The sequence below is a fragment of the Mauremys reevesii genome, linkage group 7, assembly GCF_016161935.1.
Source record: "Mauremys reevesii isolate NIE-2019 linkage group 7, ASM1616193v1, whole genome shotgun sequence".
Taxonomy (NCBI): Eukaryota; Metazoa; Chordata; order Testudines; family Geoemydidae; genus Mauremys; species Mauremys reevesii.
In genome coordinates, this window is record NC_052629.1 from 79046472 (window position 1) to 79117774 (window position 71303).

Consider the following 71303-nt stretch of genomic DNA (forward strand, 5'->3'; position numbering starts at 1 on the left):
TTGAGGAATGTAACTGTGCACCTTAGTTTTCAGAAAACCATTGCTGCCCATGAGGAAGGGCCAGACACACAGAAAGTGAGATGCTTATAATAGTATTTTTCAGAAATTCAGCTCTTGAGCATGTAGCTAGGTGGTGGTGGGGTGGGGAATTTGTCCTCAGCCTTTGTTAGTAGTGTTACTTTCCTTTAAGCCTGGACAACCTATTGAGGATATACCTGTTGTGCAAGTAGCTGAGTGGGGAAAAAGATGCAGCTTTCCAGGTCAGTTGTGGGGATTCCTCAATTTAAACCAGGGAGAGTTCTATGCGAATGGTCACCACACACCCTGTCAAGGTGTGTGGCCTTTGCAGATGCACTCCCGGGAAAACCTGACGGATCATCTGGGAGTTCATGCTGCATGAGGAATTTTCTAAAATAAGCTTCCAGGATTGGGAACAAATAACAATGGAAATAGACAAAAGCCTGCACTAGGATAGAGAGCTGTGACCCAGAAAGTGAGCTGAACCACCACCAACCCTGCCCACTCCCAGAGCCTTGTCTGTGTGACTGCCTGTTGGCCAACAGAGAGAGAAGTACTGCAACTTTACTGAGAGTTGGGCCCAAAAATGCACCAGAAACCTCTCTTTCTCAGACATAACTTCAAATGCCCGTGATTTGGAAAGTGGAAGTTTTTCTCTACACAAAGGGAGGTATTGGGGAAGGGGGCATTTTAACTTACCAGACGGGGTTCTGGTCCCAGTCCATCTTCAGGGTCCTCCTCAAGGGTTTCTGCAACCTAGTCCTCTGACTACAATTGCAGAATCACTTCCTCCTGGTCTTCAAGGGTGTCCTCGATAATCTCAGCTGCATCAGCAGTCTTGTCACTGTTCCTTCGGGCAATAAGCCCAGCAGTGTTCGGCAGCACATCATGAGCGATGGTAGGCTCCATATTGGGGGAGTTGTACAGTCATATTCCTCCTAGAATGGGCATATGGCAGGTGCATTCTCGGACTGGGTGTTGGAAGCTCAGGCCTTCCTGTACAGGTACTTTGGGTGCTGCATTTGCTCCCTGCACTGAATGTCAGTACCCTGAGTGTCCAAGTCCTCCAGCCTGCTGGAAATTTGCAGGTACAGGTGCGTGTTCCTGCTGCTCCTCATGAAGTTGTGCCAGCCACTGTACTCCACCCAGATATTTATTAAAATCTGGGTATGTGCTTAGGGCTGGCTAGCTGCTCACTGAGCTGTTGCCATTGTCCTCTGTAGTAGCAAACTTTGCAGCCTGCAGCAGAAATCTAGCGAGATGTGCAGCACACGACAATGACTGCATGCTGGGGGAATGGGAACTTTATTCATTCAGGTCAGGAAGCAAGAGTACGATGCATTGTGAGAATGGGAGAGGAGCGGTGTTGAAACTTGAGACATGGTACCTGCTGCTTACTCACATCCACACTGCAAAGCGGGCTTGGTACAGAGCCGAGCCTCAGCCCTTACCTACATCCCATAGGAAAGCTAGCGGGTTCCGCATTTGCTTTCCCTGTGACATGCGCTGTGTGGCTTTCAGGGTGGACCACAGGATTCTGTTTGGCACAACCAAGGGCCTGGACACATGGAGAGTCACCAGTGTAGACATAGCCTTAGAGCATCCTCTGCTGGCTGCTCTGTGGAAGTAGCACCAGCAGCAGTGGTGACAGGTCTCTGCAGATGTACGCAGGCTGACTCAACCTCCCATCCCCTCTCAGTGGAGACAGGAATGACCATAAAAAGTAGGAATCAGTAAGTGTAGGAAAGTGACTTTTTTTTCTCTTCCTGCAGCATCTGGCTCTCCCTCCATCCCTCCATGATATGCGTTGCTCAGCTGGACAACTTTTCAGAAAGTGGCTCTGCAACACGGACAGTCACCCCTAATGCTGACACGGCTGAATTATGGAGAGCTGAGATACCGAACTCCCACTTCCTTCTGTCTCTGCTGGCTGTGCAGTCCCTGCCATGTGAGTATATGTACATCAAAGCTCTGTGGGAGGCCATGGGTATGGAATGGGCTACTAGGAACCAAATTCAATCCGTCCTTGTCTAGGAGACCATTCAGGGCTGGTCCTTGGGCTAGGGTTACTAATTCGTATCTGGGCTGGTCCATATAATGAAGTATACAGTGAACTGCATGCACGTAATGAAGTACACAATTCTTCTTTACAAACTGGTTGCCTTTTCCATCTTGTGCCTAGACTCTATAGTGATTGGGTACCATGTAAATGCCAAGATTAGATTAGACAGACTGCTCGATCTGGAGCAACTTGGGAGGGTCGGGTTACCTGTGCTATTGGGAGGAGGAAAATCCTTTACTAGCAGTTAGAGACAGACTCTTACGCGTGGCGGGAGGGGTCAGTCCTGCTCCAGCTGAAGTCAATGTGAGTCCTGCTATTGACATCAGTGGCTCGTAGAGATTGAAACCAGGCCTGGTAGGGAAGAGGAAAGGTAGCTCAGAGGGCAAAGTGGGGAGAAGTGTTCTTGGAGTGCTGGGTTCATTGGCAGAGCTGGGCATGCTTTGCTTGGAGAGATGTAGGCATGGAGTGAGAGAGAGGAAAGACGAAAGAGAGGGTACGTACTCCATGGCAATTCTGCTGGGGAAATTAGCATTTCTTTAGAGCCAGGGCAAGGGCAGAGCCTGGTTGCAGAGAGATAAGTGTGCGCAGCAGCCTCCCAGTGGGATTCTGCAGGTTGACAATGGGTAATGTGGTGTTTAACAGTTTCAATGCCAGCTTTTCACAGGGAGGTGACATATGGGGTGTCACAGGTGGACGGGGGCGGGGTGACGAGGGCCTATGATCAATGGCATGGTACTGACACTGACAAATGTCCAGCAGTGATTACCCAGATGGGGAAGGAGGAGGAAGGATGTGAAATAACAAAAGGTTGGACAGGACAAAGGAACACAGGCATAGTGGTTGTGAAAACAAGAATTCCTAAGCATGGAGGGGTGGTGAGGGAGTCTGACAGGAAGCATTCTCCTAACAGCCCGCTGCATACTGTGCTCGCCACTCAGTGGGGCCTCTCCATAGTTGTCTTGCCCTGCAGACCACGCTGGCAGTCTCACAGATTCACAGAAGAGATACTCTGATGTATAGGTAACAATCTCTCGAAGGACAGAAAATCCTTTTCAGGCTGCTATCCCATTACACACAGAGACAGCCTCTCCTCCAGGGCCTGCCATGATGACCCTCCTCCGAGACTTCTGGCTCTCCAATCTGGGATAGTCTTGCAGCAGCAGTTTAAGCTGCTACCCTTTCCAACTGGGTGACTCCATGAGGCCTCACTTACAGGCCCTCTCCCTCTTTCAAGACCCCAGCAGGTTCCTCCCCACAGCCGCCTGCTACTGATTGCTGGTATTTGGCCTTCCCTATGATCTATGACTTGTAGTTTCCTTCAGCTCAGCTGGGCTGCTTCTGTGATGGTGACCTTGGCTGCCCACTGGCCTGGCATCCTCTGGCCTTGCATTTCCTTGGGCAGCCCCTGCACTGTCTGTTCAGATCTTCAAGCCAGGCAAGGTCCTCGGGGGTGGGAGGAGGTTTGCTTTCTGGCTGAGTAGACTCTAAGCGGGAAGATGTCTGCTGTGATTGAATTTTTAGGAGCCCTGGGATCTTAGTGGTCAGGAGGCAGCTGATCCCTTTCTCTCCAGAGGTAACCTGGATAATTCAGTGGGTGGGGGAGCAGCAGGGCACCAGTAGGCTCACTCTGTTGTCCCTCTGCTGTGGTCTCCTTTTTTGGAAGGACAGAAAGCTGCACCTGCTCTTTGTTTGTGTGTCAATCCTGGTGCCAAGCAGTGACCCTAGATAGAATTTCAGATGCCAGCATCATGGTTACCTGAGGAACATCTCACATAAGGGCATGGATGTAACTGAGATGTCCCCTGCCACGTGGGTCATAAATTAGTCCTGGGCTGTCAGGCAGGTATGCCACACTGGTGGGACTGGCCCTCTCCTTCATCTCCAATTTTTAAATGGCTGCAGCTAAGTCCTATTTGGTTCTACAGCATGATGCTCCCAGACACACATTATTTCAGAGATGTATCTCCCAAGTTCTAGTTACTATGAGTGTTTGGAGAATGTCTTGGTTTGCTGCAATTAACCAAAGATACCCGGTTAGAATTCTGTGAGTGCAGCCACTGACTGTATTAAATTACTATGGTTTCAGGAAACAAATACAATCCACAGAAACAGGGTTGGCCAGAATAAAATGAAAAGAAGTGGGGAGTGACTTATTGCCTCCTTTAGATTATCAGATGAGCTTTTTGAGGAAAGATCCCAGATGGGATGAACTGATAAAAGAGAGAAATCATTGATCTAACTTTAATAACAATGCTGTTCCTCCTAACCTATTCCACCTCGCCTCTGTTGTCTTCTCTTTTATGTCTGAGACCCTCTTTCAATACTTGCATAAGAAAATAACTTGTCAATGATTCTGTAGGTCTTTAGTAACACGTGAATAATATTTAAAAGTTGCTTCTTTTAATGATGCTTTTTCTGGCACAATTATTCTCTCCTTGACAGTGAAATTCTGTGTCATGTTTACATAATTCACAAGTTCTGTAAATTTCAAGCCCCAAACCCCCCTGCCCGAGTGTCATTATTCATCTCCTTTCCACGCAGCTAAAAATGGATCTTAAAAAAATCAAGCATTATTCTTCCGTCGTCTGGCCTGCCTGCGTACATGATCACCAATAATCATCTGCACAGTAGCAGCTTGTTTTCTGCTATCTGGCTTGTTGGAGATGATATATGAAGTATAAAGAATAGTGTGAGATGGTTTTCTTAAGCTACGTTAAGCCCACTATGCTGACAGCAGCAAAATAGAATGTGTTTTGACAGGGAGCTGAGCTAATGTGACTCTGAAGCACAACACAGGAAGGATGGGGCATCTATATCAGGCTGTGGTGGTTAATTTTTCATTGGTAGGTCACTTTAAAAGGTGCATGTTTGTTTGGGTTTTTCCCAATGCCTATTCTCTGAGAGTTGTCACCTGCTCCCAAGTTTATAAGACACTCCTGATTTTTTTTCCCTGTTGGTCTGTTTTGCTACCAGGACAATTTAAAGAAGCCTGGATTTATTTTCCACCTTACGACAGAGCATCGCAATGTTGGTGACATTGCATCTTCTGTGGGGGTGAGGTGTCGGCAGGAGATGTTGCTTCATAACAGATTGATGCAATTTGATGGTGTGAAGACGGTGTCATTACATGGTTCTTTTGTGCCTCATAGCATATACAAAGAATTAGGAGCCCTGCGTGATTCTCTTGAATCATTAATCACTCTTCATCTTCTCTCTGCAAGGGAGGAATTAGTCTTCCTCAGGAGCATGGATCAGCTATGGCTTTATTTTGCTAGAGTCTTCATGTTGCAATCACTGCCCCAGGAGGTCATCAAGGCAACTATCATCACCAGAGTATTAAAAGAGCTGGATTATTTTGGAGCTAACTAAATCTCATGCTTCAGTGTATAAGCTGATCACCTTGCTGGGGTCAGGAAGGATTCCCCCTCCATCCCCATAAACACATGCATTATGGGGTTTCCTTCCTCTGAAGCATTAGGTATTGACTGCTACAAGAGTCAGGATGCTTAATGGACCAAGGCCCTGATGAGCTTGACAAACCCTAAATCCCTATATAGAGGGCTGGTCCCATGAATGGAATCGTGAACCCATTGAAGTCAATGGGAGTTTTGCCATCGACATCAAGGGGCCAGGATTTCACCCCACATTTGAGTTCTGTCCTCATTTATGTATGTGGGCATTGCCTGTTTTGGACAGTGGAGGATCACAGCTGCTGTAGTGCATGCAGCAGAAAATCCATAGCAGGTAAACGTGCTAGTATTTAAGCAATGAAAAGCACCTAAATGTTCTTCTGTCAGTCACATAAGGTCCACTTGGGGCTGTTGAAGGTGAGCTGAAAACCTGTTTGCCTACTAAGGCTTGAGTTCAGAAAGCTGTTTCTCCCCCGACACTAGTTGAGATTCAGTTTAGCTCAGCCTCAGGGCTGTAGTAACTGAAAGTCACTCACTGCCCCCTGTTGCTGCGTGATGAGGGGTGAAAGTCCAGTTCCCAGTGGCCAGATGTCCACATAATGAACAATCACTGCATGGAGCCCCTGAGCCATCTCAGCAAAAAGGCAGAAAGGCTATATGTGGTATGGAGGCCTCAGACCTTTCTGAATGAGGTTGAGACATATTGTATTGACGGGGGGCTGGGAAAATATGAGGGAGTGTCCCCATGTGCTGCACCTATACTAAGGCTGCCGGCTCAGCAATACATTTGCTAAAAGCTGTAGTAGAAAGAGGGCCTGAAACATAAGCCCATGTATAAGGGGCCTGTTATGAGGCCTGAGGCCTGGGCTAAAGTAGTAGTCAAAACTTTGCCGATACAAAGCAAAGTTAAGTTGTGAGCAAGATGCAGGCCCTGCTCACAGAATCTGGCAAGAATAGGGCTGATATTGCAGAAACACATATTTCTAAGTAGTGCTAGGCACAAGAATATATATGCAAACACAATCCAGAAAGGTACCAGAACACCTTGATACCAAACACATTCCCCAAAGACATGTTGACTTATCTTAAATATAAGGTCAGGATGACAGCATGATGGATAGAGATGTTTTGATTGAACCAATATGTACACGGTAACAGGTGGCCCCTGGATATGTCAGAGGGGCAATATGTGACTTGTTTGTATCAGTATATAAAAAGTTATCTCAGAGGAAGTGTCTTTGGGTGGCTTGGGGATAATGGAAAGGCCTGCCATTAACCAAGTTAGTCCATTGCAATGGGCATACATGTGTTAGTGTACCTGTAACCATTGAGCCAGGGCATTATGACCATGCTTCATTGAGAATAAACCTTACCAAGTGCCTTTGCTACAAACATAGTCTGTGGATTTATTGGGCAGTTTGATTGGAGCCTGCTGTACGGGCTATCTGGCCAGAGTCAGTACAGCATGTAGAAAGAACACACACATGCAGCCAAACATCTGACCACAAAAGCCATTAGTGTTTGTGAAGCACTTCGAAGCTGTACGTGGTAAGTACTAATATCATTAATAAAAGAATTTAAGAAGCCATCTGACCTTCCTAACACCTAGCTCCCATTCTGTTTTTACGGACATCAGTAGCAAACCTCCCATTGACTGCAGCATGTGTCTAGACCCAGTTGTATTGCTTGGGCAGCAATGTCAAGGAGTTGCCGCTGAAGAAACACTGTAATTTTGGGTCCTGGCAGGCAACTGCAGGAGGAAGTAGGTTTCCAACATATAAAAATAATTGTGTGAGCTTTAGACCTTTCATGACTTAACCAGGTTTTTGGAAACCTCCTTGATTCACTATTCCAGGCTCAAGTTCCCATGACAAAGGAGCCATAGAAATGAATAGACCACTACATGGAACGAGTCATTAGTCCAGTGTAAACTGTTAGGAGCTCTCAGTGATGGAAAGGGCCGATACAACTACAACTTGGAGGCAGTTTAACAGCAGAAAACACGTCAACGGGGTAAATGCGCCCGGGGTAAATCAGCCCGGCTCCGTTCAACTGAGTGAAGCATAGCCATTTACAGCAAAGGATCGAGCTCTATCTCGTGCTAAGCCTGAGACCTGACATCCATGCCTCAGGGAAGGCCAAATACTTTGTTTTCTCTCCCTCCCATCCCTTCTTGACTTGCCAGGGGCCAGGCTAAGCACCCTTCCAGTCCTGTGATTTTATGTCAGTACGGATGTGAGGATGGGACAGAGATGGGAAATATCTGGCTCCGATAGCAGTCAGTTTGGGCTCAGTGCTGGTGGAAAAAGATGAGAGCATAACCAGGTGGCTTCCCTTCTCTTGGCCATTGTGCTGTGTGTCATTGTGCTGTGTGTCATAAAAGACACACAGCACAATGGCCCATCCTCACATCCGTATCCTCATCTAGTCTGGCTATTATCCTGTACCACCTGCTCCACAACACTGTTTTGTAATAACAATCACACAAGCGCTCTGTGTTTTGACCCAAGTTTAGACACAGGGCTGGTATTTACCTCCCTCTGTCCTGTTCTCTGGCGCACCGAGGAAAAGGTACAGAGATCAAGCTGAGAAATTCCCTGGAAATCACAGGCACTTGGCAGCTGTGGTTAGTAAGCTCAGAGCTTTAAGAGAATAAGGTTATGTTAGTAGCTCTTTGTGAGTGTGATAAAGACAGCTGATTCCTCCCCGCCCCCCAATCAGAATGGTGGCTTCCCGGTGAGTTTTCTATCAGGGTTTAAAACACAGAAAGGAACCTCGCTGTTGAAGGTAACCTGGGTCCTCTCCAGCACAGAAGAGGTAACGTTGCTGGGATGCTATTGAGATCAGACGATATGGCCTGGCCCCAATCAAAGTATCAGAGTTGGATGCTCTTTGCCATTCCTGAATTTGGCCCAGAAATTGCCAAAGGACATGCACACCAGATCTGAACCAGGCCTAGGGCATCCAATTCACCAATCCCCTGCACTAGTGTTTCACATTCACTATGCGCTGGTCTAAATGGCTACACAAGGGAAGGCAGGGCAATAGTGAATTGGGGTCAGCATGTTTAATCTCTCCAGGGGGTTCCTTCCAGACTCTCCTGCATATCTACATAAAGATCACCAACCCAAGGCTGCAGACAGATGTTCCACCTGTAAGGGGACTGTTGCCCCCTTACTAACATTCAGTGGGGGTGTTTGGTTGCTAGCTCCCAGCACTAAAAAGGGAGGGGTCGATGGGAAATCAGGAGCCTGAGACTGACAGTCTCCAGGAACAATGTGGAGAGGCCAATGCTCCAGGTCAGCCTGATTGACAGGGCGGGCAGGCTAATCAAGGAGTCAGGAGGCCAGGGGGGGTCATGTCCTCCGTGTGAGCTGGAATTGTCTGAGTCAGATGGAGTGGGGGCCTAGCTAAGGAGAGAGCAGGGGCCCAAGCTAAGTTGGTGGGAGCGGAACTGCAGCCCCAAAAGCCAGAGCACAGCCCAGAGAGAGCAGACCTGCCCTGGGAGGAGAGCTGCAGCAACCAGAGCCAGAGGGGCCAGACAAGCAGCCCAGGAAGCAGGTGAGAGCTGGGAGCAGAGTCACAGAAGCAGCCTGCAGAGCAGACCTGCCCTGGGAGCAGGGCTGTAGCAACTGGAGCCAGAGAGGCCAGAGAAGCAGCCCAGGGAGCTGAAGGCAGAGCAGCAGCAGCAGCCATGCTGAGGCAGAGTGGAGCTGGAGCTGGAGCAGTCCGGAGCTGGGTGCGGTGAGCAGCTGGGGAGAGCGAGGGGGACTCTGGGCAGTGGGCCCAGCACAGGGAGATGCCTCAGCCAAGAGGCCCTGCAGGCCAGACTCAGGGGGGATCATAACTCTGACAGGGTGGGGGTGACACTGGGGAGAAGGGTCCTGCCACACAGAGCCTGAGAGCATGTGGCCACCGCCAGAGCAAGTGTCCAACCCGCAGCGTCCCTGCAGCACAGCCAGGGCCTGAGAAGGTGGTCTGGGACCTACAAGGAACAGACTGTGAACCGCCCTGACATTCCAGAGACACTGTTTGTGATGTTTCCTGCCACAGAGCGGCGTAATGTGTTTTCCTTTAATCTTTCCCTTTTTTCCTTATTCTTTTTTTAAATTAAGTGTTAATTAAATAACTTGTATTTGCTTTAAATTGTATGATGTGATCAGTGGGTCAGGGAGGTGCCCAGTGCAAAGAGAGTACCCCGGAGTGGGGACACCCTAGCCCCTGTCCTGGGTGGCCACAGCAGGGTTGGGGGTTGAGCCCCCCAGGAATCCTGGGCCCAGCCTTGTTGGGGTTACGAGGACTCTGCCAGACAGGAGAGTGGAAGGGGAGTCCTCAAGGGCAGGGAGGCCTCTGGGTAAAGGAAGTGGGAGCGAGGACTCAGATCCTTTTGCTAGCCCACTTCACCAGGGTAGCGCAGAAGCTAGGAAAGTTCCCTACAATAGCGGGACCATTCCCCCGCTTACACACCTCTGTGTACCTATATAATAACCCTCCTATTAATCAGTCCAACGTGGGGTTTAAGAGTTGATGCTGACTCAGGTTCACATAGAGGCTCATTGATCCCTCCTACCCAAGAGCCAAGTGATTAGAGGGGTCCTGCTTTCACACTGATTTTCACCCCTTTCACAGAAGCATTACAGATAGAGGCAGTGCCGAAGAGCATGTGCGTACGAGAACACAAGGCACTGAGTTGCATCTCCCGCCCCACTCGAAGCTGCTGGTGCTGCACCAGAGTTTGACACTTTAATAATAGATTTCTTTTGTCAGCTGAAATTAATCTTGGATTATCTGCTTCACCAATCCAAACACGGGCTCCTGTATTAGCTTCCTCTTTCCTTAGGCTTGAATCTTTCAGGGAATAGATGCAAATTGCAAAGGCTGCATCAGCTAACAAAACCTGTAGCATTCCCAGCTACATCACGAGCGAGTCCGGGAGGTGAAGAATGTTTTTTCAAACTACTTGCTACAAATTGAGAAGAAATGTTGCATTCCAGTGAATTTTATTAAAGCTACAGCTTTGAAAGCAGGTTTATTATTACAGGGGTCCCGTACTTGCAACCAGCTGCATTAGTTCTGGGAGCAAAAAGAAATGCTACCTACCTCCGCACAAGGCAAACCGAATCTGCTCAGCTTCTGCCCTTTGTAACTGATACAAAATAAATCTTTGTTTTGAAGGACTAAGCATTGCTACACCCACAACCCAAATGCAAGGAAATGTAAAGTTAAGGCAATTTTAGGTGTCTCTTCACTGTACAGATAGACCCAGGGCCAAACACTCAGGCTGAGCACCTAACCCAGCCTAGCGTGGGTGTGAGCAGCCACAGCCACCCCACTCTTTTCAGTGCGCTGCCTTGAGTACCCCTAGTGCAAGTCTGTTTACGCAGGTTGGGTGGCTCGCTCTCTGTTGCAGTGTAGACATAACCGAAGAGCATGTAGCCTCTGCTCCTCTACCCACCGGTGCAGGTACAACCGGAGCAAGTCTACATCACAGGTCATGCACAGCAACCTTCACTTGATGTATACACTTCATATTACAGATGGGAGTAGTCCAGTCAAGTGAGCGCATGCAGAAGTGTTTGCAGGACTGGACCCCAAATGCCATGTCACCTTCATTCCGGAAACCAACAATGTTATTCTGGACTGAAGTTTCAGAGCACATGCCAGGAATTTAAGGGTTAAAAAGTATCACAGGAACATTTAATTATCCGAAGAACAAAGTCTTAGAATACCAGAAGATTTAGGATTCAAAGGAAGGATTAAAAGAAATCTGACTATGTTGGTGTATGGAAATGTTGTGTCAAAGCATCCAGCCAACCCTCACTCTGCCCTGCAGTGGTGCAATTATGAAAAAATTGTTTAAAAACTTAATCTATCTTTAGAAATCATCATAATCTAATCTGGTGCTTAAAACACTAGCATCATAGAATCACAGAAATGCAGGGCTCAAAGGAACCTTGAGAAGTCATCAAGTCCAGCCCCTTGGGCTGTGGTAGGACCGAGTTAACCTAGACCAGCCCTGACAGGTGTTTGTCTGAACTGTTCTTAAAACCCTCCAGTGATGGGGATTCCACAATCTCCCCTGGAAACCTGTTCCAGAGCTGACCTATCTTTATAGTTAGACAGTTTTTCCTAATATCTAACCTAACCCTCCCTTTCTGCAGATTAAGCCCATTACTTCTTGCCCTACATTCAGTGGACACAGAGAACAACGGATCAACATCCTCTTTATAACAGCCCTTAATATATTCGAAGACTGTTATCAGGTCCCCCCTCAGTCTTCTTTTCTCAGGACTAAACATGTCCAGGTTTTTTTTTTTGTCCTCATAGATCAGGTTTTCTAAACCTTTGAACATTTTTGTTGCTCTTCTCTGGACTCTCTCCAGTTTGTCCACATCTTTCTAAAGTGTGGTGCCCAGAACTGGACCCAGCACTCCAGATGAGGCCTCACCAATGCCGAGCAAAGCAGGACAGTGACCTCCTGTGTCTTACATGTGACACTCCTGTTAATATGCCCCAGAATGATAGTAGGCTTTTTTGCAACTGTGTCACATTGTTGACCCATATTCAGTTTGATCCACTCTAACCCCCAGATCCTCTTTCAACAGCACGGCCACCTAACCAGTTAGTCCCCATTTTGTAGTTGCGCATTTGATTTTTCCTTCCTAAGCGAAGTACTTTACACTTGTCTTTACTGAAGTTCATCTTGTTCAATTCAGACCAATTCTCAATTTGTCAAGGTTGTTTTGAATTCTAATCCTGTCCTCCAAAGGGCTTGCAACACCTCCCAGCTTGGCGTCATCTGCAGATTTTAAAAGCATATTTTCCACTCCATTATCCAAGTCATTTATGAAACTACTAAAGAGTACCAGACCCAGGATTGACCCCTGCAGCATTGACCACTAGATAGATACACCTTCCCAGTTTGACAGCGAACCATTGATAACTATTTTTTAGTATGGTCATTCAACCAATTGTGCACCTACTTCATAGAAATTTCATCTAAACCACATTTCCCTACTTTGCTTCTGAGAATGTCTTAGTCCTAAATGTGTGGTTGTTTCAGAAACTCTAACCTGCTTTGCAGTCCTAAACAACTCACTGAATAATGCACACCTCTCACATTTCTGATTAGACAAATAGCTTAATAATGACAATCAGTGACCATTTTTCATTAAGAAAATGAAATGGGTTAGGCTTGCTTTTAGGAATCTGAGCCTAACCCACTTGCTTAAAATTAAGCACCATGTATAAGTGTTTGCAGGACCAGGGTCTCCTCAAAATTTCCAATTCCTTCATCTGTAGGACGCAAACACTGTTATGGGGAAACAACTGACAAAGAGAAATTAGGACACTTTTTTTAAAATTTAGAATGTGCCCAGCCAGACATGAACTTGGTCTGAAAGTAAGAGTGTGTGTGTGTGTGTGTGTGAGAGAGAGAGAGAGAGGAGGTCTGTTATCACCCCCATATCTGCCCACCCCCTGCCTAGCAATTAATTTTACCCCAACCCCCAATCAGTTCTGCCTCTCATCCTGCCATCAATTCTGTCCCCACATCTGTTCTGCCCCACCCCCATATTTCTTAAACAACCTGGTTTTTAATTAATTGTCTGAGCAAAGCAAGGTCCTATGCTCAACTCAAAGGTGTTTCTTTGTCTCCAACACAGTAACTTTTGAACTTCGCATCTGCCCAATTCCAAAGTTTTCAGGGAAGGCATCAGTGATCCAGAACAGGCAGATGATGGGGCAAGGGCTGTGGGATAGTCAAGCAGGTCTCCTGGCTCCTAATCTAGTGCCCTGTCCACTAGGTCACCTTATTTTATAGGGGCCTCCTAACCGTGCTCTGAGAGTTCTACCATGGACTTCCACTGGAGGAAAGTTAGACCAGTGCTGAGTGCTTTGGAGGAAGGACAGAAATGCTATGTCCTAGTAGGTGGCTGTACAGCTACAAACATTCTTCCCAGGTCGCTCATAAGGCTTGGCCCTTTGCAGATGAGACACATCTGTACACCTGCAGTGCACAGCTGTACTGCACACCTGGCTTTGATCACGCTACAGGAGCTTTGTTTCGTTAGTGTCTGTTTTGCTCTAATCCAGCGACACTCATTTGGAAAGCATTTACCTTTCCTCTTGACAGCGTTCTGGGAGCCATATTTTTTTATAGCTGGTATAATCTGGAAATTGAGTCCTTTTGGCAATTTTCTATAGTCCCATATATCCTCAGTGTTCATTCATGCCACTGCAATTGGCCTTCAGTCTGCCCAGATCCAATTATTTCAAGTATCTCCAGGTGAAGCATCGTGTACCATGTGTCCTTTTATTTTAAAACCAAAAAAATCACCACCAAACAGTCATTGTTTTATCTCTCAGGAGCTGTGTGTGCCACTCCTGGCTTTGCCCCTGACTACTTCTGTTACTTTGTCAGGCACATCATTGCTCTTTGCCTTGGTTACCCCAGCTGTAAAATAGCACTAGTGCTCACCTGCCTTTGTGAAGTGCTTTGAGATCTGTGCTGTGCCCTCAGTGGGGAGGAGGGGCAGGCACACCTGGCCCCAGCCCAGTCATTGGAATAAACTCTGTAACACCAATCATTTTCCATAGCCTCTCCTGAGTGCAAAAGGTTATCTGGAAAGGATAACCACCACACCAAATCCTTCTGCAGCATGAGTAGTGGGCTCTGAGGCAAGTGATGCTGCATGAAATGGTGAAGAGTGGCCAGAGGGGCATGAAAAGTTCACTGGAAATTCACCATTTTCACTACTACTGGGAATTCATAAAGCCAGGGATTCCGACCATTATGTTCATCTAGGCTGACCTCCTATACGGCACAGGTCACAGAAAGGCCCCAGAAAATAATTCCTAGAGCAGATCTGGTAGAAAAACATCCAGTTGTGAGATTGCCCAGTGAGGTTTCCAACAAACTTTGTGACAGACTCATGGGAGCCCCTGATATTAACATAATGGGCTCCTGCCTCACGTCTGAGCTGGAGACCAAACCCCAGAGGAGAATTTTCCAAGGAGTTATGGGCAACTGAGTACAGGGTTATCCTGGAATTCAACAGATAACCTTAACTGAAGGATCTGCTACTTCCAAGGCGTCCGTGCCTCCGCCGTGTCAGGCTGGTGACCTGTTATTCTAAGTCACAATATTTTGCAGCTCCCTTACTTATCCTATAAAAGTAAGCATAAAAAAGTCTGGATAACAATGATAAACCTACGTAATAGACTGGGGTGTGTGTTCCGAGAACCTGACCTTTAAGGGCTTTAGATCAGTGGCTCTCAAACTTCTTTGATCACACACCCCCCCTTTGTATCTGTAGTAGTTTACGTCCCCCCTCCCTGCAAAGTACATATACCAATATAATACACTTCGCTTGAATCAGTTTCGGCTTCTTTGTTTTTCACTTGAGTTGGGTTTTTTTTTCTCTGTTGCACGAATGAGCCAGCGATCCATTGTAATAAGAGCAAAAGCAAAACTGCAATTGCCGTCAGGGCTTACAATTAAATGGGCACACCGTGTCGTAGCAGATTCACATACGGATGGCCATGACTTTGTATAATGCTATGCAAGCTTAACAAATCCGTGAAAATGCACAGCGCCATCTAGAGTCGAATGCACAGTGCCACATGAGGACCTGATCTATCTGGAGGAATCAGCGTTGGTAGTTATTCATTGCTGTGGGTAAAATGTGCACAGTACGTTTTTTTCCTAAAGCTTCTCAAACTCCCCCCCCAATGTATTATCCTCCCCACCCCGCAATTTGAGAACCTCTGCTTTAGATTGTAACAACATTTTCAGTGCCTTACAACCCCCAAGCACCTTTTGTAACCCTCTGACCCACCAGCTGAGAAACACTGAACTAGCTCATTACTGAGTCATGACTTCCTGTGAACATGGATCTGAACATCTCTGACCCTTGGAAAAAGTCTGTCTCTCTCTCTCTCTCTATTGGATCAAATCAGGTGCACACCCTCCCCCAGCCACATGTGAACATCCACAACCTCGGGGCAGATTGGCCTGCAGTTGGCTGCTTGGAGGATTGTGCTGAGGAGGAGCTGTGCTATTTGAGTATCCCGCTCTGTGCATCCCACTCTCTGGGCATCATCAAGTAGGCCACAGACAATTTGGAAACTGCTTCCCTAAGGCAGTTGGTAAGTGTGTAGCTCAGCATCTCCAAGAGAAATCAGACTTAACACGTGTGTGTTAGAGGGCTGAACATTTAGGGACCTGATTCTCCACTACACTGCACCACATGTAGCCATTTAGCTCGAATCACCATGGTAGCATTTTACATCCAATCAGCCCTGGTGTGAATGACTACACAAGGTGCAGGGCAACAGAGAATCAGGCCCCTCATCTTCACCGTGTAGACAGAGCTCTGCAGTGAGAATTGCACTAGCAAAACCGCAACCCATCCCAGTGAAAAGACAGCATCTTAAAATGGGCCCAGAAGTCAGAGCCTTTTTGGGGAGAGCTGGCGTTTCGATGTGAATGTTCCCGCTGGCACATGGGATCTGTGCTGGGATGGCGGAAGCAGGAGGGACTGATTGGCTTGAGACTGGAAATGAAATACAAAGGATTTCACCGCTTCTGGTAGGTCCTGATTTTGAATGTAGCTGAGGTTAAGGTGACCATCTGGTGGCTGTTTGCTGATCCTTAGGAAAGAAGTGTGTGGTCTCAGTCCATCACCCTGCAGACAGCTGCCAAATCTCAGCAGACAAACGAAGGCTGGAACTGAGCCAGAGACACTCAGTTACTCTCTCACCCCTGGATCTAGTTCTTCCAAGTCTGGGGGGAAGCTCATTGGCAGACAGTGAAGGGAGCCCACATAGCCATTGCTGATGTCAAGAGAGGAGAGCTGTCAGCCGGCACCTGCATTGGGAAAACATCTTTACAGAGTGAGGAACATTGTGATGGACTGGGACTGGGGAGTCCGGGGAGAGAAATTCAGCTACTTGAAACACTAGCACCTCCTGCTGGCTGATTTCATCAATGACACTTGCCTGAGAGCAACCACAAGAACAACCCAGAGCAGGGAGCTACCTGCACGAGACACCTGCCAGCCCTGAAAAGCCAAGGCCCACGAAGAGTTAATGCCGGCTGTTACAAATGAGCCAAGTGTATTTGGCAGTTTCAGAGAGGTGAGGGTGGGCGTGAAGCACTGTAGCATTCCCATTAACTCGAGACGGCTTCTCTAAGCCCACAAAGAAGGGCCCAGATTTTTTAGTCGATATTAATTTTACACTTGGCACCACAGGCCCATGTGAACCGCTGGGTTCACAAAGGGGCTGTCTAATAAACAGACTATAGAAAATCAGCAAAGTGAAGATTGAGTTCACTTTCCCTGGCACTGAGAGTATAATAGCAGCGGGGGCTGCGGAGGGCAATTGAAACTTCAGAGCTGTAATGAGGGATAAGAGGGCTGTGTGCAGCGGGGGGAATTTGGGTCTCAGGTGGATACTGGTAAGGGGGACAACAGAACATGGGATAGCTGCAGGTTTGTGTAGGGTGGAGGAGAATTTGGATCTGGAATGAAGGACAGATGAGAGGATTGATATAAAGCAGCAAAGGGGTGTGGAACTAAGAGACAAAAGCCACCGTGCTCCCTGCAGATGCACCCTAACCCCGATTCCCTCTGCCTGCTGCCTGTTTGTAGCACTGTCCTCTTTGTGTCACCTTCCTGGCTGTATTACACAAGAAGACCTTGTTTCCTGGTGACTGTGAGAGAGATTTCCCGCAGAATCTCAGACTTCTGGCTTCTCTCTTTCAAAACTACTGCTATTAGACAAGCAAATACTGTACCAGGCAGGGCAGACTTTCTGCCAGAGAACCAGAGACGACTGGATCTCTAATGGATCTTAAGGAGGTTCTCCTGGCACTCAGGGTAACTGCAGTGGAGGATCACATTGGCTGACATACTTCTCCATTCATTCCACCTTTAATCAAGGGAGTTTGAAGGAAAATATCTTGCTTTACTCGGCCTTGTTTCCAGCACTAGGCATTCCAATCAGATGATCGATTAATTTCAATCTGCTTTTATTGTAACAAATCTGCAGGCACTTAGGGCCTTCATGGTTGTCACTGTGCTACACACTTTGGAGACTCAGCTTCCGATGACAGCAGAGACGGAACTTGTCTCAGAAATTATTGGCTCCCTCACCACCACCGGAGAGGAAGGAGCCTGTTAGCAACAGAGCTGGCTTAAAAACTGAGTGCATTTTATCCACAACTTTCCCAAACAGAGCCATTTTTAATTATTTGGATTTTTCTGCAGAAACAATTGTCACATTTATTTTCATTTTCTGTTTTCTAAAGAAATCTTTTTTAATATTTCATTTATGAACATTTTTTATTTGACAAAATCCCCCCTGGGATGGAATAACCATTACTGACAATGCAACCTGCAGAGACCGAGCTGTGCAATCCCAGGCCCTGCTTAGACCCCTCTGTCATGATTGTTGTGCCTGCTTTTGGGGAGGATGTATTAAATTAATGTAGAATTGGAAAGAAACCTTTTAGAGGCCTGGCCTATATTAGCCCCGTCGGGGATTGAACCCACAACCTCCTGATCAGAAAGTTAGCCATAGACAGTACATCAACTAGCCAGCTACTGTGCTACTAAAACCTCTTGATTGACAGAAATTTGTAAATTAGGTATCAAGCTTTTCTTAGTCTTTTGGAAAAAAGTTAACAGTACTATAATTTCTCCAGCTCCTGTACTGCTTTGAAGCTGGAAGCTTTCATAGCTAAAGCAAGATGCCTTTTCTCTATGCCAATACTGTGAGCTCAGGCCACTCATCCTGAACATAACTGCTATACTGGCATATTTTGTGACTCCACTGCTTTTAAAGTTCACCTGCACCTGGGTTCTCCCTATATTTCAGGAGCATGTCCCACAGAAAACCTGAAGTCCATGGTGAATGAACAAACCTCAGACCATCTAGATAATTTCTCTTCCCTTCTGTAGCACCACTTCTCTGCATCTCTGTACAATCATTAATGCAACCTCTCATTTTATTTCAGTGTTGCCTTGAAATAGCTGTTTAAAGGTAATTTTATTTAATTGTAACTTTTTCCTGTGGTTCTATTTTTAACTGCGCTTGCTGCAGCATTGGCTTGGCACCTAAGTGGTGAGATAATAACCATGGGCGTGATCACTCTCACAAAAGCCACACCAGCCATTCTCAGCTCCTGCTGGGAAAGGCCTCACCAATCATCCAGCCATTCACTCAACAACAGTGCTATTGCTGTTCTTCCAGAGTGAAGGCCTCATAACATAAACCCCACTCCTGCCCAGCCCCTCTCAACCCAATGCAAAGAAAAGGCTTCTTCAATGCAAAGAAAAGGCCCATCCATCTGAGCCACTCATTCCACTGGCTAGGCAGAGACCTCCCACATGTAGAAGATATTGGCAGAACCTTGCTAGGCTAGGTCAAGAGTGAATTTGAGATCCATCCACTCCAATGACAAACCAGTGGAATGAATAGCTCATCCCTTTAGCGCAGAGCTGGATCCCAACAGCCATTCAGGGGCTTTGTCGGTGTCTATGGTGCCTGCACGGTTCAGTTCAGTACATGGGAAATGCCTCTAGCTTTTGCTGGCTGTCTCTCTAGCATCATTTGTCTTATGCCCTGGAGAGTTACTCCTCTGAGGGATGGATTCCCCTTCCAGGCTGTTCCTTGAAGAGTGGGCCCAAGTCCTTCCCTAAAGTGGTTTTTTAGTAGCTGATTGAGTCACGCTAAGGATAAACCTGTCCCAGTCTCTGAATTTCCACAGAGGTTTGACTGTGGAGGGAATGTAGCCACTCACATGGGTGCCCTCACTATTCTCTGTGGCCAACATCCTTCCTCACAGATATTTAGGCACCTCATTCCTGTTTAAATCAATCAGCCTTTGAGGAGCTGAATATGTGTGCATCACCGTCCCTTTGAGGTCTATAGCCTTCTGGAGTCCTTTAGCACTTGCAGTTAGCAGCCAGCCCGACGCCCCAGAATGGGTAGACAAAACTGGGAGATTCCAACCAGCAAAAGCAGTAAGTCCGCTGATGGGCCATGTGTCCTCCTTGCCCCGCGGTGCTCCCATGCTTTATGTCCAGCTCCCTCATCCCCCTCTTTGCAGCCACCATTGTTCTAATAGAGTCCTGTCCAGGAGACCCACCTGCACAGTTTCAGCTTTTGCAGCACAAGGTCTTTGTTGTGATGAGGGCAGGCTACAATGGGAAATTAAAGGAGTGATATGAGGAGCAGTTGTTCCCCAGGTTGGCATGGCAGTAGCATTCCATGTGGGACTCAACCATCAGGGCAGGCTGGTGGAAAGGGGTGACAGGGCTGGGGCCCTGTCTAGCCAATCGCTCCTTTATCATCAGCTTCCTTTGTCCTTCCCTCTCTTTAACTCCACCAAAGTCCCACTCGTACCCTCTTCTTTTGACCTTGGCTAATTCCAGTGGTGGGGTGGGAGGAGCCTCTTGGCCTTTGTCTATAGTTTTCTGATGTTCCTGGGGGGAAATCCTCTCTGGGGAAACTCCAGAGGATAAACCCTTTGCCAGGGTTCAATGCAGAGTTGCAGGACCTGGTGCCCGACACTAAACCTATTCCCATGGGTTCCTATATCAGAACAGGGCAGTCATGGGGACTGAGGAGATGGATGGATCCAGAAGCGTGGGGCAGGAGAGAGGTGATGGAGCCAAATGTGTGAGCGGAGGGGTCAAGATGGCAGAGCGATGAAGGAAGAGGACATGGAGACCAACACCTGAGGGACAGCTCTGAGAAATTAAGGAGAGGGCTTGGGTTTTCACCACAAATATTCCTGGCATTTAGCTCTGAGAGCTCTGAATTAGCTAAGACTTGTGCTATTAGTGCCTGTGTTGGGATTCAACTAGCTGCACACCTTTCACGGTGTCTCTGTTTGCAGCAGGGGAGGTTTCTGAAGAAATGTGGTCATGTTTACACTTGCAGGTGTTATCCTGATAGCATATAGATGTGAAATTCGCCTTTGCAAAATGTGGTGGGAGGGCCCCACCATGTGGACAAAGGGAGAACTTCACTTAGTGTTTTCCACATTGAGGGCCCCATGGGCTTTGGATCAGGCCCTGAGTGACTCCTAAAAGGGTAGATCAAGGGATCTGTTCAAGGATAAAGGAACAGGGAAGCTTCAAATTCGTCCCCTCTCCTGTACTTCTCCCTTCCTTTGCTCTCTCAATACCCTTTAGCCAAATCCAAAGGCAGAGGAAAATGTACCCCAGGCCTTGCTCTGCAGAGTCCATGGAGGGATAAATCTGGTATTGTGATGCCCCTTTTCAAGGGAAAAGGAAGATCAGAGAGAGAAGAGCAAAACAGTTGCTAGGATCTGTTAGAGGGTACTCTGCCCCTGTAAGGGACAGCAGGTCGGGGGCCAGCCAGCCCTGTTTAGAGACAGAGCCTCTTTTGGAACAGGTATCTGGGCCAGGTAGAGATTAGCAGCTGCAGCTGGGAAGGGGTCAGGTGATTCGTATAAAGGCCTGAAGGAGGAGCTGTAGGAAGCAGGCTGAGTTCTGTGGCTCCCTACAGCCTGCTCTGGCAGGGGAATTGCCTGGGTTGGGTGTTGCTTTGTGAGTTGTTTGAAGAATAAACCATGCTTGAAGGAAGGGCCTGAGCCGACTGTGAGTGTGGTTGTAGCTCTTCTTGGCCTGGGGAGACAGGCTAGCAACGTGTAGAATCATAGAATGTCAGGGTTGGAAGGGACCTCAGGAGGTCATCTAGTCCAATCCCCTGCTCAAAGCAGGACCAATCCCCAGACTGATTTTTGCCCCAGATCCCTAAATGGCCCCCTCAAGGACTGAATTCACAACCCTGGGTTTAGCAGGCTAATGCTCAAACTACTGAGCTATCCCTCCCCCAAACCATCCTGTGAAGTTATATTTCAGACTTGGACTATACTGGTGTCTGTCTTGGTCCATTTCGGGAACTAGAGTCGTGCTGTCTATGGAGCCAGCTCATGTCATACTAGTAAGTAGCTCTTGGCTCCCAAAGCTTGCCTCTCCAAACCAGCTCTAGGTCCTTAAAAATTTGATATGTGGTTGAGGAATATTTTATTTGGCTTTGCCTTGGGGAGGGGAGCATTTTCCCCCAAGGTTCATTGGTTTGTTATAAGCTGATTCTGAGGAGAGAACCAAAGTTTGCATTAGCCACCTTCCCTGTCAGCATAGCCTGCAGTTGTAGCTCTGCTGTGAGCACCATGCTGCTTGGGACTACATACTTTGCACTGACTCTTCATTTCTAGACAGCCTAGTTTCATGAGCTCTCCAGCCTGACCTCAAGAAACCAGGCGCAGTTTATTAGCTGCTCAAACTGATCTGGCTGTCTCCAGTTTCCTTGTCACTATTTTAATGCCTATAATAAAATATTTAGAAACCGAGCGTGGTGCTGTTTGCCCACTCCAGCGTGAGAGAAAGAAGCAGCAATGGAGCTTCAACATGATGGGAATACAGGGCTTTCTGGGAGCATGAATCCATCCAGCCTATATCTAAAGCAAACCTGCTCCATTTGTGCCAGCCTTTGAGGTCTATGGTCCCTTTCCACAAAGACCAAGGAAGGAGACAACTTCTGCTGAAACTCCCAGGAGATTTGCCATGTAGTCCTCTGAATAGTCTCCTCAGGAAAGGGGTGGGGACAGGTTTGTCATCCAGTGTGAGCCCCCAAAATCAGAAGTACCCTGATTTCCTCAGGGAAATCCTCACCCTGTTGGGGCATCTCTGGATGAATGGGTCAGTATCCTCTAATGAGGGGCCGCTGTGCCTTCCTTCCACATATGCCACCTTAGATACACCCACTCTGTGACTCTTCTGCTGGGTTAGCCAAAAAGAGAATCTGGTCCTACATCTGAGACCCCCAACCTCAATGGATGGGGATGTCTGGCTCCACACCAGGCACTCTATACCCACCTCCTTTATTCGCAGCAACTGGGGGACCCCATACAGACCCGCCTGGGGCTCTTAATTATTTTTGTGATTTATTTCAAAGGTGCAGCTTTAGTTCTATTAAACTACAGACCCTGCCACACTCAGATACTAAAGTGCCTGGAGGGTGCCTGTATAGACCATAGTACTGGTCCCAATATAGACCCCAGTACTGGTCCCAGTAAGACTCTAGTACTGGTCATAGCACTGGTCCAAGTATAGACCCCAGAACTAGTCATAGTAATTGTCCCAGTATTGACCCCAGTACTGGTCTTAGTAAGACCTCAGTAATGGTCCCCGTCAGGGGTGAAAGTAACTTAAAGGACTTACAGGTATGCCGGAGTCCTGAGCAGGGGCGTAGCCTCAATCGGAAGAGGTGGGGCCTTTCAAGATTTAAAGGCCCTGGGGCTTCAGCTGTGGCTGGGAGCCCCAGGGCCTTTAAATCATCCCGGCACTCCCAGCTGCAGAGGTGGCTGGGAGCCCCGGAGCACAGGGGCAAATTAAAGGGCCTGGGGCTCCGGCCGCCGCGAAGCTCCAGGCCCTTTAAATCACTGCGGGAGCCCGGCTGCCGGAGCTCCGGCGGCACTTTAAAGGGCCTGGGGCTCCCCGCAGCAGCTGGAGCCCTGGGGCCTTTAAATCACCGCCACAGAAGCCGGTCCAGTCCGGCACGGCATACTGGCTCTTGCCAGTATGCCGTACTGTACTGTACCAGCTTACTTTCACCTCTGGTCCCCGTACTGGTCCCAGTAAGATCCAATATGGTTCCCAGTATAGACCCTGCAACTGGTCCCAGTTATGGTCCTAGTATAAAGATCAGTAGCTGTCCCACTAAAACCCCAGTGCTGGTCACTTTACTGGTCCCAGTAAGACCCCCAGAACTCGTCCTGTGACCAGCACTGAGTTCTATACTGGGACCAGGACTGGGACAAATAGTGAGGTCTATACTGGCACCAGTACTGGGGTCTATACTGGGAACAGTACTGGGGTCTTACTGCAACCAGTACTACAACCAGAACTACCAACTATACTGGGATCGGTACTGGGTCTGTACTGGGACCTGTACTGAGACCAGAACTGGAGTGTATACTGGGACTAGTATTGGGATCTTACTTGGACCAGTTCTGGGACTAGTACTGGTACCACTACTAGGGTGTATATTGGGACCAGTACTGGAGTCAGTACTGGGGTCTTACTGGGACTAGTACTCAGAACAGTACAGGGCGTTACATGGGGACCAGTACTGGAGACATGGGGACCAGTACTATGGTGTTATTAGGACCAGTACTGATCTCTTACTACCAGTACTGGGAACAGTAATGGGGTCTATAAAGGAACCAGTACTATGGTCTCACTGGGATGAGTATTAGGATGAGTTCTGGGGTGTCTACTTGGGATCAGTACTGGGACCAGTACTTGGACCAGTACTGGGATCAGTCCTAGGGCTAGTGTTCAGGTTTTAGTGGGAGCAGTATTAGGGTCTATATTGGTTCCAGTAGTGGGACAAGTACTGGGGTCTTACTAGGACCAGTACTGAGATCAGTACTGGGATGTATACTGGAGCCAGGAGTGGGGACTTGCTGGGACCAATGCTGGAGTTTTCCTGGGACCACTACTGGAACCATTACTGGAGTTAGTACTTGGACCATTACTGGGGTATAGTGGGACCAGTAGTGGGTCTGTACTGCCACCAGTGGTGGGATCTTGTTGGGATCGGTCCTGGAACCGGCGGCACAGGGGTGTGATGAAGCAGAGCCGCTGCCAGTCAGCACACGAAAGAGTAAAGCTAGCCTCCTGGCCCAGATAGCTCCGCCCCCTTTTGCCCGCAGCCAATGGCAAGCCTGGAGGGATGGGACAAGGGGGGAGCCTCGCTCACTTCCGCGGGCTGGAGCTGCGTGCTCGTTCCTGTCCCGGTGCGCGCGGCCGCTGCCAGCTCTCGCCTCCCTGCGCGGGGGGTCCTGCTCTGCCCGGCCGGAGGCGCCTGGTTGGCCAAGCCCGGGACGCTGGTAGGAAGTAGCCTGGGGCCCTGCAGCGGGTCTCCCCCGCCCGGCCTTACAGACTGCGGCCCTGCAGCCGAGCGGGGTGTTGGGAGCCACAGGCTCAGGCTGCCCGGCCCTCCAGGCCCCCGGAACAAGGGACCAGTGCGGGGGACACGGGTTCCAGTACAGACCCCAGTACCGGTCCCAGTAGTGCTGGTGTCTATGCTGGGACCAGTGCTGCAGCCGTGCTGGGAAGTCACTTAGAACGAATCTTTATCACGCCGACACTAACTACACTCTTAAGTTGACCTATGTTAGTAATTACTGTGCTGGCTCATGTCTGCATTGCCCCTCCTGTCCGCGCACCGCATCTTCCTCTGGCGTCAGAGGGGCAGTGAGGGGGCTGAGACCAGGCCCTCCCTAGGCATATGCAGAATATGCGGCTGGGTAGGGCACCAAATTGCCACAAATTTCATGGTGCCCTAGGCAGCTGCATGCTGCATACGCGGCAGCACCGGCTCTGGCGGCCAGTCCTATCCTCCGGCTGGCCCCTCCGCGGGCTGCCCCCACTGCAAGGGCAGGGTTGTCTCTAGAGGGGTATGGGGCTCGGGACAACTCCCTCTGCCCCGCCTTAATCTCCCCCCTTGCTCTGCCCCCATTCTACCTCTTGCCCCAGCGACCCCGCACTCACCAGCAGCGGCGGAAAGCGGAGCAACTCGGCCCCAGTCTGGTCCGCTCCGCTTCCCACTGCAGGTGAGTGCAGGGGGCGAGGTCCTTTTCCCTCCCCCAAGCGACGTGGCCGCGGCGGGGGAAGCAGAGCGGGCTGAGGCTGGGTCACATCACTTCCTGCTGCCGGTGAGGGGCGGACCCCTTCCCTCAAGTCCCCTTCCCCAAGTAACACATCTGGGGTGGGGGGAGCAGAGCGGGCTGGGGCCAAGTCGTTCCGCTTCCTGCTGCCCCCTGCTAATCCCCCAGGCCACTCTGGGCCTGTGGAGCTCTAGGGCCCCCCAAAGTGCCCCCCCCCCAGCTCCTGCCTTCCTGTCCCTGCAGACCTTGAGCGCAGCCCAGACCCTCTGCTGTGCAGGGGGCGGGGGGAACAGGTGCTCGGACTGCGTAGGGCACCATAATTGGTAGGGACGGTCCTAGGCTGAGAGCTTGGCCTCTCAGCTCCAGGTGCAGCTCCCTAGTGGGCCCCCTCCCAACAAGAGTCCCCCCACCGCCCAGGGGTGACAGCCTGAGCTGTGGGGCTTTCTTGTCAATTTTTGGGCTCAAGCACCCAGCTGTGAAATTGAAAAGAATGACAGCCAATGTAAGTAACCCGCAGTGTCTGTCACCCTAACTATGCTGACATAAGCTCTGTGTCTCATGGAGGTGAAGTATTATGTTAGTGTAGTAGGGCACTTAAATCGGGGAGAGCAAGGCTGTAGTGCATGTGGTCAGATGTTGGTTGCGTGTGTGTTTATTTAGTGTGCTGTTTTAGCTCTGCGGAGATCGCAGACCTTAATTAAACTGCCCAATAAATTCATAGACTCAGTTTTCAGTGGAGGTACCCGGCCAGGTTTATTGTTGACAAAGCACGGTAATAGCACCTAGCAGACTCGACGAGGATACTAAGATATGTATGCTTGTGAGAGAGGACACAGCTCAGTTAGTGGCAGGACTTTCCACTGCTCCCTAGGCTGGCTAAAGATACTCCTTTTGAGATAGTATCAGAGGGGTAGCCGTGTTAGTCTGGTTCTGTAGAAGCAGCAAAGAATCCTGTGGCACCTTATAGACTAACAGACATTTTGCAGCATGAGCTTTCGTGGGTGAATACCCACTTCTTCGGATGCAAGTAGTGGAAATTTCCAGGGGCAGGTTTATATATGCAAGCAAGAAGCAAGCTAGAGATAACGAGGTTAGTTCAATCAGGGAGGATGAGGCCCTGTTCTAGCAGTTGAGTGAAAACCAAGAGAGGAGAAACTGGTTCTGTAGTTGGCAAGCCATTCACAGTCTTTGTTTAATCCTGAGCTGATGGTGTCAAATTTGCAGATGAACTGGAGCTCAGCAGTTTCTCTTTGAAGTCTGGTCCTGAAGTTTTTTTGCTGCAGGATGGCCACCTTAAGATCTGCTATTGTGTGGCCAGGGAGGTTGAAGTGTTCTCCTACAGGTTTTTGTATATTGCCATTCCTAATATCTGATTTGTGTCCATTTATCCTTTTCCTTAGAGACTGTCCAGTTTGGCCGATGTACATAGCAGAGGGGCATTGCTGGCATATGATGGCATATATAACATTGGTGGACGTGCAGGTGAATGAACCGGTGATGGTGTGGCTGATCTGGTTAGGTCCTGTGATGGTGTCGCTGGTGTAGATATGCGGGCAGAGTTGGCATCGAGGTTTGTTGCATGGGATACATTTGAGATACATTTTTATACCTCAATACAACCAAGTTAGTACTCCCCCTTTGACATAATTACTGCCCCCTGACGTTGCTAGTTATTGTCCATTATTTTGTACATGTTGGTTTGATTAAAACATTTTTATTACGTACAGGCAGTCCTTGACTTTACGACATTTGAGTTATGACAAATGTGCCACTTCTACATTGGCACCGATTCGACTTATGACTATAGGTTTTGAGTTTACAATGCTTGGTCCCACAATGGAGTAGATTGCGGTTCCCAGTTCCAACTTTCTGACTTATGACACAATTGTAAGGAACCAATTGTGTCGTAAGTACAAGGACTGCATGTACTGTTATTCTGACCTTATTTTTCAGAAGTGGTGAGTATGTTCCTGTTATCCTTGGGAAATGTTTTTGTACCATCCTTGATATTAAGATGTTTTGGTACCGCTTGATATCAGGACGTGTTTGCGTAAGCACTCTGTAACTAGCATTTCTTAGGAATGTGTATTTCTGCAATATGTTAGCCCTGTCCTTGCCAAATTCTGTGAGCAGGTCCTGCCTTATACCAGGCCTCTACTACAGTGGCTTATATCTTCCTGGTTACATTGCGTACACTGACATAATTAGGTCAACGTAAGTTGCCTTACGCATGGGTGGCAGGTTTGTAGAAATTTTGGTGGTGCCCAGAACCCACCCCTGCCCAAACTCCGCCCCCCCAAAAACTCTGCCCCCCACCTGCCCAAGGCTCTGGGAGGGAGTTTGGGTGGGGGGAGGAGGTCTGGGGTGCAGGGTGCAGGCGCTGGGAGTTTGGGGATGGGAGGGGGTATGGAGGGAGGAGGTGCAGGCTCTGGGAGGGAGTTTGGGGGGGGAGGGTGGGGGTGCAGGGATGGGGCTGGGTTTGGGGTGGGGCTGGGGATAAGAGGTTTGGGGTGTGGGAGGGGGCTCAGGGCTATGGCAGAGGGGTGGGGTGAGAGGTGTGGCTGGGGATGAGGGGTTCATGATGCAGGAGGGGGCTCAGGTTTGGGGCAGACAGTTAGGGTGCAGGGGGATGAGGGCTCTGGCTGGGGCTGGGGATGAGGGGTTTGTGGTGTTGGAGGGGCTCAGGGCTCGGGCAGAGGGTGCAGTGGGGTGTGTGTGAAAGCTCTGGCTGGGGTGTGGGCTCTGGGGTGGGGAAGGGCTGGGGATGAGTTTGGGGTGCAGGCAGGCTGCTCCGGGACCGGGGTCAGAGAGGAGGACTCCCCCCAGCCCTTTCCCTGCTGGCAGCAGCAAGCTCTGGGGGAGGAGCCGCCCTTTCCTGCCCTCCCCCAGCAGCACACTCGCCCCCACCACTGTCATTGCATGTGTTCCTAAGGCCCCTCTCAGGTCCAGGAATCTCCCCCACCTCCCCTGTGGTGGGTGCCGGGTGGAGCTGTGTGTGCCTCCTCCCCTGCTGTTGCCCCTGACTGTAGCCTCACGGGGGATGGGGCTGCTTCCTTGCCCAGCATGGGGCAGGAGTGGTGACTGCACATGGGGGGGGGAGGCGTGCTGGTGGAGGGTCCCACCGGAAAAGGGAAGGGTCTGAGGTGGAAGGGCAGGCTGAGTCAGTCTGCCCTGGCAGTTGATGTGGGGAGCACTAGGACCCTGCGGCGGCAGTTGCTGCAGGGAGGCAGCATGGAGCTGCATGGAAGAGGCAGGGACGCTCTGTTCCCTCCGGGCCAGGGGATGTGCACAGGGCCAGCAAGGGGGGACCATGGGAGGTGTGTTGGGGGGCAGCAGGTGGGGCCAGGGTGGGGAAACCCGTCCCCAAACATTGGTGGAGCTGGGCCCCTGGGCTCTGAATATTGCTGGTGCCCGGGCACCACGTGGATATATAACTCTCCACCCATGGTACGTCAACCTAACTCTGTAGTGTAGACCACACTTAAGACAGTTCCTTGTCCCACTGAAGTCTATGGCAGAACACCCATGGTAGTGCTGGAAAAGGAGGAAATGTACCCTGATGATCCATGACTTCAGTGAGAGGAGGGTGTGTGATAGTGTATTTTATGCACCAAAGAAAAAAGGGGAGTAGCAAGAGTGTGTAGGAGGCTCTAAATTAAATTAGACCACCCTCTACTTTAATGTGCGCATTCTTACACCGTTGTCCAGTCTCCTAGCACATAAATTACACCAGTTCACACTCCCTTAGACTCAGATTACTGTCTGTCTACCTAGCTATCTAATACTTAGCCCTGGTCTACACTATCAAATTACTCCAGTGTAACTACGTCAGTCAGGGGTGTGGATTATTCACAGCTCTGAGCAATGTAGTTATACTGATATAAGCACCGATGTAGACAGCACTATATTGGCATGAGAGCTTCTCCTGCTGATGTAGATGCTGCCTCTTGCGTAGGTGGATTAACTAAATTGACGGGAGACACACTCTCTCTCTCATCAGTTTAGAGCAATAGCTCTCAACCTTTCCAGACTACTGTACCCCTTTCAGGAGTCTGATTTATTTTGTGTACCCTCAAGTTCCACCTCACTTAAACTACTTGCTTTTGAAATCAGACATAAAAATACAAAAGTGTCACAGCATGCTGTTACTGAACAATTGCTGACTTTCTCATTTTTACCATGTAATAAAATAAATCAATTGGAATATAAATATTGTACTTACAATTCAGTGAATAGTATATAGAGCAAAATAAACAAGTCATTGTCTGTATGACATTTTAGTTTGTACTGACTTTGCTAGTGCTTTTCATGTAGCTTGTTGTACAACTAGGCAGATATCTAGATGAGTTGATGTACCCTCTGGAAGACCTCTGCATATCCCCAGAGGTACATGTACAATGTGTTGAGAGCCCCTGGCTTACAGCGTCATTAAAATGCTACCGCAATGTGGTTGCATCAATGTATTTTAAGTGTAGACCTGCCCTTAGATTACGCTTCTCACCCTGATACCTGACTGCTGGACCCATTCACCTGAATCTGGCTCTTTGCTTTCAGAGTTTGGTTTGATTCCAATTCCTAGTTGTTACCTAAGTTAATGAGAAACCGTCTTTTGCCTGTAGTTTATCATCAGTAAGTCCCCTCCCTAGAAGATGGAAGTTGGGAGCTGAGGTTTTTGGTGTCTTGTGTTGAGAGAGTTAATCATGGAACTTGAAGCTGGTGGGCAGCTGCAGATTGAGGAGCTTTATGAAGAGCGAGCGCTAGATCTTATAATGTTAACTTATGCAAATTAATATGCAGATTGGGGACATCATTCATTAATGGAAGCTCAGGAAGTTTTCATTTAAAGGGGATTAATCTAAACCCCTCACAATCCTCCTTCAATCTTCACTCAGAACAGGCAGTTCTCAGGATTGTTTTCCTCCAAAGTTTAATGTAGACTCTTGGACAACTTTCTGAAAGGATGCACCCCAAACCAAACGTTCTGCTAGGCCAGGGGAGGGCAAAGTATGGCCTGCAGGCCGGATCCGGCCTGTCAGGGCTTTCAGTCCGGCCCGGGAGATTGCCAGCCCCATGGTGCAGTGGAGCAAAGGCAGGCTCCCTGCCTGCCCTGGCCCCACGTCGCTCCCGGAAGTGGCCAGCACCATGTCCCTCGGCCCCTGAGGGAGGGAGTGGGCAGAGGGCAGGGAGCTTGCCTTAGCCCTGCTGCACGCTCCTGCCACCCCGGAGCCGCTCAAGGTAAGCGGTGCCGGGCCGGAGCCTGCACCCTGAAACCCTCCTGCACCCCAACCCCCTGCCCTGAGCCTCCTAACCCCCTGTTGCCCCCCTCCTGCACCCCAGCCCCCTGCCCTGAGCTCCCTGCTGTACCCCATGTCCCTCCTGCACCCCAGCCCCCTGCCCTGAGCTCCCTGCTGTACCCCATGTCCCTCCTGCACCCCAACCCCCTGCCCTGAGCCCCCTGCTGCACCCCACACCCCTCCCGCACCCCACCCCCTGCCCTGAGCCCCCTGCTGCACCCCACACCCCTCCTGCACCCCCGCCCCCTGCCCTGAGCTCCCTGCTGCACCCCACATCCCACCTGCACCCCCACCCCTGCCCTGAGCCCCTGCTGCACCCCACACCCTCCTGCACCCAACCCCTGCCCTGAGCCCCTGCTGCACCCCATACCACTCCTGCCCCCAACCCCTGCCCTGAGCTCCTGCTGTACCCCACACCCTCCTGCCCCCAACCCCTGCCCTGAGCTCCCTGCTGCACCCCACACCACTCCTGCACCCCAACCCCCTGCCCTGAGCCCCTGCTGCACCCCACACCTCCTGCCCCCAACCCCCTGCCCTGAGCTCCCTGCTGCACCCCACACCACTCCTGCACCTCAGCCCCTTGCCCTGAGCCCCTTCCTGCATACCGCACCCCCTCCCACACTCTGCACTCCTTCCCCCACCCCAACCCCCTCTCCTGTATGCAATTTCCCACACCCAGATGTGGCCCTCTGGCCAAAAAGTTTGCCCACCCCTGGGCTAGGCAGTGGGGACTGAGGAGCATGCAAGGTCTGGGCCATGGCAGGGCCTTGGGAATGTGACTTGGTCATTTCCACTCAGGCTATCATGGCTCTAAATGTAGAATAAAGAACCAAAAAGGACACAAAAATTAATATTGGAGTGCTCTTAAAATGACGTGAGAGTAACATCTTTAGTATAAAACACCATCTTCTCCAACATCCTCTCCATCAGCCCAGATGAGTGGGTTTATTTCCCCAACCAGCAGCCGGTGGAGAGAAGAAAAACCAGATGTACGATGGCATAACTTCCCTTATGCTAGGCACTGTCTAGCTCAAGCAGCTAAGTCATTTACAGACCCATAGTTCCTGATGGCGCCCTAAATGGCAGCATTTAAATTCCCGTTTTTTGCTAGGCTAACTCTGAAATAGGCATGCTGTTGAGTGGAGTTCTGCTGCCTTTGTTTCTAAAGCCTTGGTGAAATGAATAAGATTTCAAAAAATATCTGATGAATCTTGTAACTCTGACTTGTAACTGATGCCCAATGACATTTAATAGCTGGTGGCTGGTATCAATAAATAAAAAATAAGTGGATTAATCAGCTCATTAGTAGCAACCACTAACTAGGGCTGATAGGAAAGGGTGTTACACAGCGAGACTGTGCCTGTGCTGAATTCTGCTCTTGTTTACGGTAGTGTAAATTTAGAGTAACACTCAACTTCAGTGGAGTTACCCTGGGTTTATACCAATGTAAAGGAGATCAGAATCTGGCCCATTATGGATTGTGCTTAAAAAAACAAACCCTGTTGAAAGCACTGGAAAGACTCCCATTGACATGGATGGTCTCCTTGGGTCAGATCCTTTCTTGCATAAACATAACCCGAGTTCAAAATGCAGAAGACAGATTTACATCACTAGTAAAATAGTGTACCTAGCAATGTAATTATGGGTGCTCATAGGCAGATTGCTCTGCGTCTGCATCCTCTGTCATTGTGATCAGAGGTAGAGCCTCAGTGCTGTTCAGAGGAAATATTTCTATGGTCTCTGCTGCTGCCTGATTGCATACTTCTGGTTCTAAATGAGGTGTGTAGTTGACTGGTCAGTTCATAACTCAGAGATTCTACTGTAGTTAATTATGGTCCTTCCTTTGAATCAACATGATGCTAAATGTTCTGCTGTTATGACTTGGGTGCCCTGTGCTGGATCTGTTGCCTTCAAAAAAGCTTTTACTGCTCAAACAGCAGAAATCATCACAATGATACTGGGTTGATTAGAGATTATGAGTTAGCTCCTCAAATGACTCAGTCTTTGCTAGATTCCACCAGGTGAGAGTCAGTGCGGTGATGTTAACCTTGAAGGGAAAGACAATCAGAGGCTATTTGTTTTACAGCAGGTTTCTAAACATGTAAAATGGTGTTCCAAGTGGTTACAGCCTCTTGAATTGTCTTAAGTGCCAGGTTTGATTCATTTTGCCTGGGGGTAAATTGTAGAGACAGTAGGAAAATGGTTGAAATATCCAACCTGAGTGAGGCTAAGGTTTTTTATAGAGGTCACAAGGAGGCCTAATTTTCTTCTACTTTGCACCAGTTTGATGCCAGTGTAACACAGTTAATTTCAAGCGTTAATTTTTATACTCGGGTAAAACTGGTGTAACTGAGAGGAGAATCAGGCCTAGAAATCTGAACAACCTGATGAAGTGAATAGTGTTCAGAGGTAATTCAGACGTTGAGTGAAGAATCGTACATTTCTGTAAAGTGTGTTAAGGTGTGATTCTGTGCATGTTATAATCTTGTAACTGAAAGCGGCTCATTGGCAAGGAGGAAGGATGGTCCAGTGGTGCGAGTGTTAGCCTGGATCTTAGGTTGGATTCCACGAGGAGCATGGAGGACAAAGAATGACCTGTCGCAGGACAGTCAAAAAGGATGCTGCTTTCATGGAGACAGCGTACAACGGACTCAGATGGTAGTGAGGAAAATGGGTTGCCACAGGTGCCACTAGGAACAGGAGAGTCTAAGGCTAAATGAGACTTGAGAGACCTGGGTTCCCAACTCTGCCACTAACTTGAACAGTCATTGGGCTGGAGAGAGTGAGTGTGAGAATGACCTTGTAGCCCAGTGGTCAGGGCAACCTTGGGTCGAGTCCCCCTTTTCCAATGACTCTTTCATTATTTACCCACAGCGGGACAGCGTCAACAGGGGAGCCTGAGGGTGATTAGTGTGCTCCCCTGAGATGTGGGAGACCCCTGTTCAAATTCTTGCTCCCCCTGTGGCAGAGAGGGGGGAATCGAACCTGGGTCTCCCCAACCCAGACGAGCGCTCTCCCCATGGGCCAAAAGTTATAAGGTGGGGAGCAGCAGCTCCTCCTCCACCAGTAGCAGCTGCCACTGCTAGGCACTTATCTGTAAGACTATGGGCAGGGCTTAGTGCACACCTTGATGGTCAGTATCTGGCTTAGGCATGCATCCGATGAAGTGGGTATTCACCAACGAAAGCTCATGCTCCAATACGTCTGTTACGCCTGGTCTACACTACGCGTTTAAACCGGTTTTAGGAGCATTAAACCGATTTAACGCCACACCCGTCCACACTAAGAGGCCCCTTATATCGATTTTAATGGCTCTTTAAATCGGTTTCTGTACTCCTCCCCGACGAGAGGAGTAGCGCTAATATCGGGATTAACATATCGGAATAGGGTTAGTGTGGCCGCAAATCGACGGTATTGGCCTCCGGGCGGTATCCCACAGTGCACCACTGTGACCGCTCTGGACAGCATTCTGAACTCTGATGCACTGGCCAGATAAACAGGAAAAGCCCCAGCGTGGAGAGCTCATCAGCACAGGTGACCACGCACAGCTCATCTGCACAGGTAACAATGCAGTCTCCTGAGAATCGAAAAAGAGCCCCAGCATGGACTGCACGGGAGGTACTGGATCTGATCGCTATCTGGGGAGAGGATTCAGTGCTATCAGAACTGCGTTCAAAAAGACGAAATGAAAAAGTATTTGAAAGAATTGCAAGGTCTATGACGGATAAAGGCCACACCAGGGACTCACTGCAGTGCAGAGTGAAAGTCAAGGAGCTCAGACAAGCCTACCAGAAAACCAAAGAAACAAACGGAAGGTCCGGGACAGGGCCAAAAACATGCCGCTTCTACGCTGAGCTGCATGCAATTTTAGGGGGCTGCGCCACAAGTACCCCACCCCTGTCCGTGGATTCTGAGGTGGGGGTTGTAATCTCTGCCATGGCTGAGGATTATGCGGACGGGGAAGATGACGATGAAGAAGGTGAGGAGGACGACCTTGCAGAGAGCACACAGCACTCCATGAGCCCCAACAGCCAGGAGCTTTTTCTTACCCTGACGGAATTACCCTCCCAAGCCACTACCCCAGACAATGAAGCCATGGAAGGGACCTCTGGTGAGTGTACCTTTGCAAATATCAAAGATTGTTTTTTAAGCAAGCGTTTTTTAATGATTGATTTGCCCTGAGGACTTGGGATGCATTCGCTGACAGTATAGTTAATTAGAAAAGTTTGTTAACATGTCTGGGGATTGAGCGGAAATCCTCCAGGGACATCTCCATGAAGCGCTCCTGGATGTACTCCAGAAGCCTTTGCAGAAGGTTTCTGGGCAAGGCAGCCTTGTTCCGTCCACCATGGTAGGACACTTTACCACGCCATGCATGTAGCAAGTAATCAGGTATCATTGCATGGCAAAGTATAGCTGCGTATGGTCCCGATGATTGCTGGCATTCAAGAAGCATCTGTTCTTTATCTCGCTGTGTTATCCTCAGCAAAGTGATATCGTTCAGGGTAACCTGGTTGAAAATCAGGAATTTAATTAAGGGGGATGGCCATTTTCCTACTGGGTTCGTGGACTGCAGCACCTTAAAAGAAAACCCTTTCCTGCACGTAGCCAAGTGGGGGGAGGGGAGGAGTGATCTTTTTCGTGTTTGGTCAGTGGGGATCTTCCCCAAGCTACCAGACAGGCAGTGTGTGTGTGTGTGGGGGGCTTACCATGGCCGCATGCAAGCTGAATTCTGATGCCCGGACCAGTGTCTGTGAGATCTGTAACCCCAGAGCTGCAGGCACTCAGTATTAAGATGAAAAATGCGACCTTGTAGGGAAATCACATGTGCTATGTAAGGTGAATAGTGCTGTTCACTGTGAAAGAGTATAACCATTGTTCTGTAAAATGTATCTTTTTAAATACTTCTCTCCCTCATGCAGCTGCAATTTTTTCAAGCCTCCCTACTCCATCCCAAAGGCTAGCCCAGATAAGGCGTAGGAAAAAGAAGACGCGAGATTAAATGTTCTCGGATATTATGGAAGTTACACGCAAGGAAAGAGCTCATCTGAATGAGTGGAAGGACGTGGTATCAAATTACAGGAAAGATGCCAGTGAACGTGAGGACAGGAGAGACACCCGAGATGAGAGGTGGCAGCAGGAAGACCGGCAGGAAGATCAGTGGTGGCGGGATGCAACTCTGGGGCTGCTGCATGATCAAACTGACATGCTCCGGCGTCTGGTGGAGCTTCAGGAACGGCAGCAGGATCACAGAGTGCCGCTGCAGCCCCTGTATAACCACCCTCACCATGTTCCACATCCTCCTCACCCAGACGTGTAAGAACGCGTGGGGGGAGGCTCCGTGCACCCGCCCACTCCACCCCCGTGGACAGCCCAACCAGAAGGCTGTCCTTACTGTGAAATTTTTTTACTGCCCTTCTCCATCCCTCCTATCCTCCTCCCAAACCACACCCTTACTTCTCTCCCTCTTTTTATAATGAATTAATAAATAAATCATGATTTTTAAAATATAGTGCCTTTATTTGCATAAGTAAGCTGTACTCGAAGGGGGAGGGTGAGTTGCTTACAGGGAATGAGTCAATCAAGGGGGTTGGGTGTTCATCAACAAACACAGCAGTCACACTGTACCCTGGCCATTGATGAAGCTCGTTTTCAAAGCTTCTCTGATGCGCACTGCTTCCAGATGTGCTCTTCTAATCTCCCTGGTGTCTGGCTGCATGTAATCAGCGGCCAGGTGATTTGCCTCAGCCTCCCACCCCGCCATAAAGGTCTCCCCCTTACTCTCACAGAGATTGTGGAGAATACAGCAAGCAGCAATAACATAGGGGACATTGGTTTGGCTGAGGTCTGAGCGAGTCAGTAATGTGCGCCAGCGCGCCTTTAAACGGCCAAATGCACATTCCAGCACCATTCTGCACTTGCTCAGCCTGTAATTGAACAGATCCTGACCACTGTCCAGGCTGCCTGTGTATGGCTTCATGAGCCATGGCATCAAGGGGTAGGCTGGGTCCCCCAGGATAACGACAGGCATTTCAACATCCCCAACTGTTAATTTCTGGTCTGGGAAGTAATTCCCTTGCTGCAGCCGTTTAATCAGAGTAGTGCTTCTGAATACGCGAGCGTCATGAACCCTCCCTGGCCATCCCACGTGGATGTTGGTGAAAACGTCCCTTGTGATCCACCAGTGCTTGCAGCACCATTGAAAAGTACCCTTTCCGGTTTACATACTGGGTGCCCTGGTGCTCCGGTGCCAAGATAGGGATATGGGTTCCATCTATCACCCCCCCACAGTTAGGGAATCCCAGTGCAGCAAAGCCATCCACTATGGCCTGCATGTTTCCCAGAGTCACAACCTTTCGTAGCAGCAGCTTAGTGATTGCTTTGGCTACTTGCATCACAGCAGCCCCCACAGTAGATTTTCCAACTCCAAATTGATTCCTGACTGACCGGTAGCTGTCTGGCGTTGCAAGCTTCCACAGGGCTATCGCCACTCGCTTCTCTACTGTGGGGGCTGCTCTCTTCTTGGTATTATGGCGTTTCAGGGCAGGGGCAAGCAAGTCACAAAGTTCCATGAAAGTGCCCATACGCATGCGAAAGTTTCGCAGCCACTGGGAATTGTCCCACACCTGCAACACAATGCGGTCCCACCAGTCAGTGCTTGTTTCCCGGGCCCAAAATCAGCGTTCAATGGATAGAACCTGCCCCATTACCATCAGGATCTCCAAAGCGCAGGGGCCCGCGGTTTGAGAGAATTCTGTGTCTACGTCCTCATCACTGTCATCGCCGCGCTGCTGTATCCGCCGCCTCCCCCTCGGTTTGAAGGTCCTGGTTCACCATATACTGCACGAGAGTGCGCAAGGTGTTTAAAACATCCACGATTGCGGTATTGAGCTGAGCAGGGTCCATGCTTGCTATGTTATGGCATCTGCACAGTTCACCAAGCAAAAAAGGCGCGAAACGGTTGTCTGCTGCTTTCAGGGAGGGAGGGGTGAGGCTGTACCCAGAACCACCCGCAACAATGATTTTTGCCCCATCAGGCACTGGGATCTCAACCCGGAAATTCCAAGGGGCGGGGGAGGCTGCAGGAACTATGGGATAGCTACGGGATAGCTACCCACAGTGCAGCGCTCCAGAAATCGACGCTAGCCTCGGACCGTGGACGCACACCACCGATTTAATGTGTTTAGTGTGGCCGCATGCACTCGATTTTATACAATCTGTTTTGCTAAACCGGTTTATGTAAAATCGGAATAATCCCGTAGTGTAGACGTACCCTTAGTCTATAAGGTGCCACAGGACTCTTTGCTGCTTTTACAGCTGGCATGGTGGCTTTTGTGGCTTGCGTTCTGAGGCGCCTCTCGCTCCCCATTCGTTGCTTAGGGAGCCTGGGCACCTGACTTGTTTTTTGTGGATCACAGTGGTGCTCCTGAGTTTTCTAAGCGCCTAAAAGCTGGGTGTTGCAACACTGAGCATCACAGCGCCTAAGTACCCTCCTGCATCCCTCCTGCTGTGCCTCAGTTCTCCATCTGTAAAATGGGGATAGTCGCACTTCCTAGGAGCATTGTAAGGAGAAATACACTACAGATTTGAGGTGCTCAGATGCTGTGGTGATTTGAGCAATATAAGTAGGTAGATTTTTAAGGCCAGCAGGGACCGTTATAATCTAGTTTGCCCTCCTGTGTAATACAGGCTAAATTCCCTACTAGGGCTATCACTGGTTCCACTGCATTGCTATTAGCTCTGGTATAGACCAGACTCTGGTGGCTTCTGGAGATCTTACCATCTTGTTAGTTCAATAGGAGTCTCACCAGTGCTAATGCTGCTGTTTAACTGGTTATAGCATCTGGCATAGGTGAGATCTTAGAGATTAGCAGCAGGGAAGGGAAGGAAAGGGGGAAGCAAGCTCCTGTTGCATTCTCATCCTCCTGGGTGACCCACCAAGCGAGCTCTTTTAGGCCCTCTTCCCTTCACCCCTGTTATTTCACTTTGAAATGCTGCCGCCCTCAGCACTTAGCAAATCCTTCGTATTTCTCTCAAGCCCTTGTTCCACCATGGGGTTCGATCAGCATGCACAGGCTGCTTTGACTATCAAAGTCTGTGGGTTTGGAGGCTCTTAATGGGGGCTCTGGGTTTGAGCTACTCGGTAGCAGAAAGAGGCGCTGCACTGATCTGAGCTCAGAGGTGCTTTAAGAGGGCCTCACTCTCTTAATTATTAAACCCTTGCTACCTTGTGGGAGTGTTTTGATAAAGAGACCTCTGGACTCTTGAGCTCTCCTGGAAGAGCATTCACTTGTGCATTCTCTGGAGGAAGACGCAACTGGAGGTAATTCTAACCCCCATCCCCTGTGACAGGGTGTACCAGTCATTCAGTGCCTCTAGCAGGGTACCTCAGCCTTGCCACCTCTCATCCCAGTGATGGCCCAGCTCTGAATCAGACAGTGGTGTGGTTTTCCTGGGTGAATTCCCAGCAGGGAGAGGCTCTGTGTGTCGAGGCAGCCAAGCGTCACTAAGCCTGCCAGGGCTCAGATCCTCAAAAGGCTGAGCTACTCTCACGAGAGGCAGAGACAAGAGTTTTGCCAGCTGGAACGCAGAACAGGGCCTGCTTGAGACAGAAGAGCTGCCATGTGTCCATTGTTTGGGGTTTACTGATTGCTAAACTGCAGGAAGGGAATTTGGCCAGAGACGTGGCTGGGTTTTCTGGTTTTGTTTATCTGGGCCGCCCGTGAGTTCTCCCTCCAGCTGCTCACACCCCACTCTTTATTGTGTTGGAGGATAAAATGTCCTCTTTTTTTTTCTAAATAGAGACTATCTCACAAAATAGGGTGGCCATTTCCTCTGTGGGATCTGCCCCCGAGTGTACTCAGGCTGATGTTCTCTTGAAGGACTCTGCCTGTTACATTCCCTGTTTAGTGGATCATTGTTATTTCTGAGCGCTTGTTCACATACCATGTTACTTCCATGGCAAGCTACGGTGTGACTCTACAGCGCATCAGCGTGCTGTGCAGCAACTTGCCATGTGACCACTGCCACAGTGCAATGACAGTCCCAGAGTGCTGCATTCTAGGACTTTCACTGCGCTGTAGCGATGTCCACATGGTGAGGTGGTGGAAGTGTGGTGCTGTGGTGCCGGACTCGCACCCAGCAGAGCTGGGCTTATTTCCCAGCTTTGCCACAGACTCCCTTTGTGACCCTGGGCAAGTCACTTAGCCACTCTGTGCCTCGGTTTCCCATGTGTCAAATGGAGATAATGGCGCTTCCCTGCCTCCTGGGGATGTTATGAGGTTACATTAATTAATGACTGTGAGATGTGTAGCAGCTATGAAGATGGGGGGGGGCATAAACATATCTGGATAGGTTATGCGTGAAACAGGGTTCTCTCTAACTTCCTCAGTGTAGTGACATTACAGTGTCCCTCTGGTGTTTGTCAGACACACATAATTGCTCAGTGCTGTTCTTGGAGCTCCGATGTCAGCTGCACTAGCAGACAGTGCAGCATGTTCATCCAGCAGACCTTGATGTTTGCAAAGAAAGACCACAGGCTCAGTTCGGTGGTGAAGGCACTCAGCCAGGTTTATTGTCAGCAAAGCACGGTACTTGTGCCCTGTCTACCGGGTCACAGGCACACTGACTCATGTATGCCCATGACAAAGTAAAGGCTCAGTTAGGACACCAGGATCCTGTCCCCTTGGCTGACATAAAGCTGCCCCTCCTATAACTTCTCCTTTTATACCTCAGTACAAACATACATCACTCCAGATGATGTTAGTTACCACCCTTACACCTTATACCTACTAATTCGAATAAAACATCTTCCTCTGTTATCCGGTCATCCCTCCTTATCTTACGGGGGTTTCGGTGTGTGCCTGCAAAATCTCTTAGGAATTTGTTTATGTAGGTACTTGAGAATTCTCGGTGGTGTTGTACCATCCTCTCCGGTCAGGAATGTGCTTACTTGGTTAGCCAATACCTGGTGTGTTACTATTCTGCCAAGAGCAGGCCTGCTTTGGTTTACAGCCTTTGGTTCACACTGCTAGTTATGCCTCAGGCTCCAGTAAGGCCTACAAAAGCCAGTTTAAGTAGATCAATCTGTTAGTTTATCAGAGGTGTCGAAGTACCTTCCCAGGGAGAAAATATCAGGTATTAAAGAGCTCTTTAATCTAGCAGAGAAAGGCACAAGAACAAGAAGAACCCACGGTAGGAAGCTGAAGCCAGAAAAATTCATATTAAATATTAGGCACACATTTGTAATAGTGTGTTAACAAGCTACCAAGGGAAGTGGTGGGATTCTCCATCTCCTGATGTCTTCAAATCAAGACTGGCTGTCTGGAAGATCTGCTCTAGTCAAGCATACAAGTTATTGGGCTTAATACCCCTGTGCTAATGAGATGAAGTCTCCCTCCAAACTTGACTGTTATTGAATGTGACCCAAATGTTTATAGTAGGCCAAAGCCTACTCTCTTTACACTGAACTGGCGAGGAGTTTTGCCCGGAGGAGGAGCGCAGCATTTGGCTCTGTAAGAATACAAGCATGTCTGGTGTCTGAACATGATTTTAAAGAATGATGAGCCAGTAATAAAGCCAAGAAATTGGAGCATTTTTCTGTCTTCAGTTGATTTGCTTTTTAGTGTGAAAACCCCCATGACTGGCATCTTCTGACATAACCATCATCAAGGAGTTCAATCAGCCACAAAGATGCTGAGCCTGTTATTTTACCATAGGCTCCATCAAACACTGTGGGAGGGAAATGAGTAACTAACAGTGAATGATCTAAGATGAGCTTTGGGATACCACAGTGATGAGGGACTTAGCCCCCAGCCCACCTTTTCGCTAAGGCAATGGTTTATCTGAATCTTCCCCCTGAAGGGTAGAGAACAGCCTGCAAATGTTGGGAAGTCATTAAGAAATGAACGAGTCAAAGTAATGGGCAGTGTTTGAAATCTACAATGAACCTGAAGTTAGCCAGCAGATGTTCAGCCCTCACAGGGGTTTGATGGGGCTGTAGGGAACATTAAGCGGATGAGGGGAGCTGGGAGCCATCAAGTTATCTGACTATTAACCCCCCAAATGGCAGAAGTCTGAAAATAAAGGAAATATAACTGCTATGGTGCTGTCTCAGACTATGGGGAAGGGTGTGCTCTGCAGATGTGGGTAGCATAGTGGATTTACCTGTGCTTGGAAGCCAGATTTCCATACTATGGGCCAAATCCAGAGCTTCTTAGTTAGCTCCTACTCCAGGCAAACACTCATTGGCTTCCATGGGAGTTTTGCGTGAGTAAGGCTGAGTATTGGGTTCACAGTTTGCTAGCTCGCCACTTTTCAATCGAAAGCCCCACCTCTTGCTGGCTGAGTAGTTAACCATTCCTTCCCCTCATTACAGGTTGGATATGGCTGGCTGACCGACTGCTAAGAGACAGCGTGGGCCAGACATGACCTCAGCTCTCAAGGCCCTGCCCAACATCCATAGAGCCTGCGTGATCCCAGCCTGTTGGGGGCAAGCATCTCACCCGCACAGTATGTCCCTCTGGGAGCACGGGCTGCACCTCTTCCGCAGCGCCGTGGGTGTCGTCCTGCCAGCCCCCATGCTGAGAAGGGCCCTGGTGCTCAAAACAGACGGCTGCCCCAGGCTGGTCGTGAAGGACCGGGCTTTCCCTGTGAGGAGGAACCTGTATCTGGTGGGCTTCGGGAAGGCTGTGCTGGGAATGGCAGCTGTGGCAGAGGAGATCCTCGGGGACCACCTAATTCAGGGGGTTGTCAGCGTCCCCCACGGCATCCGGGCATGCCTGCAGCAGGCGGGAATGGAGTAAGACTGATAGTGCCTGGATATTCCAGTGGGAGGGTGCAGAGAATGGTGGGGGACAGGCAAACACAAAGTCCCAGGCTCCTGCAGAAATGTCTGCCTGCCATATATTTTCACGTTGGGGTCACTGCTGAATCCCTCTTGGATCCTCTCCACCTTTCCCAACTTTAACCCTTGACCGTGGGTGCAAGACTAATAGCTCAGCCTTGGCTGGTCTCCATCCCCCTTCGTGGGCCATCAGATCTGTCCTTGGGGCTATGTGTGCTGCCTCCATAGTGTACCTGGCCCCATGGGGGAGAGACCAGGATCAGTAAAGGAACCTGGATAAACCTCAGTCACAGGGTCCTCTCTTGTCCCCCAAATCCCTCTTGTGAGAGTGGGGCTCCCAGGTGGGCTCTGGATATGTGTAAGTTTCAGTGGCCTGATCATCTTTTAAACCCCTGCAGGGAGATGTTGCTGAAGCCTCACAGCAGGATCCAGGTCATAGAAGGAGCTAAGCACAACCTCCCTGACAGAGAGGCTCTGAGGGCAGCCAGCATGATTCGGGAGCTAGCTGAAGGACTGACAGCTGACGACCTCCTCCTTGTGCTAATCTCAGGTAGTGTCTGGAATCCCAGGAGTGGGGAGTGAGTTCTTGTGGGACCCTGTTGCTGCTGTCAGTTGTTGCCCTCCCTTCTCATGCCCTATCTTTCCTCCCTTTATCTCTTCTGTAGCCTGGCTTCTTCCTTTCCTTGTGCATGCAGGAAACAGATCCAGAATCATGCCTGGCAAACTAGGTCAAGTTGCCTGTTGCAAAAGAAGATGAGGAGAGGCGTAAAGTGGGTCAGAGCTGTTCCCATTGCTACTCCCACACCAGTGGCAACTCACTGCATGCATTCACGTTTCAGTACCTGGTCTTCTGGCAGCAGCTGTGAGTTGGTAGCAGCTTGGGCCCTGGGCAGACACACTTCTCTCCCAATCAGACCTCTCAGAGGAACTTATCACAAGGATTCCACTATTGATTCCTTGGTCTAGAATCTCCCTCCTCCTCCAGCTGTTGCTTTGTACCCTCCCAGGCAAGAGGTGGCTTCATTCCAGCAGGGCTGTGTGTGACGAGTCGGATGCGTTCTGGGATGGGAGATGCTATATTATTCATTAGGGTGTTGGCACACCAAGCATTTGGGCCATCCAGTTGTGTTGCTGTTTCTCTCCCTCCTCCCACAGGCCTTGCCCTGTGGTTCACTGCTGTCGTGCCTGCAATATCAATCCCAGTACATGCAGTTTGAAGCAGCAAGGCACCGTTTTGCCAGGTGGTGGTGCCAGGCAATCAGAAAGCACTGCTCTGCAAATATACGCCCATCCCAAGGCAAAGCACTGAGGAGAGGCTGCCTGAGCTGTATGGGAGGTCTGGATCCTGGGGCCCGAGTCTGCTCTGAGTTACGTTGGTTTGACACCATGAAGTCAGTGTAACCAGTGTCTTGTATTTCCATGTTTGTATTTGTAAAGACAGACCCTCCTGGGTCCTCTGATCACACAGCCATGTAGATGCTTTCTTCCCTCAGAATGGGAGGTGCCCTGTGCTTAAATTTGGGCATGTAGGCTAGGGCAGTGGTTCTCAACCAGGTGTACGTGTACCCCTGGGGGTACACAGGTCTTCCAAGGGGCACATCAACTCATCTAGATATTTGCCTAGTTTTACAACAGGCTATGTTAAAAGCACTAGCAAAGTCAGTACAAACTAAAATTTCATGCAGACAATGACTCGTTTATACTGCTCTGTATACTATACACTGAGATGTAAGTACAGTATTTATATTCCAATTGACTTATTTTATAGTTTATAGTATATTTTATATGGTAAAAATGAGGAAGTTGCAATTTTTCAGTAGGAGTGTGCTGTGATACCAGGGCTGGCTCCAGACCCCAGTGCGCCAAGCGCACGCTTGGGGCGGCATGCCGCCGGGAGGGCGGCAGAAGGCTCCAGTGGACCTCCCGCAGGCATGTCTGCGGAGGGTCCGCTGGTCCCGCAGCTCCAGTGGACCTCCCGCAGGCGTGCCTGCGGATGCTCCACCGGAGCCGCGGGACCAGCGGACCCTCCGCATGCACATCAGCAAGAGGTCCCCCGGAGCCGCGGGACCGGCGACCGCCAGCGTGCCGCCCTGCTTGGGGCGGCGGAATTCCTAGAGCCGCCCCTGTGTGATACTTGTATATTTTTATGTCTGATTTTGTAAGTAAGTAGTTTTTAAGTGAGGTAAAACTTAGGGGTACACCAGACAAATCAGACTCCGGAAAGGGGTACAGTAGTCGGGAAAGGTGGAGCCACTGGGCTAGGGCAGCAGAGCTCAGAACAGCAGTACAGGAGGTGCAGGTGCTTGGGCATCAATGCATGGGTTGTAATGGGGGACTAACTTAGGTACCCAAGTTGGAAAAATGAGGCCCCATCTGAGACGCGGAGTCACTGAGGGACTGATCCTGCAAGGGGCCAAATAGCGTGGCTGAGGTGCTCTGCATTCTCGCCCCAGCCGCCCCTCTCCCGAAATCAAAAGGAGTCACTCAGTGCCAAGTAAGGGTACGTCTACACTACGGGACTATTCCGAATTTGCATAAACCGGTTTTGTAAAACAGATTTTATAAAATCGAGTGCGCGCGGCCACACTAAACACATTAAATCGGTGGTGTGCGTCCATGGTCCGAGGCTAGCGTCGATTTCTGGAGCGTTGCACTGTGGGTAGCTATCCCGTAGCTATCCCATAGTTCCCGCAGCCTCCCCCGCCCCTTGGCATTTCCGGGTTGAGATCCCAGTGCCTGATGGGGCAAAAATCATTGTCGCGGGTGGTTCTGGGTAAATGTCGTCAGTCACTCCTTCCTCTGGGAAAGCAACGGCAGACAAGCATTTCGCACCTTTTTTCCCTGGATTGCCCTGGCAGATGCCATAGCATGGCAATCATGGAGCCTGTTTTGCCTTTTGTGACTGTCACCGTATGTGTACTAGATGCCGCTGACAGAGGCGATTCAGCAGTGCTACACAGCAGCATGCTTTTGCTTTTGCATGACAGCAGAGATGGTTATCAGCCATACTGCACCATCTACCAATCCATAAATTGGTAATAAGATGGGCATGGCTACCAGTCCTTTTGCACTGTTCCATTTGCTGCTGTCATAAGTGCCCCTGGCTGCTCTTAGCCAGGGGCGCAAAAGCCAAAATTGGGAATGACTCCCTGAGTCAATCCCTCCTTTTTGGTATCTAAAAATAGAATCAGTCCTGCCTAGAATATGGGCAAGTGTACTAGAGAACCACTGTATCAGAGAACCAGAGAGCACAGCTGCTATTCACAGGGGGTGCTCCTGCAACAACCCCACCTGTTCATTTCATTCTTCCCCCAGCCTTCATGGGGGCTACCGTAGCATTGTCCCCCCACTTGTGTGATGAAGTAATAAAGAATGCAGGAATAAGACACAGTGACTTGTTAGTGAAGGCAGCCTCCAGCTGCTATGATAGTCCAGACAGGACAGTAAGGAGTGTGTAGGAGAGGAGCCCAGCATCCCTCTGCTAGTTCAGGGGCACTTGAATCTTTTCTTTACACATGAAGGGTGGGGGCTGATGGAGCTCAGCCCCCTGTTGCTATGACGATGATGGATATCAGCCATACTGCACCATCTACCAGGAAAAATTAGGACCAGGCGCCCTTGATCGACCTGACCGATGCTAGTACGCATGGTTACCAGCCCTTTTGCACTGCCCCATGTGCCAATAGGCTGATGATGACGATGGGTATCAATCTTATTGCACCATCAGCCACCCATGGCGGGGGGGGGAGCAAGGATTTTGGTGTTGAGTGCTGCACCATCCCGTCTATCTGCAGCATTCAGTAAAGATAGGGTGACATGTAAAACAGTCAAGAGAGGATTGTTTTCCCTTTCACTTCTGGGGGTGGGTGGGGGGGTGCGTAAATTGCCGAGCTATGCCCTGACCCACCACGGACACTGTTTTTGACCCTAGAAGCATTTGGAGCTCAGCCAAGAATGCAAATGCTTTTCAGAGACTGCAGGAACTGTGGGATAGCTTGAGTCCTCCAGTCCATGAGCGTCCATTTGATTCTTTGGCTTTCCGTTACGCTTGCCACGCAGCAGTGCGCTGAGTCCCTGCTATGGCGTCTGTCTGGAGATATTTAAAAAATGATTTTGAATTTCGTCTTCTGTAATGGAGCGCTGATAGAACAGATTTGCCTGCCCTTACAGCGATCACGTCCGCATCGTCCATGCTGGAGCTCTTTCTTTATTTTGATTTTTAACTGCATCGCCACACGTGCTGATCGGAGCTCCACGCTGGGCAAACAGGAAATATTCAAAAGTTCGCGGGGCTTTTCCTGTCTACCTGGCCACTGCATCCGAGTTCAGATTGCTGTCCAGAGCGGTCAGTGGTGCACTGTGGGATACCGCCCGGAGGCCAATATCGTCATCAGCGGCCACACTAACCCTAATCCGATATGGTAATACCGATACTAGCGCTACTCCTCTCGTTAGGGAGGAGTACAGAAACCGGTTTAAAGAGCCATTAAAATCGATATAAGGTGCCTCCTAGTGTGGACGGTTGTGGCGTTAAATCGGTTTTACGCTCCTAAAACCGGTTTAAACGCGTAGTGTAGACCAGGCTTAAGAGGTGCTCTGCACCTTGTAGGATCAGCCCCTAAGCACATGCATTTGAAACCCGGAGGCTCCTCCAGGAGCAATTGCCCCTTTAGTGCCTTATTCCCCCATTCCCGGATAGGGGGGCACACCTTGAGGGGATGTACTCTGCTTTGGGCGCATAAGCAATGCGGCAGTGCACTTGTGGGGTTTATTTGATTGGGTGGATATCCAGCTATAGACATGCCCCTGTGAGTAGGTGTCTCCAGTTGTGCAGCTCAGTGTTAAAGAAACAAATGCACTTGGAGCTGCTCTGTAGGGATTTTGGGGGGTTCTTGATTGTGCTCCTCAGCTGAGCGAGGTCTAGCTCGAGATCCTCAGCTGCCTAGCTCAGCTCAGCTGGCTGTAGTTTATTCTGCCATGGTTCAGAGAGAATTTTGCAGGATTATCCAGACAAAGATATAATTGGATTTGAATCATGTCTGGTGGGGATTCCCTTGAGTTTCCTCTTGTCCTCTGGCTACTGATATCTTCAAGAGACTCCTAGGCCATCCCAGGATTTGCTGTCAGCGGCAGCTCCCAAAGCATGCATACCTCCACCCAGCCCCCTCTGGCTGCGCCTGCCTCACATCCAGATCCCTACTGAGTGACTGAAACTCAGGCACTTTCATTTGTTTTTCTTGTTCATCATATTTTATTGATGGTGCCTTTTCTCAAACCTCAGAGCCGGCTTTGCCCTTTTATGGTCGTTTTCTGATACACTTCTATACATACTCACCCTCTATTTTATCTATCTATTTTCCCCCTTTAGCCCTCTTCCCCCCTCCTTTTTCATTGTATTTCAAGGGCCCAATCATGCTGTCAGTTGTGCTCTGCCACTCCCATTGATCAGATCACTAATGCACCCGTCACCATAGTATCCAGCCTCATTTTTGTTTCCTCTGTGATTCTCCCTCTCTCTCTCAATAAGCTTTTTGCCGTAGTGCAGTTCTATATTTAGGTTTAGACATTGCTATATTTTTTTAAACACCACTCATTATGAATCAGGTCAGTGAAATGCTGAAGCCAGAAGTGTGTCTCTTTCCCTGCAGCTAAACACTGAGTGAACCGTGGAGTCTGCAGTCCCCTCTCTCTCAGACTAGCAGTCACTGAAGTCAGATTTGAGGCACATTCGCCCGGAAGCGTAGTGAGAACAATAGCACCTGGGCCTGTTTCTGCCTCGCCTTGCACCCCACATTCTCATTTATGCCAGACAAAGTAGGTGTAAAATGCAGGCACTGTTGTGAGCGAGCTCACTAAGCACAGGTGTAACTGACTGCCATGGAGATCCAGGCCTGCTCTGTGGACAAACAGAAGACATCAGTCTCCAGGGCTATTAGTCTGGCATCTTTCATCAGCACTAAATCTCCTTACAACAAAATGGTGAGGGAAGAGAAGAAGGAAAACTCCAGCTGTAGGATGGCCTCGCTTAGCCATTTGTCTGTGAGAGGCCAGCATTTGAGTGCTGGAGGGTTCCTCCCACCCTGCTACACACATGCCTTCACTCACTGCGGTTTCTCCTGCATTATAGGAGGTGGATCGGCCCTACTCCCTGCTCCTACTCCTCCGATCCTCTTGGAAGAGAAAGAGAAGGTCACCAAGCTTCTGGCTTCCAGAGGAGCTACCATACAGGAGCTCAACACTATCCGGAAGGCTCTTTCTTTGTTGAAAGGTGGAGGGTTGGCCCGGGCTGCATATCCTGCACAGGTGAGTGTGGAAGACTTCTCACTTGCCCATAGCTTCTGCTCTAAGGCAGTTTTAAAGAGACACCATGAGATTAAAAGTCATGGCCAAAACAGACCTCAATAGAAATGACCTGATGTTTAGATCAGTGGTTCTCAACCAGGGGTACGCAGAGGTCTTCCAAGGGGTACATCAGCTCATCTAGATATTTGCCTAGTTGTACAACAGGCTACATAAAAGCAACAAAGAATCCTGTGGCACCTTATAGACTAACAGACGTTTTGCAGCATGAGCTTTCGTGGGTGAATACCCACTTCTTCGGATGCAAGAAGACTTGCATCCGAAGAAGTGGGTATTCACCCACGAAAGCTCATGCTGCAAAACGTCTGTTAGTCTATAAGGTGCCACAGGATTCTTTGTTGCTTTTACAGATCTAGACTAACACGGCTACCCCTCTGATACTAGGCTACATAAAAAGCACTAGTGAAATCAGTACAAACAAAAATTTCATACAGACAATGACTTGTTTGTACTGCTCCATATACTATACACTGAAATCTAAGCACAATATTTATATTCCAATTATATGATTAAAAATGGGAGAGTCAGCAATTTTTCAGTAGGAGTGTGCTGTGACACTTTTATATTTTTATGTCTGATTGTGTAAGCAAGTAGCTTTTAAGTGAGGTGAAACTTGGGGCTACGCAAGAAAAGTCAGACTCCTGAAAGGGGTACAGTAGTCTGGAAAGGTTGAGAACGACTGGTTCAGATGACTTCAGCTCCCAGTGAAGTCAGTGGGAATCAGCATCTGTGGTGATCACACTGCTTCTATTTAGCTGCCTGAATATGCAGTTAGGAATCAACTATAGGATTCAAAGATTTGGTCCATATTTGCAAAACCAAACTAGAAAAAATCATTACTTACATTTTTCAATAACACTTGAGATTGTTAACACAGTTGTGTTGTGTTTTGTTTTTTCAGTCTGGTCACTCTCTGCATTTCTTTTGGCTTAGGGAATGAAAATTGGCTGGTCAGTTTACTTTTAATTTCTAGTCAGTTTCACTTTCTGGCACAATGCTGCAATGATTATTTGGGTTGAAAGCAGTACAGGCCAGTTTTCTTTGTTTAAAAAAACCCAACAACATTGTCCATTTGTAGCAGAACAATAGTGGAAATGTTTCTATTTAATTTAGGTTTCATTCATCTTTTCAAAACCTATGTTTTGGGCCAAATTTGTCCCCTTTAAACTGTCCAGTGAATGTGTGCACAGCCGGTTCAAATGAGAGTACTGGCCATGCTAATGACTGTAGCCCCCAGTTAATGTGCACATGCAGAATGCTGACTCCCCACCACAATGTGGCCAGATCAGCATTGTGGTATGAAGGAAATTCAGACTCCTTATTCGTTCAACAGCAGCCTTTCCCTCACTATTCCACCACCATTATCTGATGGGGCCACTTAGCTGGAGTAAGTGGGTTGGAGCCTCAGCTGAGGTAAATCAGCAAATTCAGTCATCCACCGAGCTGTGTGGATTTACGCTAGCAGAGGATCTGGCCTTGTATTTTACTTCTGGGCTTTCTCACTGTATTTATCAGTGGAGCTCCATTTCAATCTATACTAGGTTAGGAGCCTGAGAAGAGTCACATAAAAACATGCTACTCTTTCCTATATTATAGTCCAACATTAAATGTCATTTGGATTCCATGGGTTAGAGCCTTGAGAGCTCTTATTGCATTATCTTAAAACAGAATGGGCCTAATTTACCATCATTTGCACCCATGCATCTCCATTGAGATCAGCCGGATTGCACAAGTGTAACTGAATGCAGAACTTGGTCTCATCACTCTTGCATGTCAGTGAGTCTCTGCAGCAGGCACTGCATTTATCTGTCATCCTTTCTGCTTCTAGGTGCTAAGCCTCATCCTCTCTGATGTCATTGGCAACCCAGTGGACATTATTGCGAGTGGCCCCACTGTCTACAGTTCCCCCAGTGTTCAAGGCTGCCTGCAGATAATGACAAAATACAACCTGATGAGCACCTTGCCCAGATCTGTGGAAAGAGTGCTGTCCAGCTCCGTCTCAGATGCCAGTGGTCCGAAAGACTATTCCCACGTCTACAATGTTGTCATTGGCTCAAACAGTTTAGCTTTAGAGGAGGCCAAACACCAAGCAGAGGATTTGGGCTACTGGACCCTGATTTTGAGTGCGGGGGTTTGTGGGGAGGTCAGCAGAGTGGCCAAACTCTACAGCCAGCTGATTCAGTTTGTTTGCTTGAGCACAGCTGGACTTGGAGAAGGTCCTCTAAGAGACCAGGTGAGAGGAGATCTTCTAAAGCTGGCAGCAGAGCTAGAGATCCCAGGTTTGAACCTTGTGGACTCTTTGAAGGCTTTGCAAGGATTGGAGCCTGAAAGATCGGTTTGCCTGCTGGCTGGTGGAGAGACCACGGTCCAGCTTCAAGGAAATGGGAAGGGTGGGAGGAACCAGGAGTTGGCCTTACAGGTGGCATTGGAGTTACACCGAGCTAAGGCCACTGGGGCTGGCTACGTCCTTGGGAAATGTGAAGTCCTGTTCTTCAGTGGTGGAACTGATGGACAAGATGGGCCAACAGAGGCAGCTGGTGCCTTCTCTAGCCAGGAACTGGTGGATAAGGCTGCTCAGGAAGGTCTCGATGTGGAGACGTTTCTGAGCAACAATGACTCCTACACATTCTTCAGTAAGTTCCGAAAAGGACATCACCTTTTGCTGACTGGTTTAACAGGCACCAATGTCATGGACATCCAGGCTATTTTAATTAGGGCTAGAGACAGATAAGGACAGCACCTCTACAAACTCCTCAGTTGTTTTTAATTAGAGGCATTGGTGAAAAATGAGGATACCAATGTTCTGGACAAATCCAGACTGTTTAAATTAGGCACAGCTGGCGAGGGCACTAATATCATGGCTGTAAAAGCTACATTAGTGAGGCACATGGGTGGGTTACCATGACCATGTTCAATCTGTTAATTAGGATCAGAGAAAGGTAAAAAACACCAGTATTATGAGCATTGGGGCTGCATTAAAACCTTCCAGCCGAAGAACCACTAACATACTGCATTTTGGCTGTGATTACAAAGAATTCAGAAATGCAGGGCTGATGACTGGCAGGCAAATAAGGCTGGGATTTATAAAGGCATCTTAGGGAGTTTGAGTTCAAGTGGGATTGTTGGACATCTGACGCCCAGCCTAAAGCTCTAGGTTGCTGTTGTAACTCTTATTCCATACAAAGCTAACAAGGTATATTAGACTAGTCCATAGGGCCCTAAATCCAGTGCACTCCCAAGTTCAGCGGAGATGAGCACATGGCGTCAGTTTAACCTTTGGTCTTGGATACATGGCAAAAACACACCCAGCTGTGGTATTAATACCATGTTAGGTGAAGAACGGTGTGAACCATGATTCAGATGCACTGGTGCAGAAACCATCTGAACATGAGACCTTCTCCCCAACTGTGTAACCTTCTGTGCCCTGGTGTGGTGACATTTCCGCCCCATGGTTGATATTTCATGGGGTAGCACACTGCACTCTGTGTGTGTATGCTACAAGCATTCAGAATGTTACCACCAAACCAGTCAGAAAGCAATACAGCCTCCAGCCTGAGTCATTGACCTTTTTACTGTGTAAAGTCAGTAGTCGCTGTCGTTCTGATTAACTCCTCTAAGTCCATAGAACAAAAGGCCACAAAATCTGTAAATTCAACTCTCCTGACCCCTATTGCTGCACTGATCAAAGGGCAAAGCAGCTGGGGCCATTGCTCTGTCAAACAACAGATCCCTCCAGCCTCTGGGACAATGCGGAGCACCAGCTACTTCAGCGTTGTCATAAATTAAAATCAGATCCTGCCTTACTATACTCAGCTCAGTTCCCAACGTGACACCTGGGGCCAGGTTTTTCAAGAAGCACAGCAATCAGCGTCTTCATCTCTTGTGAAGATCTGGCCGCTTATTGCGGTGCCTAAATGGGAGCTGAGCTCGCTTGAAATTCCAGCCCTGATTTAAAACATTTGATTCACATGGTTTGCAGACAGATGTAGCTGTGCCGTGTGGCTGATCTAACTTTGCAACTTAAGTATACCATCCTATTAATACCATAAACAGTGAAATCATTGCACAGTCATGCTGAGCAAGATTCAAAGGGACCGGACATTTATAATTTTAACAAGAATATCCAAGAATAGTTAATGCTAATAATATTTTTGGAGGGCATATAAAACCTTATGCTTTTTGGTTTTAAATCAATCCCTATGCAATAGAGATTAGGATTGGATCTACATGTCTACTGAGTGATTTCTTGCGCCTTTCTCTGAGGCATCTGGGCACTGGTAACTATTGGAGACAAGATCCTGGACTATGTGGATCTTGAGTCTGATCTAGTCTGGCAGATCCTGTGTTCTGATGTGTGATCTTGTGATTAAGGCATAGATTTGGGAACTAGACGAGCTAGATCCTATCTCAGCTCTGCTAACACTCCCATTTATAAGCTTAGACAAGTCACTAACATTCTGAGGCTCAATTTCTTCTATAACATGGGGGTGACCATCTTTACCTACATCCCAGGGGTTTTGTGAGGCTAAATTTGCTAGTGGTTGCAAAGTGCTTTGAAACCCACTGCTGGAAGGTGCTAGAGACCTAGGACATATGATAAACTGGAGGCATGAATACAATGTCAGAGTGCAGACTGTGGAGGGAAGTTTGTGTGTGTGTGTTTTTGAAGGTTTCTCAGTGGAGTGGAGAATGCCATTTGAATTTCCCTGTGTGTGTGGCACCTACCATAGTGGGACCCTGATCTGATTGGGGTCCCTGTGCATGACTGCAGTGAAAATAGCATGAATTAATGCAAAGGGAAAATGAATGTGTTCAAAGAGCTTGTTTATGGGTGAAGATAATTGATTGGACAGCCATGTTAGTTACTTAGCACCTAATCCTGCTCTTTGTTAAACCAGGGTAAATCTGGAGTCGAGTTGGGTTAACTACGATGAGTGCAAAATACCACTTTGTTGCTGGCACTGTACTGCACCTGCTCTGCTGTTCATGTCCATTATCATTTAATAGACATCAGTGGAAGGTAGGCTGTGCCTGGTAGATCTAGCAGCAGAGTAGGTGTGCTCCATCTGGATGTGTCTGAAACGTTCAGCACTGCAGCCAGTGTATATGAGTTACGAGCCCCATTTGGCAGCACAGCAGGTGCTTTCTGCCTGGAGGTACCTGGTACATTCTGCAGTTGACCAGGTGCCTTCTACCTGAAGGGGCTTGGAATGCTCAGCAGCCTATGTATGTTCTACACGGATGTAGCTAGTATATTTAGCAGCATAACAGCTGTATTATACAGGAGATCTCTGAAACGTATGGCATCACGCGAGTGGTCAACGGCACAGAAAAATGTTTGAGGATTTGTGCAAAATAAAAAGTGGGGAGGCAAACCTCGGAGCAGGAAGGAATTACATTATAGGCCAGATCCTCATCTGGTGTAGATTGACACCGCTTCTCTGACATCAGTGGAATGATTCTCATTTACACCAACTGAGAATCTAACCCCCTATTCCCTCCCTTGCACTCAGAGCCCTGAAAAAGAATGCCTTTTCTAACTGCCAAGCATTGCTTAAGCCCTTGGAGGTGCTGATCTGAGATCATTCACAGTCAAGTTCTGAAAACGTTGGCTGGCATTCACTCCTCCAGGGAAGTCCCTGAGCTGTTAATAACACACCATACCACTCACATCAGCCCTGCTTTTTTAAACAGGAGCGTTTCACTAATGATTAAAATGAGCTCATCTTGTGGAGGGGGAAGGCTGATAAAAGGTCTGATGAAAGCATGCAGCTGTTTGAAGCACATTTCACATCTTCATTCACTTGGCTTCCTTTCCCCTACAAGTTGTTTGACTTATCCCTTCTGTTTTAATGAGGAAAAAGCAGGACCAGGGGCATTGGTCAAGGACGGTGAGGTTATATTAGCATTTTTACTCTTCAAGCTGTGTAGTCTAAGCTTCATCTCTGAGCTAACCTCAGTGAGGGGCTTGCACGTCCTCACCACGCTGCTCTGTAATGCACACACCTGGCTGCCATAGAACTGGAAAGAGATGTGATTTCTTCTTCCTTCTTCTTCTTTCTTCTGTGCTAACTGTTTAGCACAGAACTGCAGCTATCTGTGTTATAACTCAGATTATAAAAGGTGGGAGCAGAAGATGGAAAAAGCTCCCTCTGGCTCTAAAGCCATTCACCAGCAGCAGAAGAGTCCAACGGTAGCTTGCTCTCCAGGCCAGATCCTGCTCTTACTCACATCAGTATGAATGTGGAGTCATTGGGCCAGATTCTCATTTTCATTAAGTCTGGGGCCACACCCACTTTAAGACCAGAACAGTATAAAGGGGTCTTAGTGGCTATGAGAATCTGGCTTGCTCTGTTTAATTCAGTGGAGTTACTCTGCATTTACACAAGTGTGACTAAGAGCAGACTCTCTTCCTAACTGCAACTTGTGTAGCTATTGGGCCACCCCTGTTGTCCTGGGAGATAAATAGTCCCTGTGCTGAAAAGCAGCATGGGAAAGGAGACTTGGGCTCCTGAGTTCTAATCCTGGCTCTACCAGTAACAAGATCAGAGGTAAGTTATTTAACCTCTTGCTGCCTCAGCTTATGATTTGTAACAGGGGAATAGTAGTGACCTACCTCACAAGTTTGTTTCTGAAGATTGATTAGTTAATGTTTGCATCACGCCTTGAGCCACAAAGTGGTATGTAACTGTTAAGTACTGTTATTACCTTCACCACATTCAAGAGAGGTTGGAGGTATCTCAGAGGTGTGATGGATTGACCTTCAGAGCCTTGAAGGCATCATTGCTGTCTTGGCAGTATAATGAATTTGTCTCCATGGACTTTGAGGGGAGGGGGTTTTATAGCTGAGTTTTGCCTACGTAATCCTGGAGTGATGATAGAGCCACTTCAATCTAGTCAGACAACTGCAAAGGCTGGAATCTGTGTTTATAATTATTTATAATTATTTTATTTTAGTAACACCCAGCAGTTTCGACCCCCCCCCCACAGACAGACAGACAGACAGACATGGTCCCTGCCCCAAGGAGCTTACAGTGTAAGACAAGTGACAGAGAATGGGGGAGAAGTTTACAATCAAATATATCTATCTATATACACGTACACACACATTATTATATATACATTCTATGCACTGAAAAGGTAATGGATACTAACCACCTGCAATAGACCAAACAGCCCCTCACCCTGTCCTCCCTGGGACCTGGCAGAAGTGGGTCTTGAGGGGAGAGACCAAGATGGAGGAGTGAGGCTAGTGCTTTTATGGATCTCCAGGGAAAGGTGTGTACAGCACATGTGTGCAGAGCAGGCTCTGTGCAGCCAGGAACACTCCTAGCCGTAAAGAAAGTCCAGAAGTGCAAGTGAGAAAGGAAACAAAGCAGGGGTAGGAATGGGTACAACTGCTGGGAAAATTTCAGTGGCTGTACAGCCCCTCCTGCCTGTAAGGAGGCCAAGGGGGAGAGGATTGGCAGACACAGCAGCTGGCCATGTGCTTTCCGAGGGCCCAGCTCACTTCTGTAAATGGAACACTTGTGGCCAAACAGTGATAATGTTCAGGATAAGTAACCACATTATTAACTGGGGAAGCTTTTGGCAGTAAATTAAAAATCTTGGCTCCTGGCCTTGGCATTGCTCATGCCTCTTAGGAGACATTAATATCCCAGGTCCCCAGCATTCCCATTCTCACTTCATTAAGGAGCCAATAATGATACATGTTGATGGTTTTATTCTGCGTGGAGGCTGATTAATGGCTAATATTTCACAAGGTGTTAATGGGGTCCTTCCTTTATGAAGTGAGCGGAAGGGGTCCGCCTTTAATCTCTTCCACAAGCTGTGTAATTTTACCCATTTTCGCTACTGTGACAGATTTTACACAGACCTTTAAAGAGCCATGGAAGCCTTTTAGAAACTTTGGAAAACACCGTTTAGAGGTAATCCTGCCCAGGCATCATAGTCTGGATCTCTTTCCATTTGTTCTGGAGCCCTAGAAACATTGGAGTAGCTCAAACTCTGTTTTTTAAAGCCCTGTCTACAATGCAGGTACAACTGTCTTTATGTAACAAGAAGAGTGCATCTTCATTACTGAGTTAACCCAGATGTTACCCATCACCCTGCTCACCCTCTCCCCTGAGGTAGTGGTGCTTTCAACCCAGGCTAATTGGCCTGGCTGGGGATGTGGGTTAGAGCCCAGATTCTGCTTTTACTCCAGCTGGCAATCTGCCTCTTTTCAGTGAGAATGCAGGCTAGATCAGTCCTCCAACGCCTTCCCACAATTCCCCCTATATGCCCAGAAGGGCAGTGGAGTTCTCCCACCATTCACTGGGAAAGAATTCTACACCCACTTGGTTTAATTCAGCACAAAGGACCATGGGAGGTGCCCCGAGAAGTCCTAGCGGTGCACACGGAGGAGCACAGCCCCAGGGTTGGGGTAATGGGTAGGGTTTTGCAGTGTGGTTGCTCGCACCCAGGTGTCAATCATCCAAACTAGTGTCCCTTAACAGACCATCCCTGGCCCAGAGAGCTTCCAATCTGAATAGACGAGGCAGAAGGGAAAATGGTGTGCAGGGTGAAGTGACTCGTGGCAGAGCTGGGAGTGCCCAGTTCCACTGGCCCATTCTGGGACAGTCTTGTCTGAGCTGGTCAGAGCCACTCCAGGTGTGTCCACACAGCTATGTTTTTCACAACCCTCCCACGTGTGCCGACACCTACCAGGTTGGCCAAGGCCATGATCTGCTGCCATTGAAATCAGTGGGAGTTTTGCCATTGACTTCACTGGGAGCAGGATCTAGTGTTTGTCAATGTACTCCAGTCACCCCCCCCCCTCCTCCGACCCCCTGGTGGTGGTATCCTTTGGGTGTGGCCACTAGTCTGTTCATTTCTCAGGTGCATTCCCCAGTGGGTGGTTTGGCTCGCAACATTTACCTGAGTCAGGGACTCTGCGGGGCTGGCAGACGCCAGGTGTGGGGATACCATCAGAAGCAGGGCTGGGGTTAAACAGGCCTTGCTTTTTCTGGATGGGGACGACTGCACTGCAATCAGGGGTGTGACTGCAGCACCTGTAGATGTACCGGAGCTCCCTAGATCAATGGCAATTCAAGTAACAGGGAAGCCGCTGCAGCATGGGTTGTACAAGCCCACCGGAGCCCCTGGGGGTGTACTCAAGCAGCCAGCCTGTACTGACACACCCATGCTGGGGGTGTCGCTGCTAGTGGTACTCAAGCTTGTGTTGCTCTAGCTATCTCAGCTATGTTTGCACATGCTGCAGACACCCCGATTGCAGTGTGGACGTACCCTAGGATGCCCAACCTAGTATGGTGGCAGCAGCTCCTGGCTGAGCACAGGCAGTTACTGATACTCCAGGTCTCCCCTATAGGGGCTGCTCCAGGCCTCCGAGCACTGGGGGCAGTGACCCAGTGCACCAGCAGCTCATTTTGGCGACGGTGACCCTTTAGTGGTGAGGTCTGCAGGAGCAGGTGACGTTCTCCGGTGGCCAGCCCCAGCGTATTGCATGGCTTCAATCCCTATATGAAATTAGCAGTATAATCACATAGGAATAAAAAGCCATAGAAGACAGTGGGACACTGCTGGCAGCAGACAGGCCTCTGAGTGGCATGCCATCAGGTGTGTCCTCCTCCCCCCCTCCTCCTCTCTCTCTTCCTTGGGGAGGTTGCTGCTCTGATACCTTCTCACAGCACATCTGGCAGCAGAAGTGGCCATGGGGCAGCCTCAGATGGAAACCACCCCCTTGAACACAATGTGCAAAGGAGTCTTGATGGTCTTCGTAGAGTCTGTGCGGGTGGAGGATGCTGGGGGAAGAGAAAGACATTTCAGGAAAGGAACAAAGGAAAAAAGAGAGAGAGACTCAAGCAGAAGGGACCTGAGGTGGACTGGTTCTGGTAGCCGGGGGTGGTCTCCGGGGCAGAGTGCTTGTCCATATGCCCCTGAGCTCAGATCTCCACTCTAGATCATTCGGTAGTGATGAGTGTCATGCCCTTGTGGCATCAGCTTCTGGCTCCTGCCCAGGATTTTGGAACAGCTAGAGAACTGTCCATAGTGTGTCCATCCCAGCTTTTACATTCACTCCATTGCATACTGGACAGGTCTTAGCCTGGGGCACGGGATGGTGAGGCTGGAAGGGTCGGAGGTTGTTGGACACCAATCTAAATGTGCTCGGTTCTCTTTGGTGTAGGACTGGGGCTGAAAATGCTGGTAGAGCTGCCTGCTCGGTCCAGTTTCTAGCACTGGCTGGTGGTGAGTCATTCACAGACGCTGCCCCAGTAAGCCTGTCTGGTGGGATTGCAGCCTCCGTTCCAACCCTGGCTGAATCTAAGTGCACAGAAATGGTGTGTGTGTGTGTGTGGGGGGGTTAGCTGAAATGTCTGGTCCCCAGGGGTTTGGTTCAGGGGAAAGGTGTGAGATTCAGGTCTCATTCCATCCTAGCCAGTTCACCCAGCCCTGCCTGATCTGCAGCATGCCCAGAGCAATCTTGCAATGTCTCCTCCCCACCCCTCTCCTCTCTTCCATCCTGCTCTCCTCTGCCCCTCACTCCTGCTGCTTTCCTTCTCTCCTCTGTAACCTACCATGAGTACACTGGCCTCAATCCTGCCATGTGCTGGGCATCCTCCCATCCCAGGGACTGTCAGCAGCATAAACCCCCTAGATCCTCAGAGGACCAGATCCTATGGTTGGAATCCGAGGCGAAATCCTGGCCTCCCCAAGGCAATGGGAGTTTTGCCATAGATGTCACTCGGCCCACGAATTCACCCTCATGCCTGAGAGCTGTGACGCTCTGGGCCACTGTGTCTGATGCAGGGTGACAGAATACACACACAGTCAGGGCCTGATTTCAGCTGAGCCTCTGCAGTTGTGCTCCTGATTGTGGGCTTAGTTACTACAGATTGGGTGTTTTCCTGAACTAGCCACTATAGACACATGCGTCTATTTGGGCGCACACCAGGCCCTGCATTGGGATGCAAACACAATACCTGTGCATTCAAAGCGGACTCATACGCATGCATGCAGTTTTCACCAGCAATTGCGTGCATGCATTTAAAAAAAAAACTTGGTATTTTTTCGTCTCAGTAAGGGGCAAATCCTGACTTGCATGGGGGAGAATAGTGCATAGGGAGCCTCTTCCACCCCACACATACCGCAGGGTAGGATCTCAGCCTAGTGCTCAGTAATGAGTTGCAATGGGGCATGGGCCTAAGCTTCTAGGCTGGCTTGTTCCATGGCCATGAGGGGGGTGAGGCCAGATGCCCAGTCAACTAGGGTAGGTGTTGCAGCCGTGGCTAAACAAGGGTATATCCTTCCCCTTTGCAAAGTCTGCTCCGCTCTGCACTGCTTCCTCCTGCTCTGCACAAGCTAATCTGTGTTGGCACTAGGGCTCAGGTACCAGTGCATGGCCAGCACATGCCCTGGCCAGCACACGTCCTACCCACCCCCAAGGGGCAGGACTTTGCCTTACTCTAGAGAAGAGCGCTCATGTATGATCAGGCTCATGTCATGAGGGCAGAAGGCAGCTGCTCACTCACAGCTAAACTAAAGCTGCCTCCCTCCTTGCTAGCTTAGGCTGTGACTCATGGAGCAGGGGCCACGTTCCCTGCCCTGTGTGAAAGGGAAAAAGAAAGATTTGTAGCATGAATGCTGTGTTAACTTCTAAAGATTCTCTCTCTCTGTGCTCACACTCACAGTTCCACACAGCTGCCTCTCCTCTGTGCTCACACTTAGCCCTCCGTACAGTGTTACACACCTGCATCTGCTCTCCTATGCCTGAGCACAAGCATGCCACACACCTGTTGCATGCTCCCACATACCTGTGCAAACATTTCTTCACACCTGCTGACTTGGCTTTTTCAGGCTCCTTCAAGCCCTGGCTGGTGGAAGAAGCTCAAGGGGACCAGAGCTCAAGTTAGCTTGGCCCCATGATAAATGGTTCCCCAAAGGAAGGATCATGGAAAACACAGAATCAGATGGATTCTTTGTTGCTTTTACAGAATCAGATGGTGCATCTTAAGACACTCAGCTTGATCCTGATGCTGTGCTGTGCTGATGCTGTGCTGGTGGGTCCCTATGGTGCTTGATTGCGTAATCCTAATACTGGGTGTGGCTACTGGAGATCCCTGATTTGAAGTCGAGGGGAGCAGCAGGTTAATTGCAGCTCATCTTTCAATGCTGCAGCCCACGCTACCCTGCAAGGCCTGGGGTACAGCAGACATGCCAGCCCCAACACAATCTCTTGGCCCCACATGGCAACGGAAAGCTACAGAAGAGTGCATCACAGCTCATCGTCCGCCACCTAGCCACTCCGACAGGGTGAGAATGAGAGACCAATTTCCAATCCTGCGAGCACAGCGAGTCGTTCCAGCAAGCTGTCAGCACCTGGTACACACTCTTGTCAGAGAACAAATCCCCTGGCAGCCCATTAGAAGCAGCTCCAGGCTGGCTGCAGGATATCTTGACAGGAGGCCAGACAACAGAGTGAACAAACACAGATATTCTGTTAAGAAGGTGTACGTGGGTGGAATGAAATCTGGGATCTATTACTCTGTTAGAGGCCATTTGATGAATACTTACAGAGCTGCCTATCGGGAGGAGTGGAGCAGGGAAAAATGCTTTCTCTCAAGCATTTCTCCTGCCTCCATGGCATGAAAATCACATGCATCGGCCTTTTTCTCTCTGCACCAAGCTTGGGCTTCTCATTAGCGTACGTGGCAATAGTGGGGCCATAGTATGGGGCCCAAAACTGGACACAATACTCCAGATGAGGCCTCACCAATGCCGAATAGAGGGGAATGATCACGTCCCTCGATCTGCTGGCAATGGTCCTACTTATACAGCCCAAAATGCCGTTAGCCTTCTTGGCAACAAGGGCACACTGTTGACTCATATCCAGCTTCTCATCCACTGTAACCCCTAGGTCCTTTTCTGCAGAACTGCTGCCTAGCCACTCAGTCCCGAGTCTGTAGCGGTGCATGGGATTCTTCCATCCTAAGTGCAGGACTCTGCACTTGTCCTTGATGGATTGGTGCTGCAGCCGAGCCCTGCCCACAGTATGGCTCCCACAGGTGGTGAATTAGGGATCTCAGCTTTGCCAGTGTGGAGAGGGCTTTGGAGGCGGGAGTGTGTGTGGGGGGGAAAGCACAGTGCTAGCCCCAGCCGGGTGAGCATCCACTACCAGCCTGAGCCATGCAGAAGCAGTAAGATTGGCATCCAAAGATGCCCTGGCCTCAGACATATGAGTACGGGGCCTTGATGGCACTTTGTCACTAAGGCAGGACAGAGAGAATAAGTTGGGCCAAGAGGGACTTAGTGGGGTAAGCACACGGCTGGGAACCAGGAACTCCTCTGCAACTGACTCCTTCTGTGGCCTTGAGCTAGTCACTTGACTGCTCTTTGCCTCGGGGATAACACTACCTACCTGACAGGCAGGTATAGCCACTAGGTGCACAGCACCAAAGAGATGGGCCCAGGCTGCATTTCAAATCATCCCCTTGTTGCTTCTGCCAGAAGTATTTGGATCAGCCAATTATCCAGACAAGGATCAGCTGGCTCCAGCATGCTGGATTGGTCCCAGCTTGTATTACACAGTGGGGCACAAGGAGGTAGTGAAAATAAGGCTGGGTGACCATTTATTATGCAGCACCCTGATCCCAAACTCAAATGATTACGATTACCAACTCTGCCTGAGATCCTGTTGCAGAGGTGCTGCTGCTGGCTGTGGGGAACCAGGAATGACCTGGGTTGGTAACGCAGAAGAAGTGAAATGGCGGCTAAGGAAAAGCATTTGCTTCCCCTTTAAGGAAAATAAGTGGCTGGTGAGTACCAGAGTGGTTCCAAAAATGTTCCTTCAGCTCTCATTCACAATTGCATTGTAAGTTATTTAGTGACAGCACAGCCCAGTTTGGCTTTTCCCTGAGTGGCAAGATCACAGATTTAGGGCTTGGCTGCACTGGAGAGTTGCAGCGCTGGTGGTGGCTTTACAGCGCTGCAACTCACTCACCGTCCACATTTGCAAGGCACATACAGCGCTGAATCTCCCTGGCTACAGCGCTGGCTTTACTCCACCTCTGCAGAATGGCCCTCACAGGCATAGAAAGAGCGAATTGTTTGGCACCCTCCCTCCCCAGTGTATGCAAGGAAAGGACTGTCTGTGAGCTTTGCTTGTCCTCAGAGGGATGGGCCCAAAGAAAGCTTTAAAAATTAACAGGACACTAAACCATATTACAGTGTCATGGTCATGGTCCTCCTCTTGTCAGATTTTCCTTGTGAAAGAAGCTGTAGAAAACCAGAAGAAAAAAATGTTTTGGTGACTTTATACTTTAGGTTTAATTTCAAGAACATATGAAATTAGGTGGGTGGTGAGATTGGGCCATCGGAGTTAATTCAGCCAATCCACAGATTTTTATTAGGCCATCAGAGGTAACTTAGTTGATCAGCATATGTGGCTGCTAATTTACTATCACGCTGTTTAACTTTAATTAAGGGCACATATAAGGATGAGCTGCAAGATCCAGACTGGGATTTCAAACCCCACAACGTTCAGGGCTATTTGGATACCGGGTTTTGATTCATACTAGTCTCTTGATAAAATGCTTAAAATCTGCCTTGGGCTTTTCCCTACAGTTTGTCTAGGTTTGTATTATTTGGTTATGATAGCGCAGCAGCAAAGAGCAGTCCTTTGATCACATCATAGATCTGCAACACAATCTCTTTTCTAACTGACTGTGGGATTTTTTTGCTACTGGTAGCTCCTCATATGGAGCGACTGCCATCAGTGTGATCACCTGCATTTATCATTCCACTTTGGCCATCTCACCTGCCCTCTGCTGGAGCTATTTCTAGTATTCCAAACCTCTGAGCTGCTTCAAACAGCTTTCACAAGAATGTTTTTCTTTCTTCCAAAACATGATATTTTTGCCTTTTAAATTGTACTTGAGCTAAGGAACAGGATGGGTGATTTTCAGACACTCACCGACCAAGGAACGGTCAAATATTTTGTGGACCACCAGGTTAGAAACATTTGCTAAAATATATATCAGTGGAGAGCTGGGGAATTCTGAGGTTTGTTAGAATGATCTGGCCTTATATGAAACTTCGGGTAGCACCTCAGTTGCAAGGAATGATAGGTGGAATCACAGAAAGCCAATACTACGTCCTGGATCTGCTGACCATTTTATAGGACTGAATCTTCATTTATCTATTTTTTTTGTGGGGAGGAGGCATATCAAAAGCACGACCCAGTGGATAATTATCCAGAGTAATCTTACTGAAATTTGGATGAAAAGGGGAGTTTGATTTAAAGGCGCTGGATAAATGGGCTTGTATTGTCTACATAATTAGAGAGCCAGTGCTAAGTAGTGATGTAGCTGCATGGCTTTCTACACCCAAAGGCCCCATGTCATGCAGTCTGTCTTTAGCCACGCCTACCTGGAAGTTGTTTTTTTCCCCTAACTGCTAGTGCCACACACAGGCTCACGCTGGATCTAAGTCAGGTCTTTCCTTCCTGTGCACCAGTCCCACAGCTGGCTGAAATTTTTCTGTCAAAATGGTTTTTTTTGGTGGAAACAGCTTTTTGACTAAACATTGTGTTTTGTCTCCTGTTTGCATCAAACAGGTTCAGGTCTTCTTAAAAAAACAAAGTGGAAAAACAAAAAACAAGGATTTTTTCCCCAGCTATTAGAACCTGAAATTGTTTTTGGTTTTGGGTTGCCAGAAATAGAATATTTTTCAGTGGCTGGAAACTGAACATTTTTGTTTTTCAGGTTTCTGATTAAAATACACACAATTTCAAAGAAAAAAATTGACAATGAAAAACCATTTTTGTTGTTGTTTTCCTCCCTGCCCCAAGAAAAAAAATCATTTCCTCACCAGCTCCAGTAATCACTAATGACGCACATTTTGCACTCAGTGACCCCACTGTAACCAAATTTCAGCCCTTGGTGACATCTACGTACCCCTATAACCATTGATGGGTTTGCACAGGGGTCACTGTCGAGAACTTTGTAACCAATTCTATGGATGATGCATGAGCAGCACTAAATTCCAGCTCCCTCTTCCATTATAGCTGGGCTGGCTTTGCAGGGTAACGGGAGTAAAAAAAGCAGAAACACTTTATTATTATTGCTGCAAGGCTCAAATATGACGGAATATGCATCTACTGAGCAAGGAATGGCTATTTTTACTCAGTCACTTTTCAGAACAGAACTGCACTTGGAAGTAACAGAGTTGGATGGTCAAGGAAGAAAACCCAAAAAAGTATTTTCATTTGGAACACAGCAGCAAATCAGGGAGCAAGCCTCATGGTTTTCTGCTCAATGCAACTTGAGGGTTGTGTGGCTCATAACACAAAAAGACAGGAAAGTGGAAGGTTACCAAAAGCTGGATCCTTGGTGCTTTTGCTACCTACACGTTATGACCTGAACAGTACTAAATTAAGTTACACAGGTAACAAAGAACCAGGACTAGGAAACAGGATGTTCTCTCTGCAATGTGCCTGAATTAATGCTGCCATTGAAACATTAACATATCTCCTGACTGATTTTTTTTTTAACTGCAAGCTTCATGCTGTGGCAATGCAGATTTCTGTATGTCATTTCCTTGGGTTAGATTGCCACCTTTCTTGCCCTCACCCAACAGAATGAACAGAAGTTAGGCCTATGACCCAGGGAGCTCATGGGATCTATCAGATGACTTTTCCCATCTGTCCCTCGCCACTGTCCCCTTCAAAATCTGTCTGTTGCCACCAATATCTACAATTCATCAGTCTATTAAATCTGAGAGAAAATCGGAATTGCTATTCCAGAGGCCAGTTCTGAGAGTTTGACATTGGTTTCCATCCTGAATATAGGGATGAAATGTCAAAATATCATTTTTTTTCAATCAAAACCATTTTGACATTCCTGAATCAAAATGTTTCATTTCAGATCTGTTAAACATTGAACTGTGTCTGAGCTACTGGGTTGCCTCATGGGAGTTGTATATCAAATGCCTCTGTTAGCCATTATGTGCCAGGTTCCCCAGTTGGACTACATTTCCCATGATGCACCAGTGTCACAGGACTCTAATGATGCAGTGCTTCAGTTAGAGGAGAAACCATGATGCATCATGGGCACCCGAATTACAACTCTCCAAGGTGCTGTGGCAGCTCAGGGGGACCCATCATAGTGTCAAATTGACCTGATATGAAACCTGCTGATTTGGTTTGAAAAAGGGAAATGTTTCAACTGCGGGGCGGGGGGGGTGTGACCTGTCACAAAACTGCTCATTTTGATTTTCCTGATTGCAGATTGAAAAAGGTGGTGAAAATCGAAATTTTCCAAGGAAAGACTTTGCAGAAAATGCATTTTGCATTGAAAAGCATTTTCACCACAAATTCACAGCTAGCTCATCTGTTTTGCACTGGCACCCATCCCCATAGCATCTGAATGCCTCCTAGAACAATCAGCATGGCCTGTATTTTATTATTATTACAGCAGAACTTTAACCAGCCCAGCCAGGGATCAGGGCCCCATTGCACAAATAATGCAGAACCAGTCCTTGCCCTTGGGTGTAGTAATCTAGGCTTAGATAATATTCAGTGGGTAGATGCAGGTGGGCAAGAAGACAGGGTGACTGCAGGGACAGGTGCTGTGTGAATCCTGTTGCAATTGTAGTGGTCCTGGTAGCCACAGGTGGTCCCCAGCCTGAGCAACATAATCAGAGCACAGGCTGGGTTTCAGGAGGGATTTAAACGAGGCTGGGAGTGAATCTGGATGTGGAGTCCTCCCAAAGTGTAAGGTGTAGCCAGGCCAGGATTTAGCTGATAATTCATGAGGCAGAAGAGAACTCAGCTGGCCGGCCCCTTCTCAGCTATGCCAAGCCGCAAGACTACAGGAGTAGGTGTATCTAGAATGCAGCTGGCAGCAAGCTTCCCAGCCTGTGCCCGCTGGGCTCCAGCTAGTGCGCTAAAAATCGTGGTGTGGACACTGTGACTTGGGCTGCAACTCGCGCTCTGATGCCTTGGTGGGCTTGAGAACTCCAGCCGACTCGTCTGCGCTATTTTTAGCACACTAGCTGGAGCCCTGCTAGTGCGATCTGTCTCCCTGGACTGGGAGATGTACCCTCTGCGGCTAGCACTGAGCTGCTCTGACCCTAATGCATATGGGCCGTGGCTCTGCTGAGGAGGAAGGCGCCGTTTTTGACACAGCAGCCTTTTCTACCTTCAGCGGCGTGGTGACTTCGTTGTAATTAACGCAGCCTGTCTCTAAGCCGCTGCCTGCTGCGGGAACCTGAAGACGTGGGCCAGCGGTCTCATTTCAAGCCAACCGGCTGCGCCTTTGATGTCTGTGGAGATGATGACCCAGCTCAGGCTGAGGCTGTTCTTGAAAGAGAGAGAAGCTGCTATTTAGCAAAGAAAATGTTTTTCTGCTTCTCTGCGGAGCCCGCTATGGAAATGGAGTAGGAAAAACAGATGTTTACTAAAAGAGCGGGAGGGGAAAAGCCCAGCCTCGCTAGCTTCCCTTTTGAGAGGCGCCTCCATCACAGCCGCATCCATTTCAAAGAGGCATCAAAGAGTTAGCAGCTCAGGTGCAGGCTTCAGATCCGCACAGAATAGTGCCTGGCACTGTTTTGCCAGAACCTGCAGGCACGTAGCAAATCGCACTGGGACTGACAAGCAGTTGGCCACCCAGCTCCAATGTCTGTGCGCTGGAGCCGTGGCACGTGGCCCTCCCATGTGCAGGTGGGAGAGATGGAATCGCCTGCTTGGGCTGGGGGCTGTGTGACTAGTTGGCCTTGGGGCCCTGCTGAGCTGCAACCCAGGGGGTGGTTTGGTCTCCCGCTCTGGCAGCAAGGCTGGACCTGGAGCCAAGTCACTGGGTGATCTGGCAGTGGGAGTGGAAGGGGGGACTCGCTATCTGGGCACCTGTTCTAGCAGCAGGACAGGAGAGAGAGGAGACTGAGGCCTGGATTCCCACCCCTCTGCCCTATGGCAGCTCAGGGCTCACAATGCCCTGCGGTGGGGGTGGGGCTAATCGGGATAGAATAGCTGTTCTCTGCTGTGAATCTGAAATCCCCTAGCTCTTCTCAGGGGTTATGAATGAGGACAGCCCGGATGTGGGAGATGTGCCTGGCCCAGGAATGCTAAGGACTGAGCTGTGCCCTGGGACTGGTCCCTGAGAGATGGAAACACTTTGAAACTGTCTGTCTGACCCTCTTCTCCCAGCCCCCACCTGCTGCCTCCACCTTTCCTAAGTGCTGTCTGGCACACCCCACCCTTCCTGGCATGGTCCCCAGTACGGCACCTAAGGATGGGGGCTCTGCGGGAGCCCATTCTACCCCCACGTCCCTCTGCCACTGCCCTTTCTCAGCCAGCCTTGCTAGTGGGAAACCCAGCCTGGTAAGGATTTGGGGCAGCCAACCTCCTCTCTTCCCCACCTGCCTCACTGCTGCCTTGGAAGGGGGCATCTGGAGCAGCACCTTTGGGTGCTCCCCTGCCCCGGTGGGCCCAGACCCCGCCCTTTTTGAAACTGGTGTGAGCGGTGGGAATCGAAGGCCAGAGCAGCGGCTGCACAAGTCGCCAGCAGCCAGGGTGAGTCACTGTTGTGCCACGTTCAGGCTCTCCTTTTTGCAGGGAGGCCACACAGTGCTGAAGTGCAGTGTGGGACGCAGGGGCAGGAGGAACCTGGGGCCCATCCCAGGCCAGGAAACAGCCCTGCTTTTATGTCAAAGTATCATCAGCCCAGGGCTGTGGGAGGAGAGCCCAAGGGAGCCCTGAACTCTCAGCAGATCACATTGTTTGACAGACCCCTCTAATGCTCTATGGCTGGGAGTTGATCCTGAAGGGACACCTGTAGCTGGGCCATGATAATTAAATTAATTAATAAATAATTGGAGATATACCAATCTCCTAGAACTGGAAGGGACCTTGAAAGGTCATCGAGTCCAGCCCCCTGCCTTCACTAGCAGCACCAATTTTTTACCCCAGATCCCTAAGTGGCCTCCTCAAGGATTGAGCTCATAACCCTGGGTTTAGCAGGCCAATGCTCAATCCACTGAGCTATCCCTCCTCCCCTGATATGGGGGAAGCTAGATTTATGCTGGCAGGACCTCAGGAATATCCCCTTTGATTTGATGCCAGCTGTGTGGCAGCTCCTCTCCTTCCCAATGCATCCATATCTTCATCCTCCCTCTTTGTGACATGCCCTTTCCTGGAGTCAGGGTTCCAGGAATCCTGCCGTACCTCAGGGCCCTTGTGTGTGGTGAGGACACCAGGCCAGTTCTGGTCCCAGATTCAGCCTGGGGGAGCACAGCGGGTGAGTGGCAGGATCCCAGGAATTTACCAAGCTCTGTAATCATGGCATCATCTACTGCCCACGGGCAGGATGGTGGAAGGGCCCAACAAGGCACCACTGAGAACGTGGCAGTCAGCTGCAAGTTCCAGCCCCGAGCCATGCCAGCCTGCATCAGCTTGCTAGGGGGAGGTGTTCTGAAAACTGTGTTACTGAATATGCGCAGCATGCCAGGCCTAGCTGCATGTACACTGCTCCCCTGGCAGGGCTGTGAGAGGCAGAATGTGGTGATCACCACTAGAGAGCTCATGCTAGTTAAAGGGCTATGACCCTATTCCTATATACTCTGGGCTTGGTTTCACTGGGGAGAGGGGACCCTTCCTCAGGTATTGTCTGTCAGTTACATTTACAAGACCCTTATAAATGACTCTCAGATTTGGATTGCTGTGTGGCTCACTCTGGAAGGCAGCCTGGTGCAGAAAGCATGATGTGATTAGCACTATTTTGTGTTTTCCAGCTAGCGAGGCACCCGGCAGCACAGAACACTAACCCACGGGCCCCACCCCGAGGCTCTGCTTATTGGGTCTCGGTGACTCCCTAGCCAATTGGCTCCACTCATCAGTAATTGGACGCTTCCCTACATGAGCCATCTTCCCAGGGGCCAGGTACAATCCCAGCCTGGACAGAGAGAGTGCGTGGGCTATGTGAGCGGAGGGCCGGGTCACCGTCTCCCTCCCTTCTCCTGGGGCAGCAGAGTGAACCCAGCCAGGGAGGAGCACAGAGGCGTTACAGCTGCTGTGCCTTGGGAGACTTTGCATTTGACTTCAGGAGCTCCTGCAGGGCATGTCTGGAAGCAATGGGAAGTCTGATCCTCTGCTGCCCTGCATCTTTTGTGGTCATTTACCCCAGAGCAAAGTGGGTAGGAAACACTGGCTAGCTTGGAATGGGTGGGTTATGCACCCTCTCTGCACCAGGGAAGGGCAATAAGGAATCCTGTAGCTTTCAAACTCAGCCCTTGAGGCATCTGGATCTAAAAATCGAGCTGGCTTGCTCCTAAGCTTGGACACTGCTGCAGTCACTGCTGCTCTTCTGGCTTGCTTCTAGCTCAGGCTAAATATTTTGCCAGTCAGATTTTTGTCTTCAAAATGGGTTTGCACAGGTGGAGCTCGGCCTGTTCATGCCTCATTATTGCTGATGATGTGTGAGCCAAAAGCAGCCTACCCTGGCGCTCTGCTCCCAGGCTGAGTTTGTAGGAGAACCATCTTTGCAATCATGAAATGAATCTGCAAGAGGCAATAAACATGGACCCATATGGTGCTGTTTGAACAGTCACTTTTCTAAATGGAAACTCATTTTAATGGACAGATCCTCAGCTGCTGTACTTTGGTGTAGCTCCATTGACGCCAGTGCCCAGTTACAGTACCTGAGGATCTAACATATGTTTCAAAAGGCAGGATTTGATGCTTACAAGGCAGAGACTAGCATCCGCAGTGACTCTAGTTAGAGCAAGGTATCGATCCCCGGGCTCCAGGCCATAAGTGGGTCAGCTAGGGCAACCACATAGCAAATGTGAAAAATCAGGACGGGGGCGGCGGGTAATAGGAGCCTATATAAGAAAAAGACAAAAAAATCAGGACTGTCCCTATACAATCGGGACATCTGGTCACCCTAAGGTCAGCGAGTGACCTCTCCCACCCTGGTGCAACATTACAAGATGAATTACTTTACTGGGGCATTCTGCCTTGCTCTGTAGTATCTGGCATTGGCAGGACACCAGCCTAGATGGACCACTGGGCCATTCCAGCTAGCTACATTTCCTGTTCTTAAATAGACCAAATCCTTTTAAAGAACAATCACCCTGCACTCAGAGGCAAACCCTGCCTCTGCCTCCACAGCTGCAAAGGGCCCTTCGCAGGGGAAGCAGTTTGCATGGAGGAGGGGCAGAATTTGGGGGAGCAGTTCAGCATGGAGCCTGGTGCTGCAGTGGATCTTGCATGGCAGGGGATGGGTGGAGGCTGGAGGACAGGTGGGTCTGCGGGATCCTGCACTATGTGGAGTCTCTGGTCCTATGCCAGGTGAGGCGCTTGCCTAGACTATTTCCGCTCTTGGGCTGCAGTAGCCTCCAAGGAACGGCTCTGAAGCCACTGCATGGATTGTGTTGGGGCATTGCCGCCTGCCCCAGTCTCCCATGCATCTGCCCCGTGCCTTGCTGAGCTTCTCGGGCTGGTTGCTGGTCATGGGAGTTGCCTCTCGGTGCCTTCTGTCCCATGCTCTCAGGAATGACTGGTTACTGACGTGTAACAACTTACGGCTAATTGGTGCCTGACATCATT

General features: G+C 49.2%; 1 protein-coding gene across 8 annotated transcripts; it reads left to right on the forward strand.

The window, feature by feature from the left end:
• Positions 1-24307: 24307 nt before the first annotated feature.
• Positions 24308-55149, forward strand: GLYCTK (glycerate kinase). Of its 8 annotated transcripts, none has more exons than XM_039482787.1 (5): positions 24308-24424; positions 41876-42298; positions 42742-42893; positions 48471-48646; positions 50532-55149. In XM_039482787.1, the coding sequence occupies exons 2-5, from the start codon at positions 41925-41927 to the stop codon at positions 51432-51434; spliced, it is 1605 nt and encodes a 534-aa protein (XP_039338721.1). In that variant the 5' UTR covers positions 24308-24424; positions 41876-41924; the 3' UTR covers positions 51435-55149. The 8 variants fall into 8 exon arrangements, with proteins under 8 accessions (XP_039338721.1, XP_039338729.1, XP_039338722.1 ...); XM_039482795.1 differs by having other exon boundaries at positions 41876-41989; XM_039482788.1 differs by having other exon boundaries at positions 24315-24428.
• Positions 55150-71303: the final 16154 nt, after the last annotated feature.

Bases quoted from the DNA above. Each gene is read 5' to 3' on its own strand.
- GLYCTK (XM_039482787.1), top strand. From the start codon at position 41,925: ATGACCTCAGCTCTCAAGGCCCTGCCCAACATCCATAGAGCCTGCGTG. The intron at 42,894-48,470 runs GTAGTGTCTGGA...CCTGCATTATAG, and splicing joins CCTCCTTGTGCTAATCTCAG to GAGGTGGATCGGCCCTACTC. The intron at 48,647-50,531 runs GTGAGTGTGGAA...TTCTGCTTCTAG, and splicing joins GGGCTGCATATCCTGCACAG to GTGCTAAGCCTCATCCTCTC.